This window comes from Camellia sinensis, chromosome 4 (genome assembly GCF_055761805.1).
Source record: "Camellia sinensis isolate YWXY chromosome 4, ASM5576180v1, whole genome shotgun sequence".
Taxonomy (NCBI): domain Eukaryota; kingdom Viridiplantae; phylum Streptophyta; class Magnoliopsida; order Ericales; family Theaceae; genus Camellia; species Camellia sinensis.
Window position 1 is genome coordinate 157051385 of NC_138964.1, and position 70200 is coordinate 157121584.

Here is a 70200-nt window from a genome sequence, read left to right on the forward strand (position 1 = left end):
CGTCTAACTCATTTATAATGTTCAATGCATGCCTAAGAGTACTCAGAAATGAAAGAGAACGGAAAACGATCCATAGAACACATTTCAAAATTGCTGAAACAGGGATCTCCGCTCGAGCACAACTTTGGTCACTCGAGTGGACCCCTTTGGCTTGCAAAAGTTTTGGTTTCTTGCAATTTATGCTCAAGCGAGACTATTGACACTTAAACGAGGAGTCATGCAAAGCAGGGTACACTCGAGCGCAGATTCTGCCGCTCGAGCCACCGTGCAATCTTTGCAAAACTTCTGGGAGTTAACTTTTCACGCTCGAGCGAGACTTTCCTCGCTCGAGCGGATAGGTCGAATTCTGGGTTTTCCAAAATTCTATCTAAGCTTTAAAACACATCTTCAAATGTCTAAAGCCCATGTTCTTGATACAAAATCATGGAAATCTTTATATAACATGAGGGCATAATCAAATTGAGTCTAATTTGTCCAAAATCATAATTCAAATCTCAAATTATTTCACATTTTTCTTGACAACCTCATAACAGTAGTTACCAAACTTCATATCTTCAAAGCTCATGCAAATTAATTTCCATATCATTTTGAATTTTACATGCATGTGAAATATAAGCTTCATTTTCAACTTAAATAATACATTTGATGATCATCTTCATGAAACTCAACATTATCATGTTTGCATGTGCCAAATAACCTTCAATTCATCAAAAAATACATGTTTGTACTCAATTATGTAAACTCACAACAATTCTTTACATGTATGTACATACCAACTTCAAATTCATCAAATTCAACTCAATTCATATTCTTGATTGCAATTTATCTTTGAGTTCATATAATTACAACTCAAATTCATAAATTCATGTCTAACTACTCACGTAGAGGCTCTAGTCTTCCAATTTCTAGCTAGTTCTTGGGCCTAGCCTTTCAAATCTTGAATTCTCTTGTAAAAATCTACAAGGATGGCTTCTCTCTCTCTCTCTCTAAACCGGCATTCTCTCTCTCTCTAGAATGTGATTTCAGCCAAGATGAGTTCAAAAGAAGGAATTTGAGTGTATACAAGCCTATTTATAGGCTTGGCTAACCAAATTGATTAAGGCTAAGTAATGATGCTCTAATTTAATCATTCTGAATCTAATTATTTTGGTCTAAATTAATTTCTAATTAAATTTCACCATAGGCTCTAAAAATTATGCCAATTACAATAGTACAGTCAATTTCAGTTTCTGAAACCCCTACGGTCTCCAATTTAAATTCTATAGTAAAAAAGTAAACAGATTTTCCTACGGTGAACAGATAGAAATTCAAAAACATATATGATCATATAAATAACACTCAAAATCATATTAAGCACATAATCACAATCATAATCAAGATTAATTAACATAATATGGGACATGGTTATCACACATTAGCAAAAAATAAGTGTGTGATAACAAGGCCTTGGGTCAAAGGCTTCATCCCTTTCCACCCCTTATCATTCACTTTGGTCATAATCATGTTCGAGAGTCTCTCTATACATAGAACAAAGAGATAAGGAGATGTAACAAGCCCGCGGGGGACCTCGCTACAGCTCGGACTCGACTTTGTAGTCGCGGTTCTAAATCTGAACCAAAGAGTCCAAATCCGGCAAATCGTTTTAAGAAAACAGATTTTTGAAAGAAGTGCCAAACATGGACTGCTTTGCCAGATACAGAGTCGCCACCTAAATATTTTATTTTGGGAAATTTAGGAAACCCTGACTCGGTGCCAAAAGGCCACGTGTCCGTCATCACCAAAGTTGCCTCGGCTCGGGAACTTGGGTACGATTGGGGAAGGTCACTTCGTGAGCACCCCCGCTCGCCCGGTCATAGACCGGCCTCTACTAACCATGATATCAATTTTTGAAAACATTGTGAGTTCTTATTCTGGTTTATTAGCCTAGGTTACTATGTGATGCGCACAGCATACAAGTATAGACTGGATCGTTTGAATTGGAACAAAACATTTTGTGTTTTTGAAAGAGGTTTGCTACCCGCAGGTAGGCTTAAAACATTTGATGATTCATTCCAATTCAGATAACCCAACCTTCACCCACAGGCATTCAAGCAGTTATATCATATAAGCACATAGCCTCATGGCAAGCATGCTATTCATGGCAATACTCACACGCATGCAAGGATGCTAAAGCATAAAACTCACCGGGTACTCCAAGCCAAAATAGAAACTTATTAGAAATCATGCATGAATCCTAAGTATACAGAAATGCCTAATGCAACACATGCAAAATGCAACTATAGCAGGCTCGGCTATTCTAAGATGATATATGAAATGTTACAACTACCATATATTCAACTTTGGAATTGAAAGTACGATGCAGTTAGTATGATGCGCCGAGCCCAGTGCGTGCGATACAGATGAATGATGCAAACTTGCTGTCATACTGTATGCTAATTTAAACATGCCCTAATCTAACCATCAAAAGCGGATAAATAAAAGGGAGAAAGACGTGGGGTTGGAAGACATACATCACACTCACCCACACTTATTACAGTTGTGCCCCCACTCGGAGGGTCCGAATAAATATACAGTCCAAATATTACAGTCCCCAAATAAAAGAATATTACAGTCCAAAAATATTACAAAATTCTAATTAATTAAAGAATTAACTAAGAAAACAAGTAAAACTGGCATGCAAGCCAGGGACTGCCTTGCTTCTAGTGGATGATGCATGTCCGGATTGTCTTGCGCGGAAATCCACCGGAATGCCCCAATTAGCCTCTGTTTACACCTGTTTCTTGAAATGCGTGCCAAGCCTTGAAAAGTTGCTGATTCTGCGTTTTGCTGCAACAGAGAGCAGGAAAGGGGCATAGCAATGTATTTGCACAGATATATGCATGTCTCGATCCTCGTGCCACCAATCACGCATACCGAGGCATGATGGCCAAGGAGTCGAAATGCACAACTCAATATAGGATGAATGCACATGAAACTACAGCTAAAACCTAACCCCCTCATGGATAATCCGGAGTGTCGGTGACTGGGGAATTGAGACACATTCCGTCACTTGGAGTACGAAATGTACCTCGTTTCCCGTGCCCGGGGTAACTCCTATTCCGAACACGATGCAATATGCATGATATGCATGAAATGCAACTAAGATAAAATCCTAACATGCTCAATGCTATGGAATGACATGCCTCGAAATACGTGCACGCGGGCACGCAAACCGAGAAAATGCACGAATGCAATGAAAATGATATGCCTCGAAGTGCGTGCACGCGGGCACGCAAACTGAGGCGATGATATGTGTCTCGAAATGCGTGCACGTGGGCACGTAAACCGAGGCGATGATATGTGTCTCAAAATGAGTGCACGTGGGCACGCAAACCGAGGCGGTGATATGTGTCTCGAAATGCGTGCACGCGGGCACGCAAACCGAGGCGATGATATGTGTCTCGAAATGCGTGCACACGGGCACGCAAACCGAGGCGATGATATGTGAAAATGACAAATGGACTTATACCAACATAAGTGAGCCTCAGCCGCACTCACATGAGATGCCGATGGCAGAAAATGAAGTGCCTCGAAATGCGTGCACACTGGCACGCAAACCGAGGCAATGCTAAAACGATGCAAATGACATGAAAACATGATATGGACTTATACTAACATGAGTGAGCCTCAGCCGCACTCACATAAGATGCCGATGGCAGAAAATGAGATGCCTCGAAATGCGTGCACACTGGCACGCAAACCGAGGCAATGCATACGCAATGCAAATGACATGAAAACATGATATGGACTTATACTAACATGAGTGAGCCTCAGCCGCACTCACATAAGATGCCGATGGCAGAAAATGAAGTGCCTCGAAATGCGTGCACACTGGCACACAAACCGAGGCAATGCATACGCAATGCAAATGACATGAAAACATGATATGGACTTATACTAACATGAGTAAGCCTCAGCCGCACTCACATGAGATGCCGATGGCAGAAAATGAGATGCCTCGAAATGCGTGCACACTGGCACGCAAACCGAGGCAATGCATACGCAATGCAAATGACATGAAAACATGATATGGACTTATACTAACATGAGTGAGCCTCAGCCGCACTCACATGAGATGCCGATGGCAGAAAATGAGATGCCTCGAAATGCGTACACATTGGCACGCAAACCGAGGCAATGCATACGCAATGCAAATGACATGAAAACATGATATGGCTTATACTAACATGAGTGAGCCTCAGCCGCACTCACATGAGATGCCGATGGCAGAAAATGAAGTGCCTCGAAATGCGTGCACACTGGCACGCAAACCGAGGCAATGCTAAAATGTGATGAAATATGGCAAAAATGATATGCAAGCATACTAATGGAATTTCAGCACTAAAATATGGGGGAAAACAGTCCCGAAATGAAGCGAAATGACATGAAATGCAAGGAAATGTCCCGAAATGCAACATTAGGCACCCGAAATGGCCTATAGCTATGCCAAACATGCACAATATGGACATGCAATGCAAAGACAGAAGCTAGACAGTCCCAAAAGATGCACTTTCACAGTTATAAACATGGCCAAACAGCAAGTATAGGTAGGGGAAAAATAGCATGCAAGAATAGGGGCCAAAAGAGGGGTAATGAAGCAAGTGGTATAAGCAAAACTCAAAATGAAAAATTTCCTTCTACAACACTGAATATGGACCAAAAATATGAACATTTACAGTATATGGCAGACCTCAAATCAGTATACAAACATGCTAAAAATGTGATGCAAAACAAGGCTCAAAAGGTGCTATAACATGAAGTATATAAAATAATCACCAAACAGAAAAAAAGTGTGAATGAAACATGAATTATAGGCCAAAATAAGGCCACTTTTAGTTCGGACCAAGAGCCAAAAACAGAAGCAAAAAGGGCTATCAATTTATGCAAAAATGGGGCCAAATAGGGGATATAACTACAAGTGACACATGGAAACACCAAACAATGTTAAGCCCTTCTCCAATGTTGAAGAGGGGCTCAAAATAAGCCTTATATCAGTTTATAACATGCTCAAAAACAGATTGCTCATGGGCCAAAAATAGCATGCAAAATCATGACATACAAGATGATCAATGAAGCAAGTATATTATGGAGGGCTCAAACAGGGTTGAGCCCTTAATGAGAAGTGAAGATGAGCTCCAAAGATGGCCCTTTTCAGTTAGGGCCGGAGCTTGAAACCAAAAAGAAGTGGGGTTTAGAAATAGATCAAGAAAAAGGGTCAAAAGGGTAAAAGTGTTACTTACCCTTGAAGATTCAAACTTTTGTTGCTTTTTGGATGGATTTGCAGCTTCTTTAGCCTTCAAGAATCCTTCCTTGTTGCTGGAAATGAGATGGTGGTGGTAGAGCTTGGTGGTGTAGAAGGAATGATGATTAGGGAGTTAGGGTTTTTTGAAGAGTTGAGAAGGAAGAAGATGGAGTTGGCTATGGAAGCTTGAAGAGTAAATTTTCTAACCCTTGAAAAGAAGGCCACCAGCTGGTTATATGGATCAAAAAGGGGGTGTAAAGGTGGGGGAGAAGGAGAGCAAAACTCCCCCACAAAATATCCCCCGGATACAGGAAATATCTGGGGGATATTGCCCCACAGCTGTAAAGTACACAGTGCAAGGAAGCAGGCCGGCCTCTTACTTTTGCTGGAGGTGGCCGGCCGGCCACACCCCCTAGCCGGCCGGCTAGGGGTCAAAAGGGTCAAGGTGATTTTCTGGCCGGCCAGCTATTGGAGAGGTACCCCTATATGTGTACAACACAACCATGTAGTTGAAATTCCAAGAAAGTGGGCCCAAGGGGTTCAACAATGGCTCGGAAAGAGGGGGTCAAAAGGGTCAAGTTGACTTACTGGCCGGCCATGAACGTTTAGGGGCCTCTCATGTGTGTACATCACAGATATGTGGTTCAAAGTTCAAGAAAAAGGGTCCAAGGAGTTTAACATTAGCCCGGAAGAAAGGGGTCAAAAGGGTCAGGTGACCTTAATGGCCGGCCACCAACTTTTAGGGGCCTCTTAGATGTGTAGATCACAGATATGTGGTTGAAAGTTGGCAACACTAGCTCCAAGGTATTCAACATTAGCCCGGAAGTGCGAAAAACGGGCGCCGGGAGGCTCCGGAAGAGAGATAACTGGTTGTTGCAACAATTGCTGGCCTCCCACCCTTCAGTGACCTTCCTTGTGATAAAACAGAGGTACCTGCCAAAAATGAACGAAAACCGTTGCAAAACGAATGTTCCGGGGCCAAAACACGCAGTTCGGGGTCCCGAAAATGGGCTGTTAAGCACCGAAAATGGTATTCGACCTCGAAGTGGGTTTCTTAGCCCCCAGTGTCCCTCAAAAGGGATGAAATAAGATGTATGCCAAAAGTCAGAGCAATAGGAGATGGTTAAGCGGTCCCGAACCGAGGCACACGGCCTGACGGCTCCGAAAACCGGGAACCGGGCTCCGAAATGGGCAAAATGGCCTACGGCCACCAAATGTAGCCTACGGACATTGAGAGATGGTCTACGGGACCTCTCCCTTCCCTCAGGAAAAGAAACAGAGAAAACCGAGTCTGGTTCGCAAACCGAGACAAGGCACAGAAAAGGGTTCGGAAGCCCGGAGGCAGGGCTCACGGCCGCGACTCTGGAACTTCTGAACAAGCACATTATGCAATATCACCAAGTGCTCAACTGGTGACGTCTGAGTCTTAAGGTCGGTCAAAAATGGGGTGTCTACAGGAGAGAGGGGGTCACCCTACCCCAACCTTTTCTCCATACTGAATTCTTTCAACGTCTCACAATTCCAAAGCACAGAGGCTTTCACATTAGTAACACAGTTCATGATTAATGCAATCTAGTGATCATTTAAGTTAAAATCAACAAGAGTTTGGTACAGAAATTGCCAAGACACATTGTCATAGGCTTTTTCAAGGTCTATTTTTTAAATCATGTCACCTTTTTTTAACCCTTTTTGCCTCTAAATGTATGAACAATTTCTTGTGCAATAATGATGTTATCACTAGTGGAGCGACCAGGGATGAAACTGTTTTGAAAAGGACCAATCACAGCGGACAAAATAGATCTGAGATGACTAACTAACACTTTAGTCAAAGTTTTGTACAAAACATTATATAGACTAATGAAGCAACAATGAGTCAAAGATTCAAGATTTTCAATTTTTGGAATGAGAGTAATCAAAGTATCTTTAAAATTGTTAGGGATATTTTTATTAGCAAAACAAGACTGAATAAAATTACACACAGAGGGGCCAACTATCACCCAGTGGGTATGGTAGAAAAGAGATTGAATGCCATCATTCCCAGGCACCTTAAAGGCCTTAACGCTCTTAATCGCCTCCCAAACCTCTTTATTAGAGATAGGTCTAGAAAATCTGGGTTGCGAAGTAACAGGCTTATTGGGATTAGTATGCATAACATCACATTTAAACACGTTTCTTAAAAAACACTGAACATGGTTACTAAGCTCCACAGGATCCAAGATCCAAACACCCTCACTATTTTTTAGAGTGGTAACTCTCATATTCCTTCTACGCGCAATGGTGGATATATGAAAAATCTGGTATTTCTTTCGCCCTAGGTAATCTAGTTGGCCCTCGACTTTTGAAACCAAAACGGTTCCTCTTGATAGAGGATAGTATTATAATCCTTAACAAGCTCTTTTTCAAGTAAGAATAAATTATGAGCATAAACACGAGATTAGGACTTTTGGATGCCTTCAATCCGACCCAAAAGCCACATTTTCCTCCGAAATATGTTACCAAAAGTGTTTTTATTCCAAGCAATAGCATTCTTTGTAACAAGATTGATAGTCTCAGGAACAAAATTTTGACTATTAGCCCAAGCTTTCTCAACAAGGTTTTTAAAATTAGGATCAGTGAACCATACGGCCTCCATTCCAAAAGGCCTAGCTAAGGGATTAGAAATAGACATACCTTGAGTGTACACTACCATCGAAGAGTGATTTGAGTACGTGCGAGGTAGATTTTGAACAGCTCTTTCTAAGAAAGCAACTCTCCATTTGGTGTTACAAACAGCTCGATCAAGTGTTTCTAGTGTATTTGCCATACCTTGTCTACCATTCGACCATGTCAAATTAGGCGCTGAGTAACCTCAATCCATGTGCTTGCACTTATTCATCCTAGCTGCAAATTTCTACATTCAGACTTGGCTTGCATTAGAGTTGAACCTTGTTTTCTCTCCTTGAGATGTAATATCATTGAAATCACCTGCTAATAACCAAGGATTATTCATATTATGAGCCATTTCTTCCAGATTTTCCCAAAGTGTGTCTCTAAGCCACGGATTTGGGCTAGCATAAATAGCTGACAAAATCCAATATGAGTAGTTATCATGCTTAATCTTGGCATGTATGACTTGAGCGTTAACATCAAGAGCCATTACCATTGCATGGAAGGGATCCCACAAAATCCAAATCCCACCACTTCGTCCCACCGGATCCACATGAGGAGGGGCTGTGAACCCTAGTTTATTGAAGAAGAGACCCATAGAACTAAGCTCAACTTTTGTTTCCATCAGGACAATGATAAAAGGTTTGTGAGTTTTCTTCAGTTCCTTCATAGTGCGTCTGAAGGCTTTGTTACCAGCACCTCTACAATTCCAAATAAGTAACTTCATGGAGATAGATTTGGGGAATGACGGAAGAGGAGCAAAATCAGGGGTTCCCAAAATCCTCCTTACTCTAAGCTTGTCGTTGACTGGTGAAGCTATGGGGCTTCACTCTAACCATGGTGTTCTTTTGACCATGGTTGTTTATTATTGAATGATGATATTATGGATCATTAATAATGTAATATCACTGTTGCACTCAAATTTTACTCCCTACAAAAGAACTTTATCAATAGGGGGCTTTCTTCCTTGAAGTTAGGCAAGTTCAATTGACTAGATCAAACTTGAAGAATTGATATGCAGTTATAATGGTCTTTTTTATTTCTAAGTAAAAAGAAAAAGGGTAAAGTTTTGTATTGTGTTATCTGTGTATATAATATATATATATATATATATATATATGATGTAACGATCGAAATTATTTTAATATCACATAACAGCTAATAATTTATATGTATATTTAGGCCTCATTTGGAGAGTAATTATTTTAGTCAAAAAATTAAAAAGTTATTATAAATTGTCACATCATTCTTTTACTTTTCTGCACATCTTTTCGTAAAAAATTAAAAAGTTACTAAAATAGTTTGTTTCCAAACAAGACCTTAATATTTATATATATAATTCTAGTTTTGAATTGCTCGAATTGTTTGGTGTTTCTGTCCAAACTCGACAAAAATTTAATTTAGACTTCTGAGTTTCTGTCTAAACCCTCACGAAATTAAAAAATAAGTTGCTCAAATCCTAAAAATTTTTAGGTTAGACACAAGTTGTTCGGGTCAAATCTATCCAAATTACACTTCTACTTGTTGATAAAAAAAGAAAAGAAAAGAGAAAATGCATCCCTACCTATTTCTGTCCCTATGTGGTACTATTTCAAATGCAAAAGAGAATTGGGAATGGGGTACCGCGCTGTTTGGGTTGTTAGGTTTATTACGAGTGTCATTTTAATTATTTGAGCTGTTTATTTTTTAAGTTAATTTATGTAGATTATTTATATAAAAAATTAAGTTGATCTAATATGTGTATCTATATAATTTTAACATATTTGTTTTCGAAAAAATGAATGACAAGAATAATTTAAAAAATAGACCGTACATTTTTGGAGAAAAATATAATAAAATTATATAGTTATGGATATCGGATCGACTTAATTTTTTTAAGAATAATTTACACAAAATAACTTAAAACATGAGCAACGAATGATCAAAACAAAAAACATGATAGGTCTTATGGACCCAAACAACGTTGTTCAATCCAATTAATGGACCAGAAACAACACAATCCCAAGAGAAAATATCAACTCGAGGAAGCATACGTTTGAAGAGTATTTTGAAAATGTAATATATGGTGCATATGCATATTTAATGTGGTGGGGTTAGTTTAGGAATTATCCTTTTTAGTAGTTTTTTAATTTTTTTTGGAAAAATTACTCATAAATCCCATTTTGTTAAATATTACTCTAGCTAGTCCTAAGTGTTTTTTGTTAAACCATTTAGTCCTTTTTATTTTGATATGATATATATATTTTTAATATATTGTATATGGAGTTTACATTTTTACCCATATTGATTTCATTTTGCAGGTCTCCCAATCTCTCCAACAATGGCAACTCTTTCTTCAATCGCATCACTCTTCGACATCACCTCCCTCCTTACGACCACCCTCTCTTCTGCAACTCTCTTGTTTGATTTCTCTCTCCATTCAAGAACCTCTCTCCAAATCGGTCGAGTCTCTGTTCAAGACCAACATCACCAACATTGAACATCATCGACATCAACTACAATTTCAACCTCATCAAACATCAGATCTCATACACTCCAATTCTCAAATCTCATAGTTGATGTTGCTCCATTTTTTGGGAATCATTCTGTGATTCGTTTTATGCCTCATTTCCGAACCGAGAATTGGTGACCAATGTTGTAGTTCATCATCTGAGAATTGGGATTTATTTGAGATATGGGATCTGAGAATTGGTGACCTCTTCGCCTTCATGGTTCGTTCTAACATTGAACATCATCGACATCAACTATGAGATCTGATGATGGCGATGAAGCTTGATGATGGCGATGATGTTTGATGTTGCACAATATTGATGATTAATGTTTAAGATGTTCATGGCGATGATGGTTGATGTTTAAAATACACCCCAACCCTTACTCTCACACAAGCTTGAGAGGCAAATGGCTTATCATCTCTGCTCTTCCCCATCTTCTCGGTCTCCTCACGACCACCCTCTCTTCTGCAACTCTCTTGTTTGATTTCTCTCTCCATTCAAGAACCTCTCTCCAAATCGGTCGAGCCTCTATTCAAGACCCAATTTCAGAAGATACCCAGAACTCAAATTCCTCTGAATTTTCAAATTCTTATGAAAAGATCAGTTCTTCATCCAAAATTTACATATGGGTCAATCCCAAATTCTGATGAAAAGATTAGTTCTTCGTGGCAATGATGTTTGATGTTACACAATATTGATGATTAATGTTTAAGATGTTTGACGATGTTTGATGTTCAGTGTTGATCATATAGTAAGCTTTATGATGTTTGATGATGGCGATGAAACTTGATGATGGCGATGATATTTGATGTTCACAACATTGATGATTAATGTTGAAGATGTAGCTGATGTTGATGATGTTTGATGTTCACAATGTTGTGATGTTTGATGTTGTTTTGATGATGATGATGTAGTTGATGATGTTTGATGATGTTTTTATGATGTTGCTGATTTTTGATGATGTTTTTTTAGTGATGTTGGTGATGTAATTGATGTTGTTGATGGTAATGATGTAGTTGATGTTCGGAAATGAGGGAAATCTAAAAAAGGCCTATAGTAAGCTTCTTGGGCAATTCGGTAAATTACAAATAAAAACCAACCCAAAATTACCCCTTCAATTACTGACCCAGACGCCTAAAAAAATGGGTACTAATGTCTTCACACATGAAATAGGACCTATTAGTCTAACAAAAAAACATCGAGACTAAATTGATTAACATTTTCAAATTAGAGATTTAATGGCGCTTTCCCCAATTTTTTTTTTTTTTTTTTTTTTTTGACTCTTTTTAAACAACGTTGTTCAATCTAATTAATGAATTAGAGACCACCTAATCTCGGGAGAAAATATCAACTCAAAGAAGGATATGTTTGAAAAGTATTTTGAAAATATAATATATGGTGCAGATGCATATTTAATGTGGTGGGATTAGTTTAGGAATTATCTTTTTTAATAGTTTTTTATTTTTTATTTTTTTTTTGACTCTGTTTTAAACAATCTTAAATGAATCATAAAATATTTTATATAGTGCGAGATTCACATTACATATGATCCACATGAATTCTACACCTATATAAATATTACGTAGAATATTTAATAATTCATTTGCTATCTATTTTTTAATAAGATAAAAAAAAAATTAATGTTTGAAATGCCTTTTTTGATATTTTGTTGTTGTTGTTGTTGTATAATTGATATAATATCTTGACTTTTTGCTTCTTAAATCCTGAACACTAATCGATGAGCAAGGATCACCTAGTGCTATTTGTGTTTCTGTAATTTGTAATTCTTTTACTGAGAGTGTACCACATCAAAAGCGTGATAAGTGGACGGTGGAGATAAGGCCTTGGATATATATATTCTCTTTTTTCTGTTTATACTCACATTTGTCTTTTAGGTTTGAAATTGGAGAGACAAGCGAAGAGGAGAGGTAATAACAAGGTTGAGACGAAGGGAAGAAAGACGATTTATTAGTTTAAAAACTTCACCTTGCTTGGTTATTATTTTTTAAAAATATTTTTAAAAATATTTTATTTTTTTATTTTTCTTATTTTTTATTTTTACTAAACTTTTTTAATATTTTGAACAATTTTTTTTTAATTTTTAGACATACCTAACATAAATATACTTAAAAAGTAAAAAAATTTTGAAAAAAACCTTTTAAATATTCGCTAAATGCCAAAAATACAAAAAAAAAAAAACTAAAATTCAGTACATTTTTTGTATTTTTATGTATTTATTAATTTTTAAAAATATTTTTTCACAAATTTTTTACTTTTTAGATACATTTAAGTAAGGTGCATCTAAAAAAGTTAAAAAAAATTAAAATTTTAAAAATATTCACTAAAAACAAAAAAATACGAAAATCAAAAAACTCAGTTTTTAAAAAACTTAATTCAAAAAACTCAAACCAAACACACTGTAATTTTTTTTTTTTTATAAATTTTAATAGACTAGATATATGATTAGATATTTTATTTCAACTCATATTCATTAGTTAAATGTAACTAATTTTTAAAGGTTAGGAAAAATTTATTTGACACTTATGATATATTTTTTTTATCTTTATTGTTGATGTGTCATTCCATAAAGTGAATAGTATTTAAATTAATTGTTAAAATAAAAAGCATATGGTTGGAATGAAAACATGAAAAGTGGATAGGTAAAATAAAATATATACATTATAATAACTTTTAAGGGTAAATTATACTTTGTACTTCTGTATTTTATATCAAATTTCACTTTGGCCTTTACATATGAAATTATAACAGTCAACCCCCTACACTTATTGTCAAATCCTACTTTGGTTTGTGTATATGAAATTGTGAAAGTCAACCTCTGTACTTTTGGTAAAATCTCACTTTGATCCCTACACAAGTATCAATGTCCCATTTCTGTTACTCAATTGTTTAAATTTTTAACTAAATCTAATCATATGATAAGAATGTGACTACGACATGAGGATAAGAAAGGAAAATTATTTACTTTTTCCACCAATACACACTTTATCCCAAAATTTATATTAAAATATGACTGTATTAGGCTAAAACAAAATGCAAATTGTGAATAATTAAGAAGATAAAATAGGGTTTTGCATAAATTGGAATTACGAAATTCTATTTTCACGGTAACATGGTCTTCTGTCTATTCATCTTTCTTTCTCATTGATTTCTTTGTTGCCTGTTTTATATTTCAAAAGCTCTACTTTTTTGTATTTTCGTCCCAATTTTTACCATACAAACATATATATATATTGTATTATATAACTCTCATGCGCTTATCATGTAAGACAAAGTGTATTGGTAGGAAACATTGATGATTTTTCTCTCTTACCCTCTGAGAGGGTAATTTGTAAACAAATTGGGCCGAGTTAGGAAAGTCTTCTTTGGAAGTTGGGCCGCGCAATGGGCCGAGATAAGGGCTGGTATAGCTCGGTCTTAGGCCAAAAAGACATCTCATATTTCGGATTTAGGCCGAACTATGGGCCGAGGTGTTTGGGCTTTGCAAGTTGGACCTCGTCCTTGTTAGTTCAGTCGGAGACTGCTGTAGTTACCTCAGTCTAAACAAACAAAACCGAGGTAACATCAATAGCGAGAGCCGAGCTGTGTATAGCTCGATAGGATGGCATTCGATAGATTGGCTTTCGATCACACAGTTCGAGTGGTAGGGGACCGAGATAAGGCAGTTCGGTCAGAAATGTATAACCGAGGTAAAAGGTTCAGCCATCTCACTTGGCTTGCAGTGATGAGACTCCTAGTAGGACTCTGCTAAGGAGAGTTAGAGTCCTACTGGGATTGTGCAAAACTATCTCACTTGGTTGGCAGTGAGTAGGGTGTGTGATTCCTAGGAGAACTCTCATAGGGAGAGTTGGAATCCTACTAGGAATGTGCCAAGCAAAGTCTATAAAAGCTCATGACCAGGCCTATGTACAGGTATCCCAATTCTTACTCTAGAATACACAGAGCTTATTGTCTATTGTCTAGTTGCTGACTTAGGCATCGGAGAGGTTTCCGGCACACACCCGCCGGTTAGCTCACGTTTGTGCTTTCAGGTGGCAAAGCAACGTTGTTTGGAGGAGCGCAAACTTGATCAACAGGATCATACGAGAAGAATTATTTCGTGCTCGTACAATTGGCGCCGTTTGTGGGAATCACAGAAAGAACAAAACCTCTTGATCAAGTTTTCCTTGCTAGTCAGAAGCAATGGCGCACAATGAAGATTTGCCGCAGTCTGCCATCGACGGACAAACTCTCGAGAGGGGTGAGAGGCAAGAAGATTTGCCTTCCATCCCTCCCATGCCAGATTTGGAGCCCCAGCGACAGAACCCCCGGAGGGATACCAGGGGGAGGCGGACTAACAGCCTCCGTCGATCTCGCTCTCAAAGTCCTGAAAGACAGAGGCGTAGGGTCGACCCTCAAGTTCTGGAGGACCGCGTGAAGGAGCAGGATGAACTAATAAGGAAGATGACGGCGGACATAGAGGCCATGAAGCGCCAGATCAAGAGAAAAGAGGTGGCGACAAGAGAGGGGCGCAAAGGCATCACGCCTCCTCGCCACTCAGAAGATCGTACTAGACGTACCACGCCATCGCAAGCAGAAAGTAGAAGCCTCCGGACAGGCGACACTCAATCAAGGACTTCCAGAACTCATTACTCCAGGCCTGAGAGAACAAGATCATTGAGGTCTCACACTGAGGGAAGTACCTATCGGCCCTCACATACGCACCAGACATCCTTTAGGCAATCGGAGTTGCCCAGATCGTCCGACTTACGGACAGTGCTTGAAGAAAGGGCGCAACAAAGGGAGGATGCCAAGGCACGCTACCCACACAGAGTTTCAGCCCTTCAGTGGTTGGCTTCTCGGACGCACAGAAGCGTCGAGGTTAGAATGTCAATACCGCACCTTGCCTACGAACCAACAGATAAAGCATTGGCAAGACTACATAGCTCGCCGTTTGTTCCGGCGATTGAGAACGCAACATTACCCTCAAGCTTCATCCAGCATAAATTTACCACGTACGAAGGGAAGACAGACCCTTACATGTACCTAAGCCACTTTCGCCAGGTCATGGCAGTATACCGACGAAACGAGGCCTTGATGTGCATCCTATTCCCATCCAGCCTTGGCGACCTAGGTTTAACCTGGTTCAAAAGGCTTCCAGAAGGCAGCATAGCCTCCTGGGCGCAGTTGGCAAAGGCGTTCGTGACAAGGTTCAGAACGAACACCAAAACGCCAGTGGAGATCGACCAGCTTCTCTCCATTGACATGGGCGACAAGGAGACGCTAAGATCCTACAATAGCCGCTACTGGGAGACCTTCAACCAGATTGGGGACTACCCCACAAATCTCGCCATCGCGTAGTACAAAAGAGACCTTCCAGTCGGGAACAGACTGAGGGACTCAATTACTATGGCGCCGCCTCTCACAATAGAGGCCTTAATGGAGAGAGTACACCAGCACATTCGGGTGGAAGAGGATGGCGCCCGTGTTAAAACAAAAACAGGCACAACCACAATACCAGAGAAAAAGACTTCGGCAAAAGTCAATGCGGTAGAACGTCCAAGCAGAAACGGGCGAGGCAAGCGAGACAATGGAGAGGTATCCGGCACACACTCGCCGGCTAGCTCACGTTTGTGTTTTCAGGGAGTAAAGCGACGACGTATGGAGGAGCGCAGACTTGATCAACAGGATTATACGAGAAGGTTTATTTCTTTCCCGTACACCCTCATTTCATAGTCACATTTTTGTCACATGACTGAATTTTGTGAAAGATTTAAAAATGAAATAGCAAAAGAGGGACATTGACACTTGCATAGGGACTAAAGTGAGATTTGCATAAAAGTGCAGGAGTTGACTATTACGATTTCATGTGTAGGGACTAAAGTGAGATTTGACTAAAAGTGCAGGAGATTAATTGTCATGATTTCATATATATGGATCAAAATGAGAATTGGTACAAAATATAGGGGTGCAAAATGTAATTTACCCAACGTTTAAATAAGTAAAATGCCTAATAAGATTAGAGATGATGTAATGTAAGTAAGAGATTGAAATTAAAAAAATAAAAAATTTAAAATGATATCGTTTTAAAAGCCACAACAGAACTTTTAAGGGTAAACTACCAATAGGTCCTAATAGTTGGATTTAATTCTCATCAAATCTTATTGAAAATAAGTCTTGGTAAAATTGTCGTTAAAAATAATTTTTTTGTGACAATTTTTTATATACGTTACTAAAAATTGACAATTAGTGACTTTTTTTGTCATAATTTTTATAAATTGTCGCTAAAACTTACAATTAATAAGGTTTTTATATGATAAAATTTTCTCATAAGACCTATTAGACAATAAATCCACTTTTTAGGACCTACACGTAAGTACCCCAACTTTTAAACCCACCACATCCACTAACTCTTAAACCCACCACATCCACAGGATATGGGGATATTGCTGTGAGTTTGTTGAGGGTTTTTTCAATTTTTTTTAATAATCTAAACCGTTTATGTTATAAGATTTATTGAATAGATCATTCATATAAAAAATCAAATTGATTAAAAATCTATAACTTTATAACAAAAGTTCATTTGTTTTTAAAAAAACAAACGGTTGACATTATCTTGATAATTTTTATAAAACAACTTGAATTTAATTATGGGATTACGAATTTTTGATTAACTTGGTTTTTATATGAATGTTATAGTCAACAAACTTTACAATATGAACGCTTTGAATCATCAAACAAAACTAAAAAAAAACTCCAGAGACTCGCAACAAGTCACTACCATGACATAGTCACAACAACCCCAGTTCCACATCGACGAAGGCAAAATCAACCAAACTACTCCATCCTCAAACACAAGTCAAGTCAAGCCAACCAAACAAGTCGACCTCAAAGTCATTCCTCATCAGGGCTTGCATTAGCTCTAGGCATAGGTGGAAAAGTTTAGGTGGAAAAGTTCATGGGGACCCTTCTTATATAAGACCATCCCCAACGGTTCATCAAACCTGCTATTAAATTCAAAATTTAATGAAAAAGTCACTTTTTTGAGCTCCAACGGTTTCACCAAATCGATATCAAATCGAGAATTCAGCAAATCTTTTACCAAAACGAGAACAGGCGAAGCATTTCACCAAATCACTGTTCCTGACCGTTGGGAGAGACCAACCGGTCAACCAGCCGGTTGCCCGGCCGGTTGACCAACCGATCGACCGCCTAAAGGTTCAAACGGTTCGAAGAAAAGGTTTAAACAGTAAAAAAAAAAAAAAAATTTTTTTGCCTAACCGATTGACCAGCCGGTCGACCACTAAAAGGTTCCAAAAAAAAAAAAAAAAATTCGCTTAACCGGCCGACCAACCGATTGTCCCGGCACAAATTTGATGAAAGTGCACCGTTGGAGCGAGTAGTATCAAATTTGATAAAATGGATCATTTTTAACTCAAATTTAATAAAAAATCTGATTCACCGATAGAGATGCTCTAAGATTGTGCCATAGTCCTTGTATTTACACCAAATCTCTCCCACTTTTCTACTACACAAAACCCAACTTCAACAACAATTCTCCAAAGAGTAATGCTAGAGACCCCAAATATTCTACCAAAAGTTTTACCAAATATCTCACATGGGTGTGGGACCCACACAATGTGGGTCCCATGTGGGTCCCACGTCCATGTAAAACATTTGGTAAAACTTTTAGTAGAATTTTTGAGACCTCTAACATTTTTGTTCTCGAAAATCACTGTCTGCGTTAACACAAATACCAACATCAACAACAAAGCAGAACCGATCACACACCCAGCAATCACACCCCATCCTTCAAAATTAGCCACAAGGTAAGTAAAAACTCTCTCTCTCTCTCTCTCTCTCTCTCAAAACATGACTTTTAACGATTGACTTTTAACTGATCATGGATGTCTCTCCCATGATTAGCTCTAATTATTTTAAAAATGTCACCAAAATTATAATAGTCATTTATTTTCTTACCAAAAAAAATATATATATATATATATATGATCTTATTATAGGATTATAAATATTCAATTAATTTAAATTTTTTAATAAATGATCTAATATTACATTACGAATAATTTGAATTATCAAAATAGGCTTATTATAAGGAACCCCACGAGTGTCATAAAGAAGAGTAAATTACACTGACCTTCCCTGAGGTTTCTAACAAATATAGCGACTTCTCCTGTAGTTTCAATAAATACAGTAACTTCCCTTATTTTACCTGACATTCTCTAAATTCTCACATTCTATCAAATTGGAACTAACGGGATTGTTTAGATTTTCTATAATAAATAACCTTATTGCCCTTCCTTTTAAAATATTAAAAAATATTTTTAGATTGGAGGACATGTTTGGAAGAAACAAAAAGCATTTGAAATAGTATTTTTAGATTTATTTTTTTTAAATATTAAAAAATGTTTAAGGAAATTTTATTTTTTTTATTTTAAATATATAAAGTTTATTTAAATATTTTTATTTTAAATATTTTATTTTATTTTGTAAATATTTTAATTTTTTTAATTTTAAACTCAAAACATAATTCCATACTCATATCGTAACCAAACACATAACTCAAAACTCAGTTAAAAAATTATTTTCAAACCTCATAATCAAACACATAACTCGAAACTCCACATTACTTTCAAAACTCTACACTCAAATCGTAACCAAACACATTACAAAAAAATTAAAATATTTAAAAATATATTTATAAAATAAAAGAAAATATTTTTAATAAAAATTATATATTTAAAATATATTTTTTAATTTTTTATATTTAAAAAATATATTTAAAATATTAAAAAAATACAACACATAAATTTATGAAATATAATGCACATTAAAATAAATAAATAAATATTTAACATATAAAATATTTACCCTAAAAAAATAAATTTGAAAATTTTCAAAACTTATAACTAAACACAAAACTCAAAACTTAATTCAAAACTTATAGCTAAAAAAATCTTTTTTCAGAATATGTCTTTACTCAAAACTCAATTCTTAAAGTATTTTCAAAACTCATAACCAAACACGAACTTAAAACTCAATTTAAAACTTAAAACTCTTTTTAAAACTCAAAACCAAACTTTTTCCAAAATTCTATTTAAAAGAAAAAAAAAATCTATTTTTTAAAATTATTTTAGAATCATGATTTGAATGTGCAGTCTTATTTTGAGTTATGAGTTTTAAATTGAGTTTTGAAAAGAAAAAAATTGTTTGGTTATAAGTTTTGAAATTTTTCAAATTTAGTTTTTTAGGGTAAATATTTTATATTTTAAATATTTATTTATGTATTTTAATGTGCATTATATTTCATACATTTATGTGTTGTATTTTTTTAATATTTTAAATATTAAAAAATTTATAAAAAATTATTTTTTATTTTAAATATATATTATAAATATTTTATTTTATTTTATAAATATATTTTTAAATATTTTAATTTTTTTGTTATGTGTTTGGTTACGATTTGAGTGTAGAGTTTTGAAAGTAGTGTGGAGTTTCGAGTTATGTGTTTGGTTATGAGGTTTGAAAATAATTTTTTAATTGAGTTTTGAGTTATGTGTTTGGTTATGATATGAGTGTGGGAATGTGTTTTGAGTTTAAAATATTAAAATTAAAATATTTACAAAATAAAATAAAATATTTAAAATAAAAAAATTTAAATAAAAATTATATATTTAAAATAAAAATAATAAAATTTTCTTAAACATTTTTTAATATTTTTAAAAAATAAATCTAAAAATACTGTTTCAAACGCTTTTCGTTTCTTCCAAACATGTTCTCCAATCCAAAAATATTTTTTAATATTTTAAAAGGAAGGGCAATAAGGTCATTTATTATAGAAAAAGTAACCCCGTTAGTTCCAATTTGACAGAAGGGGGGAATCTAGAAAATGCCAGATAAAGTAAGGGAAGTTACTGTAATTATTGAAACTATAAGGAAGCTCACTGCATTTATCAAAAACCTCAGGGGAGGTCAGTGTAATTTACCCCATAAAGAAACAATCCCTTCCGATTATCATAGATCAAATATTAATAGAGGGAAGAAGATTTTCTACAATCTAGTGGACCATGTTGTTTGGACTTGTGGAATCGTACCCATATTGCTTTCATTTCAATAATTCAAATTATTCAATTTTTAGACTAAAAAAATAATGTACAAGTCTATTTTTTAGACGTATTTTATAAATCTAGTGATATATAAGTAAAATAATTAGTTGATAATTAGATAACATATAAGAGAACGTGTTATCTTTAATATCTTAATTGATTGCCATATTACTAGATTTGAAAATTGAGTCTAATTTTTGGTAGATAAGTTAGGTAGATTCAACAACTGTAGCCATGTATGTTTATTGCACTTCTCGCTTAAAAAATAGATGGTATAGTTTTCAAATTATATTTGTTATTAATTTTCTTTTTTCTTTTCTTTTTTTTTGCAAATAAATGTCATACATTAACGTGATTATGGCTTTCTGATCAATTTATTTTTTTCATAAATAATTTTTTTTCTTTTTTCTTTTGTTTTGGATCGACAAAAGAAAAATTTATTGATACATCAACTAAGATACAATAATGAAAGATACATCAAGGGGCAAAGTGAGGATAGCATCATAGCTTGATAAAGAGGATCCCATCTAACAAGTACAATCATATGCTGACCCAAATGCAAAGAGGAACAAAGAGACAGAAAATAAAAGGCAAGTTGCCAAACTAGAAAAATAGAGCAGAAAAGGGGTAGAAAGGGAAAAGAAAAAATACAACACCAATAAAATTAAAGGATTGTTTGTAATGATCTAAATAAGTGTACTTTTTGACTTTTTATAAAATATGTGTTGAGTTTGAAGTTATGTGGTAGAGAAGTAATATAACTTAAATAAGATGATATGACTTAGACCTGATTTGGGATGTATCAAAAAAGCTAAAAAATCAAAAAGTTACAAAAAAAAGTAAAAAAGTTATCACTATTTATAAATTAAAAATATTAAAAAATTAAAATACATAATATTTTAATCAAACAAAATTTACACAATTTACACAGCTGAAATGACCATGTACTATCGTAGGGGAAAAAAAACAAATTACATATATAAAATCACTAAGTTTGACAGAAATATTGGGCCCGTAAGGGCCCACCATGGGTCTCGTTTTAATAATCCGAACCGTTGAATCTGTAGAAATCGTCCAAAACTATATACCTATAAAACATCACGTTGATCGGAAATCGGTAACTACATGATTAAATCAGTTTTGTATAAAAAATGGATGATGTTATAGTTAACAGTTGACCAGAAAAACTAACACGATTAGATAGCTATTGATATTCAATCAATATGATTTTTTACAAGCATATAGTAAGCATATAGTACTCGACGAGTTCTACACATTGAACGGTTCCGATTAGTAAAACGAGACCCGTGGTGGGCCTCCATAGGTCAAACAATACCATCCAATTTATGCCCGAAAAGGAGAGAATCAATCTCCTACACTATTCCCCTGTCGTGCTGTCCCTCATGCTTCTGACCGTACGGGCTATTCTATCTATAACTTTTCCTATACACTTATTTATATAATTTTTTAATATATATTTTTTCATAAAAAGTCAAAAAGTTAATCCAAACATTCATATTTTTTCCCTCAATTTTTTAGTCTAAAAAAATAAAAAGTACACTTATTTAAGATACCTCAAATAACCTCTTAAATAGAATAATGATCTTTTGACTTTTTAATTTTTTTAAAAGATGCCAAGCCTAACCTAAATTGAATCTGGAATAAAGCTTGAGGAGTGTCGTTTCTTAGACTTGATCTTTTGAATCTCATGAATATGTAGATGGAAATCTTGGACTGCAAAACCAGAAGCCAGAGTTAAATTTTACCCATAAAGCTACTTGGAAAATAATCTAGATAATTTGCACGATATGATTTAAAAAATAAATAATTTAGATTATTAGGATAGAGTCCATAATAAGCTCCACAAACTCATATGACACTGTCTAGTCCACTACAGTGATGAGAATCTGGTTCCTTAATAGAGAATCTGGTTACTTCAACCATGGGTAGGAATTTTTACATCCCAGGTCTTCTATCATAATACATGTGCTGCAGAATGCAGGCAAAATTTCTAGTTCAAGTTTTACTTTAAGGGGGTTTTGACGAAATTTTAATTATTATTTTTTAATTTTTAGATATTTTATTTTTGTTTGATAATTGAGTGTCTAAATCAACTTATGTGCATCTCGATTAACCTAGGGTATTGAAATTAACGACTATGCAAACTTTCAATGGCCACTTAAGGTTATTTTTTGTTCATGGATTTGAAAAAAAAAAAAAAAAAAATGTGAAATTGTAGGTGAAAAATAATTATGTTTCACACATATTTCACCTATACTTGCTTTTTCCTTTTACAAGTTCCTTCACAAATTCATGAACCAAACACAAAGGTGACTCGAACTCGAGATCTTGGATCTTATCCACAAGTCTTATTGCTTGGCCATCCCCATAAATCCATTTAATCTAAATACACTTAAAAAATATAAAATTTGTGAATTTTAAATAATATATATTTACTAAATACTAAAAAATACATATATTTTAGCATTTTTTATAAATATTTATTCAGCATAAGGTCGAGTCACATGTATTTCATAATTTGTTCATATAATAGAATCTTTCTCTCACATGGATGTAAGGTTGTGCCAAAGGATGTAAATTCTGTAGGAGATCAACCCAAATTGAGTTGGCAGCCATATGGAAGGGTGGCCAACCCACATGGTAAAAGGAAGGCAAAAGAGGTTGGCATGAGTTGGCAAGCCATGAGGCTTGAGTTGGCAGCCATGAGGCTTGCCATGCGCCAGCAACAAAGGAGAATATTGGGCTGGCAGCCAACACACCCATGAGGCCTCCTCCACCTTCTGTTTTGGTGTATAAAATGGAATGGTGATGGTGAGTTGAATACAGGGCATCATAGCAAATCAGAGAGTGTGAGAGAGTGTGTTATATAGAGAGACAGTGAGTTGAGAGTGTGTAATCTCCTCCATTTGTTGATATATAACAACATCGCTCCCGTGGACGTAGGCCGGTTTGCCGAACCACGTTAAAAGTCTTGTGTTTTTGCTTGTGAGTGTCCCCTGGTGTGCCCAAGATCCGCAACAATTGGTATCAAAGCCCGGGTGGAGAAAAATCGAGTTTTTTTCGAAAGTGTCCAGATTTCGAAGTGGTCGAAATCCACTTTTGAGCATACCAGGAGGAAGGTCAGGAGGAGAGGAGTCCAAAACTTCAAACCACAGGCCAATCGGAGCTTCCACGCGCCCTCACGCGCCTCTAGAAGTTTGCGCGTGACTCCCAGTCTCATCACGCGCCCACACGCGCCGTTCAGACTCCCGGCGCGTGGTCCCAGTCTCACCCACGCGCTCCACGCGCGGACGAAGGAAGAAGACGCGTGAGTTCACGCGCGACACGCGCCGCACGCGCGCACCAAGCCGCCGGAGCCGGAGCTGCGTTGACCGAGCTGGAGCCGCTGACCGAGCCGCTGACCAAGCCGCTGACTGAGCCGAGGACGTCAACCTGACGTCAGCAGAACCGGAGGAGTTATCTGGTGCTTCTTAGGCGCACCAGATTCAGCAGATCTGAACCGTTGAAAATATTTTGGCTAGATCTAGGCCATTCGGAGTCCGTTTTTGGCGATCCAATAGTGAGTTCCAACTATTTGGAGTATTCCGGACACATCCGTACGGTTAGTTTTTGAATCGGAGGCATTCAAACTCTTTTGGCTAGATCTAGGCCATTCGGAGTCCGTTTTTTGGCGATCCAATAGTGCGTTTCAACTATTTGGAATATTCCGGACCCATCCGTACGGTCAGATTCTTAAATCGGAATTTCTTTAAAAATGGAAGAAATTTACAATGGCAGGAAAAGGCGCAAGTTTCATGATTGAGCCTTTTAATGGCAGTAATGACTTTACCCTGTGGCAGCAAAGGGTGAAAAACATTTTAACACGAGAAGGTCTGGTGAAAGCTCTTCTCAAAAAGTCCAACAAACCGGAAGACATGAAGGATGACAAGTGAGAGGAGTTGAGGGAATTGGCAAACAGTACAATTCAGTTGTATCTCGGGAACAACACACTCCGGGAAGTCATCAGTGAAGAAGATCCGGCGGAGCTATGGGCAAAGTTAGAGATGAGGTACAAGTCAAAGTCTTTGACAAACCGGTTATCTCTGAAGAGGCAGCTATATACACTTAGAATGCCAGAAGGTGCGAACCTCACAGAACATCTGGACGAGTTCAATAGGATCACAATGGAATTGGACACCATTGGAGACAAGACCCAAGAGGAAGATAGGGCTATGATCTTGCTGGTCTCTCTACCTGCATCATATGAGCATCTCAGGACAACTCTATTGTACGGGAAGGATGCTCTTGGACTGGATGAGGTGATTGCTACGCTCATTTCTCATGAGTCGATGAAGAAACAGGAAGGTAGCAGTAGCAAACACCCAGAAGAAAATGCCATGGTTGCCTCAGAAAATGAGCAAGGCAGAGGTAGGTCCAATAATAGACGGGGTAGATCCAAATCAAGAGGACGTTCGCAATCAAGGTCAGGCTTCAGGAGAAAGTGTTATTACTGTGATCAGGAGGATCACCTCATAAAAGACTGTGCAAAGCACAAGGAGGACAAGGCACACAAGGAACATGCGAGCTCATCAAATGTCGCTGCTGCAATAAATGCTAAGGATGAGTATGCATTTACAGTTTCGTCGAGTATGACGAAACCTGACTGGATCTTAGATTCCGGAAGCACATATCATATATGCATGGATAAGAAACTTTTTTCTACCTACCAAGCCAAGGATGGAGGTATTGTTCGAGTGGCTAACAACACTGTGAGTAAGATTGTTGGCATGGGAATAGTACGGCTGAGAATGGAAGATGGAAAAATTTTCACGTTGGATGGAGTCCGACACGTGCCAAGACTGAAGAAGAATCTAATTTCCATAAGTATGCTAGACATGAAGGGTTATAGCTTCACATCTAGCAAATGAAATCTCAAAGTCATCTATGGAGATACGGTGATGCTACATGGACGACTGGAGGGGAATCTGTACAGGCTTGTGGAGAAGGTTGTGACAGACGGAGCTACTGTCACTTACCGGGCAAGACGTACAAGACATGCACAGAAGAGACATAGGGCCCAGCAGACATGGCAACCAAAGTGTACAAGAACGCATGGAGGCAGTTCGGAGGTGCACAAGACGGAGCCATTGCGGCCAATTTTAAAGACAGCTCAGAGCAAAGAGACCAAGACAGCAAAGCATGTCCCAGGGAAGAAAGTTTCTTTTGCTCCTGAATTAGAGACATATTAGGATCTCTCCAAGAATGGATGGAAGGGAGAGATGCCATCTCAAAGAGTTGCAAAGTAAGCTTTGCATGGCACCCCAGTGAGGGGGTACCGGGCACTCCAGGCAGGGGGTGCTATTATGGATCACCTCATATGGGTTGAGGGGGTGATTTGTAGGAGATCAACCCAAATTGAGTTGGCAGCCATATGGAAGGGTGGCCAACCCACATGGTAAAAGGAAGGCAAAAGAGGTTGCCATGAGTTGGCAAGCCATGAGGCTTGAGTTGGTAGCCATGAGGCTTGCCATGCGCCAGCAACAAAGGAGAATATTGGGCTGGCAGCCAACACACCCATGAGGCCTCCTCCACCTTCTGTTTTGGTGTATAAAATGGAATGGTGATGGTGAGTTGAATACAGGGCATCATAGCAAATCAGAGAGTGTGAGAGAGTGTGTTATATAGAGAGACAGTGAGTTGAGAGTGTGTAATCTCCTCCATTTGTTGATATATAACAACATCGCTCCCGTGGACGTAGGCCGGTTTGCCGAACCACATTAAAAGTCTTGTGTTTTTGCTTGTGAGTGTCCCCTGGTGTGCCCAAGATCCGCAACAAATTCTCTTTGTGATTGTGTTTTTCTCTTTAGTGTGTATTTCTGTCCGCGTTGGTGGGATGTGAAATAAATTTCAACACATTTATGGTACAAAACTATGTACTATTGTAGTTTTATTTATTTATCATTTGTGGATAAATTATACTTAGTACCTTTGTACTTTTATCAAAATTTTATTTTGATCCTTTCACTTTCAATTGTAATAACAAACCCCTCACACTTTAAATTAAGTTTCAATCTCACCCTCATACGGAAATTGACAGGAGAGAGACTAAAGTGAGATTTTGGTGAAAGAGTGGGGACTAAAATGTGATTTTAATAAAAATGTAAGAGTGCTGATAGAACAACAAAAATGCCACATATGTTTTAAATAATAAATTTCGCCAACTTTGTTAACGATATATAGATGGAAGGATAGATTATCATTTGATTTAAAAATATAAGAAGTTAACTCTTATAATTAAAAAGGAAGAGATTAAAATAATATTTTAGTGGAAGTACAAGTTACTAAGTGGATATTTTTAGTATTTAGTCAAAAATATATATATTATTGTTGTTGGGATTTCTTGTGGTATGTTGGTAGGTGATTTTTTTTTTTGGGGGGGGGGGGTTGTTATGTTTCTCCCTCTCCTTTGTAATGTTTGATTATTTTTAATAAAAGTGAGAATTATTAGAAAATACTCTTTTAAATATTTGTATTTTAATTAGTCCATAAGATATTTTTGTATTATAATAAGTCTTATTATTTGGACATTTGATCTACTAAATCTTAAAATTTAAGGTATTTTATGAATATTTCTACCTTTACAAATATTTTTTAAAATGTTAGCAATTTGGTAATGTGAACATTCATATTTTACGATGTGAATATTCACATTGACGTGTGAATGTTCACATTGACATATTAACATTTACATTGATGGTGTGAACATTTACATCACGGAACTTTCATAGTGTAAATTTGAATATTATTATTAAAAGTATTTTGATAATTATGTTACTTATAGAACTTATTGAAATATATAAAAAAAAATATAAATTAAATAAAACATAAATAGATAAAGAAAGATTTATGAAAAAGTGCTTACTTTCTTTTTGCCCATAAATAAACACCACCTACACTTTTGATTGAAATTATTTTTGTCGTTGCAGGAGGTTAAAACATCATCGTATTGAGTTCCATGAATCCTATTGAGTTCACCCAAACCACAAATGAGGCCATTGTTGAGGCTCATGATCTGGCTTTGTTTGCCGGACACGTACAGTTTACACCTGTTCATGTAGCAGTGGCTTTGATCTCTGATCATAATGGTATCTTTCGGCAAGCAATCCTGAATGCTAGTGGTACTGAAGAAGCCCCAAACTTAGTTAAGAGGATATTCAATCAGGCAATGGAGAAATTTCCCTCCCAAAACCCTCCCCCGGATACAATTGAAGCAAGTACACCACTAATTAATGCCATTCACTGGGCTCAGTCCTCACGGAAATCCCAAGATGACACACATTTAGCCATTGATCAATTGATCCTTGGTCTTTTGGAAGATTCCAAAATTGGAGATCTTCTTAAAGAAGCTAGGGTCAGTACCACAAGGGTGAAATCGGAGGTCGAGAAGCTTCGTGATGCAAAACCAACAAAGATAGAAAGTGATTCTCAAACTGTTGAGGTTATTGCTTCTGGAGATATTGTATTTCAAGCTCTGAAGACTTATGGTAGTGACCTCTTAGAGCAAGTTGGAAAGCTTAACCCTATGATTGGTAGAGATGAAGAGATTCAGAGGGTTATTGAGATTTTATCAAGAAGAACCAAGAACAATCCCATTTTTACTGGAGAGCCTAGTGTTGGCAAACTAGCAGTGGTTAAAGGTTTAGCTCAGAGAATTGTTAAAGGGGATGTTCCTAGTAATCTTGTTGATGTGAAGCTATTTGCATTAGATATAAGGGATTTGGTTGCCAAAGCAAACTCTACTCAAGAGTTTAAGGAAAGTTTGATATCAGTTCTCAAGGAAGTAGAAGAGGCTAAAAGAAAAATTATCATTTTCGTTGATGAAATACACATTGTTCTTGGTGCTAGTCAAATTCAAAATTACATTGTTGCTTCCAATCTCTTCAAACCAATGTTTGCTAGAGGCCAGATCAGATGTATTGGTGCAACTACTCTTGAGGAGTATAGGAAATATGTTGAGAATGATACTGCTTATGAGAGGTGGTTTCAACAAGTTAATGTGGCTGAGCCAAGTGTTGCATTTACAATTGCTACTCTTGAAGAGCTCAAAGAGACATATGAAGAACATCATGGTGTTAGAATTCAATATCAAGCTCTTGTGGTTGCTGCACAATTGTCAGCTCGATATATCACTGGTACATGGATATTACTATCTCCAGATTGTCTTTTATTATTTTGGGTTTTATGTTTGTGAATTTTGAATGATGAAATTAAATTTTTAGTCATGACTATTGTTAGAATGAGCAATACTAATTCATATACATGCTCTTTTTTTCTTCTCAGAGTGTCGTTTGCCAGACAAGGCAATTGACCTACTTGATGAAGCTTGTTCAAATGTCAAGGTCCAACTTGATAGTCAACCTGAAGAGATCTATAATATAGAAAGGAAAATAGCTCGGTTAAAAATTAAACTTGATGTTCTTGACAAGGAGAAAGACCAAGATAGTAGGGCTCAGCTTGTTGAAGTATGTTGTCATTATTTGTCATTATAGTATATTTAGGATTTGATAGCGGTTACTATATATGTTATTTTAGTGGTAAATTTGATTTATACAAGAAATTCACTGGTTATTCATTAATCTCATTAATTGTATTCAGCTATTAAGTTGTGAGTTACATTACAATCGTTGTGCATTTCATAATCTTTCTTAAAGTATAATTATATAATAATGCAATAGGGTGAATTGAAAAGGTACGAATTACATTCATTAATGGTGATAGTCATATTGCATATTGATGGACCTATTTTCCTATGACAAATTGCTGGAGTAATTGGAAGATGAGCATCGAATGTTGGAGTTAACTTAGCATATAATGGCACTGATTATATTGATTCACAATTATTTATTTATTTGGGTTATTAATATTATACCAGCACTGTGTAATAATAGTTTTTATTATTATTATTATTATTATATTTTGAACCAAAACTTCAACCACTATTTTAGGTAAGAAAAGAGTTTGATGATTTGGGGGACAAGCTTCAACCTTTGAAGATGAAGTACACAAAAGAAAAGGAAAGGATGGATGAGCTTCGCAGACTCAAACAAGAAAGAGCGGAGCTCTTGTTGGCATTAGAAAAGGTTCATAAAGGATTCAATTTACCTAGAGTTGTGGAATTGAGACGCGGTCCAATTCAAGAAGTTGAGGATGCAATAGCAAAGCTTGAAAAGATCATAGAGGAAAATGTAATGGTGACGGATATTATTGGACCAGAACAAATAGCAAAAGTAGTGAGTCGTCGAACTAGCATACCTGTGACGAAGCTTGACCAAAATGAGAAAGTGAGGTTGATGGACTTTGCTAATGGGTTGCATCAAAGAGTGGTGGGACAAGATGAAATAGTCAAGGCTGTTACCGAAACTGTGTTGAGGTCGAGGCTTGGGCTGGGAAGGCCTCAACAGCCCATTGGTTCGTTCCTTTTCTTGGGTCCAACAGGTGTTGGGAAGACTGAGCTTGCTAAGGCTCTTGCGGAACAATTGTTTGATGACATAAATCTATTGATTCGGTTTGACATGTCTGAATTTATGGAGCAACACTCAGTTTCCCGATTAATTGGTTCTCCGCCTGGGTAAGTGCACTGGTCGTGTGTATTGTTGAACCTTGTATTTTAAATTATTCTTTCTGAGATATGAGATTACTACAAGGATGATTACGTACCTAATGTATAGTATATACTACTGATGATTTCAGCTATCAAGGGTATTTGAAAGGTGGGCAACTCACAGAAGCTGTGAAGAAACAACCATATAGTGTCATATTATTTGATGAAGTAGAGAAAGCACATTCCAATGTTTTCAATACCTTGCTTCAAGTTTTTGATGATGGAAGGTTGACTGATGGCCAAGGCTGCACAGTCGACTTCACCAACACACTCATCATTATGACTTCCAATATTGGAGCTGATTATCTTTTGAAGGCATTAATGAACAAGTGTACAATGGAAAGTGCTCGGGAGTCAGTGAAGCAAGAGGTGAAACAACTAGTAGAGAAACAATGCCATGAAAATTTGAAATTCTCAATAGATATGCCTCTTTTTTCCTTACAAATATAAATAAATAAAATTTACTATTATTGATAGGTGAGGAAGCACTTCAAGCCCGAGTTGCTTAATCGGCTAGATGAGATAGTAGTATTTGATCCTCTTTCTCATGAGCAACTGGCCAAGGTTGTGAGGCTTCTATTGAAGGATGTTGCAATCCGCGTGGCTAAGAAGGGTGTTGCCTTAAGTGTGAGTGAAGCAGCATTGGATGTTATGTTAGTGGAGAGTTATGACCCCGTAAGTATTATGACTTTCTTTTATTAGTTCATTCCTTCTCAATTTATACTAAATTGTACCTTTTTGTACCTTGTTCATTCCTTTATTGTTGTGTGTATTCATGTATTGCAATACAATTTTCTTCAACAGAGTGTATTTTGCTAACCAAAAAAAAAAAAAAAAATTTAATTGCTTCCAGGCATATGGTGCCAGACCTATTAGAAGATGGTTGGACAAGTGGGTGGTAAATAAGTTAACAGATATGCTTTTAAAAAGTAAGGTTGATGAAAATTCAACTGTTTATATAGATGCTGCGTCTAACGGGAAGGAATTGACATATCAAGTTGAAAAAGATGGGGGATTAATGAATGGCGCTGGGCAAAGGTCAGACTTCTTTTTTCGAATCCATGATGGGCCGAGGAGTGATTTTGCGCAAGTGGTGAAAAAGATGAAGATGAAGATTGAAGAAATAGATGGTAATGATAATGATGTGCAAGTGGTGAAAGGAGTGAAGAAATAGATGATAATGACAATGATGCACAAGTAGTGAAAAAGAGTGAAGAAATAGATGATAATGGTAATGATGCCCAAGTGGTGAAAAAGATGAAGATGAAGAGTGAAGAAATAGATGATGATGATGATGATGATGATGAGAAGCTGATTGTTATGGAACTCAAAACATGGGGAAAGAGATGGGTTTTTCTAGTTTTTTGTCTTTTGATTGTATGTTCAACTGTGTATTTTTAGTTTGGGTTATGGCACCTCATGGAAATTCTTGATGGAGTGCGATGAGTTACCGATGATGATTACTCATGTTATTCACACATGATCCTGTTTGATTTTCAAACAAAAAAAATTGTTTTCTGAGTTTTCTTTTTCATTCTTCGTGTTTATTGATTTGTTTTTTATATTTTATTTTTTTTTATAAAAATTTTAAATGCACCTATTTTGGATGTACTTAAAAAATAAAATACTTGTGAAGAAATTTGAAAAAAAAAAAATTCACTAAAGATAAAAGAAAATAAAAATAAAAAAGTAACATAATTTTTGTATTTGTTTTTTTTGGATTTTTGTAAACTTTTTTTTTAAAATTACTTTACAAATATTTGACTTTTTAAATGTATCATGTGCATGTAGAAACTAAAAAAAAAATGATTAAAATATTTATAAAAAAAATGGAAAATAAATAATAAAAAAATTTGAAAAGAATTTTCAAAAAGCAAACTAAACAAGGTGAATTTTCACAAGGAATAACTGATAACATTGAAGGAGAATGCTATGATGTGTACATGTAAGTGCACATCATATTCACCTCATGCAACATAATAATATTATAAATTTATTTTTATCACATACAAATACATTCGAGATAAATTTGATGTAAGGTGGATTCTTAACATTTTTTATGCAAAAAGCATAATTTCTCTTATAAAATGTATAACTTTCTTCATAAAAAAAAATATAACTTTCATTTCTTCACAAAAAATATAACTTAACATATGACTTTTCTCATAAAAATATAAATTTAGTTATACATGATTTTTAAGGATATATCATAACTTTAAAATTCATAATTTTTATTACAAAAATCATAATTTTCACCTCACAAAATGTATAATTATTTTCACCTGAAGTATAACTTTTTCCCTCTCTGAACATTGAAGGCTACTCGGTACTTTCAGATCAGAAATTGAAGAGTCTAATTTCATTTACACGACCATGCTATATCGATGCGAAACAAAATAATGGTGTGCCATTGGCCAAAAAAATCTATTATTTTTAGTCTTTTTTTTTTTACTTTTTAAAAAGATTTTTAAAAAAAAAAATTATAATTTTTTAATTTGTCTTATCGAGTAAAATTTAGAAACTTAAAACTTTCTGTAAATTTTTTAAAAAAATTTATGAAAGACAAAAATAAGCTTAAAAAAATAAATAAATAAAATAAGTAAATCCCAAAGCAACTGTGATTTTAGTTTTACTATTTTTGCAATAGAGATTTAAATTTTTTTTAAATCTATTATATCATTCATTAAATATTGAATTTTTATATTCAATTTTTTTTTAGATTCAATTTTTAGGTTCTGATACCAAGATTGAGAGTCTTACAATGTCTTACAAGTAAAAGCTAAATTTTATAAAATTATACTAAACTTAAAAGCTTAATTATAAAATTATACTAAAGATTTTGGGTCACTTTCTAATTTATGAAACTTAAGATGAGTGGAAAGATGACTGAACTTATCTTTGACAAGATAGATTACGAGATGGAGTGCCACTTAATTAGGCCTATTTTTAGGGATGAGTAATTAGTACTCTGTTCTAACTTTATAATAGCTAGAATGGAAAGCATTATATTTAAAACCTGTGGTAACCAACAGCCTTAACCATGCTCGAAGCCTTTGCTCCAACCTCAGCTCTTGCACACCCAAAATGACCGATCGCTAGAAGAAAAAGATCATCTGGTGCAAAGTACCAAGAAGATCAAAAACTTACCCGAGAGCACTGCTAATCAAGTTATGAATGACTCGATCAAAGCTATAATAGAGGATCGAACAACTGTAGATCAAGGTATGAATGACTCGATTCAAAATATGTCAGAGGATCAAACAAAGAAATCTTTCAAACAGGCTCTCATCTCTTCAAAGACCAACGAGAAAGCCTTTGATATCGATCTGGAGAGGTTGTCGGATGATGACCTTCTCACTAATGAAGAAGATAACGAGGATATGGAGGAAGTTGATCCTTCTCAGACTGTTGGTCTAGGGCCTCATATCCCCAAAATTAGACTTCCCTCGTGATTTATTAAGCACATTCGTAAGCCACGGAAAGATTGCCTAATAGTCAGATTGCTTGGAAAAATGCTAGGGTATAAATTTCTAGTCTCCAAACTCAGTAAGATTTGGGGATTACAAGGGGATTTTGAAGCAACTGACCTGGGCCTGCGTTTCTTCTTAATCAAATTTGAAATGCGATCTGATTGTAGCAGAGTGCACACAGAGGGCCCTTAGATCACAATGGATCACTATTTAACTGTCAGAAGATGGGAGCCTGATTTTAAACCATATGAGGCTGGAGAAGTAGCTACAGCATTATGGGTCCGATTTCCACAACTTCCCATTGAATACTACAACGAGGAAGTACTCTTCCACATAGCTAAGGCCATTGGAAAACCTCTTAAGATCGATCTAAATATTGCCATGTCTACTCGGGGAAGATATGCACGTGTATGTGTGGAAGTGGATCTCACAAAGCCATTAATTTCGAGATTTGCTATAAGTAAATATACATATATAGTGGAATATGAGAATTTACATTATTTTTGCTTTCAGTGTGGTAAAGTTAGACACCGGAAAGAGTACTGTAGCAGCAAGCCGGTGCCGAAGCCGGTGAAAGTTAATACAGAAGCTGTAGCTAACAGTCATGATGTTGGGTCCAATCCTATTCCAATGGCTAACTCCTCAGGGAAACAACTTGCCTCGGGCACAGAACACTCTGAAGAGTTTGGGCCTTGGATGTTAGTGAACAGGAGAAACAATCGACCCAATCTCACTGGTAGGCAACCTGGGCCTAGCACTATTAATGCTAGAAGATCTGCTAATAGGTTTAGACCTCTTGCTAAGAATGGAAGCAGGAAAGGAACGACAGATCGAGCCAAGCACAAAAACCCAATGGGCCCTGGTATGAAAGGTGCAAATGGAAAAGAATCATCTAGCAAGGCAGTCCTAATGCAGCACAAAGAATCTCTTCTGATAGACAACAAGATGGAAGGCAACTCAACAAAGACAAGACCACAACTGGTGCAGCACAAGCAAGACCTGAGAATACTGCAACTAGCTCCACTCCTAGCCTGGTGCAAGCTACAAGTGATGACTTTGTTATTATGATGGCAGATGCTAATCCACCTAATCCTTCTTTATCACCATTCAATCCCACCCTAGCCCAGATTCCTAATTTCATCTCTCTCTCACCCTCTATTGAAAATCCTCAAACCTTCTCCGTTAGTTTTGAGTTAAAGCAGAAACCACCTGATAGGAACAATGAGCATCTCTAGCACCACCAAGGATCCGGAGACACCAGTAACTCAAACTACCTAGATGAGACACAGCTTGGTGGGATCATACCTCGAACCAGAGAGCGAAGCCATTTACCTAATAAACGTAGACTGGTGGATCGAAGAGATCAGGCTGATCATCGAGCCCAAGTGGGAGAGCGTGGGCGGAAGACCACTGCAGGCAACACAGATGGCAGCCCTAAGGCCATCAGAGTTATCCAAGAAGATTGTTCGTGATTATATTGGCCTGACTAGCTCAGATCTATTACCTAATTTCCCCAATCGTTCATCCATGAATGTTATGTTATGGAACTGTCGGGGAGCCGGTAATAAAATCTTCAAGCGAAATTTCAGAGAACTCGTATGACTCCATCACCCTAATGTTGTGGCTCTGTTTGAAACAAAAGTCCTTTTTAGTTCCATGGGTCTCCCTTTTCAATCATTTGGGGTATACTGCTTCTACCATTGTTGACCCTGTTGGGCGAGTTGGCGGTATATGGTTGATTTGGGATCCTACCCAAGTCTCTGTTAGTGCACATATTGCCAACCCCCAACTTATTCAAGCTATTATGAAACATGAGAATTTTGAAGAGTGGGTGCTTACAGCAGTCTATGTCAGTCCTACTCCTGGCATTCGTCAAAACTTCTGGAATGATTTGGAGGACACTTCAAGCTCAATGGTCAGGCCTTGGCTTATTACAGGAGATTTCAATGATATCATGGGACAAAATGAAAGAAACTATTCCCAAAACAACCAGAACTACCGGTGTAGAAAGTTTCTTGATAATATTAACCACTGTGGACTTATGGACATTGGCTGCTCATGACTGAAATTTACTTGGTTCAACAACGGGCAGGGAATGGCTAATACTATGGAAAGATTAGATCGAGCTCTCTGTAATGCAGAATGGAGAACCACATTCCCTAAAAGAGCAGTCTGAAATCTCCCTCGTACATATTCGGATCATTCACCTATTATGGTCCATACAGAAGGTATAACTAAACTCTTTCTTGTTAATCGTCCATTTCGTTTTGAAGCAGCTTGGCTTTCGCACCCTACTTATAAAGATATAGTTAAGTCTTCTTGGAATCATACATCTTTTATTCAAGATAACTTGTTTTTTGTTGCTACTAATTCCTTTACTTGGAACAAGGAGGTCTTTGGTAACATTTTTAAAAGGAAAATGTGGCTTTTATCTCGTATTGAGGGAATTCAAAAAACTCAAATTTCTTTTTCTTCTTTTGCTCATAACCTGTTTCGTCTTGAAAAGGACCTTATTGTTCAATATAACAAAACTCTGTTTCAAGAAGAAGTTCTTTGGTTTCAAAAATCTAGGGCTAATTGGATCACTCAAGGTGAGAAAAACACTAAGTTGTTTCATACATCTGCCATTACTAGACGTAAGAAACTAAGAATTGATTCACTGAAAGATGAGCATGGTGAGTGGATTGACATCCCCTTATTAGTTAAAAAATCATATTCAGAACTATTTCACTTCCTTATTCAACACTGAGCCTGTTAATACCTTTGTCCATTGGTGCAATATTACTACTCATAAAATTTCACATGATGAAAATAACCTTTTGTCGAGAAACATTTCTACTGATGAAATTTGGAAGGTTGTCAAGAACATTAGTTCTTTCAAAGCCCCTGGGCATGACAGATTCCAAGCTATTTTCTATCAAAAATTTTGGGATGTGATTGGGGTTAATGTCTGTGATTTCATTAAGAACTGCTTCCAATCTAAATCTATACCTCTTGCAGTGAATCAAACCCTTATTGCCCTTATTTCCAAAACTGCAATTCCTGAGAATATCAAACAGTTTCGCCCTATTAGCCTTTGTAATGTCTCATATAAAATTTTGTCAAAAATTTTAGTGAACCGTATTAGGCCTCTTCTCATGGAGCTTGTTAGCCCTAATCAAAGCAGTTTCATTCCTGGTCGATCCACCCATGACAACATTATCATTACTCAAGAACTGATCCATACTCTTAGACACAAAAAAAGGTAAGCATGGAGGTCTCATTATCAAGATTGACCTTGGAAAAGCTTATGATAGGATATCTTGGACTTTTTTGAAAGCTACTCTTGAAGAATTCAATCTTAACCAACATTGGATAGATCTCATAATGTCTTGTGTTTCTTCTGTGAACTTTTCTATCTTATGGAATGGTGAAACCATGGATAATTTCAACCCAGGAAGGGGTTTGAGACAAGGTGACCCTCTTTCACCATATTTGTTTGTGTTTTGCATGGAAAGACTGTCCAATATGATCAGAGTGCAAGTGGAAGATGGAAAATGGAAGGGGCTTAAAGCCTCAAACCATAGTCCATCTATCTCATATCTATTCTTTGCAGATGACCTCCTTCTCTTTACTAAAGCTAACCATCCTAACTATGATACAATCATGGAAACCATGAATGAATTGTGTTGCATCTCAGGGCAGAAAATCAACCAGCAAAAGTCTAAAATGTTCATTTCCTCAAACATTCACAGGAATTTAACTAAGGAGCTGAGTTTACTTTGTGGTATAAGTCTGACTCAAGATCTTGGTAGATACCTTGGTGTTCCCCTTATCCATAGCAGAATTAGTAGAAATATTTACAATGGAATCATTGAGAAAATCCAAAAGAAGCTGTCTTCTTGGAAAGCTAAAGCTTTATCCTTAGCTGGTAGGACCACTATGATCCAGTCTGTGTCATCTTCTATACCTTCCTATATCATGAAAACCTCCAAACTCCCCCAAAGCATTTATAAACAAATTGATAAGCTTAATAGAAACTTCTTATGGGGTGATCTTGAAAGAAGGAAGAAAATTCATTTGGTGAATTGGAAACAAGTCTGCAAAGCTAAACAAACAGAAGGTTTGGGTCTTAGAAGGGTTGAAAACCAAAATTTAGCCTTATTGGCAAAATTGGATTGGAAGATAAACTCTGAAAAAGATACTACTTGGACCAAGATTCTCAGAGGCAAATACTTACATAACCACTCTTTTTCAAACTGGCCTACCAATAAGAAGGCATCACAAATTTAAAGGAGCATTATGAAGACTAGAGATATCTTAGCAAAGGGTACCACATGGACTGTTGGTAATGGTAAAAACATTTCATTTTGGAAAGATTGGTGGTGTGGGAATGGGCCTATTGATTTTATTTTTCCAGGACCACATACCCGAGAAGATGTCAAAGTTGCTTATATGATCAATGAGGAAGAGGATTGGGACTTGGATAGGGTTAACAAGATTCTACCTCTTTCTATACAGCACCTTATTCACCAGATTCATCTCTTTTTTTTGTTGAATTAGGTGACAACCCCCCACTGGATTGGCTCCTCCAGTGGTGGATTCTCTGTTGGGGCTGCCTACCTGTTGATTTCTAATCAAGCATCTGCATAGGAAAATGGCTTAGTTACCTGGAACTGGATCTGGAAATTAAAGATCCCTCAAAAATTAAAGGGATTCATTTGGCTGTTGCTGCTTAGCAAGGTGCTTGCCAACCATCAAAGAAAGACTAGAGGCCTCACCAATGATGACACTTTCCCAAACTGCCAGAGCTACTGTGAGGACTTGAATCACCTACTGAGAGTGTGTAAAAAAGCTGTTGAAGTCTGGGATCTTCTCCCTAATCACAGCTGGAGAGATTCTTCTCATAACATGGCCTTAGATATATGGATCCAACATAACCTTAAAAGCAAGAACAGAGAGTGTTTCAACATTCCTTGGGGAACTGTCTTTGTGATGGCCTTATGGAGAATGTGGAAGGCTATAAATAATATGGTGTTCAACCAAGAAGAGTGTAACACTCAAGAAACAGTGAGACAGATTCAACAAGAAGCAGAAGCAATTCAGCAAGCTTTCCACGCTGACCATTACACAGGTAACTCATTACACATTAACACTGATTGGTGTCCTCCTTGTGCAAGACAACTCAAGCTTAATATGGATGGATGCTCCAAAGGAAATCCTGGTCTTGCTGGGTGTAGTGGCTTACTCAGAGATGCTAGGGGAGCTTGGATTTTTGGCTACCATGGAAAATTGGAGTCAGTAACCAACAAGGAAGCTGGGCTTTGGGGAATTTATAGAGGCCTCACCATTATCTTAGAGAAAAGCATGCATGATGTCTTGATCGAAACTGATGCAGCAACAGTGGTGCTCAACATTAACAACCCCACAACCAGCAACTACCCTTATCGAGCTCTCCTAGAGGACATCAAATTCCTCATGCACAGGTGCAACTGTGTTGTTAGTCACATACTCCGTGAAGGGAACCAATGTGCTAATGATCTTGCGAATATAGGAGTGCACCATAGAGAAAATCTGGTAGTTCTAGAAGACCCACCCAATGAAATTGCTAGTCTGCTTGTTACAGACATAGTTGGCCTCTCTTGTGAAAGGCCTTAAGCTTGTTTAGCCCTATTTTGGTCTTCTGTTTGCTGTTCCTTGTTTTCCTTCTTTTGTAATCCTTCTTTTGAATAAAAAAAAAGAAAAAGAAAAAAGAATGGAAAGCATTATAGGTGTGTCAAATTAATATTAAAAAAAACATACTATTAAAAAAGTGACAGAGTAATATATTAAAAAAAAAAAAAGGAGCAATTATAATTGTTTTGTAAGTGAAAAGTTATTTTTTAAAATATTGAAGCTAAATTAATTAAAAATAAAATTAATGATAAAGATATTTGTGTAATTTATAAATAAATATTTATTTATTTATGTAATTAAAAAAATCATACATAAAATGTAGAATAAAATAGAATATTTATTTTTACATTTAATTAATTAATTAAAAAGCAAATAAAATTAGGGTAAATTATAAATACACCCCTTGAGGTTTGCTTAAAATACGATTTGCCCCTATAATTCTGAATATTGCATCCTGCCTCTTGAAATTTATATTTTCATAATACATGACCAATTTTATTAATAAATTATAGGTCAATTACAAACACACTCCTTGAGGTTTTCTTAAAATATAAATTGCCCCATGTAGTTTTAGAAACTACATCTCGCCCCATCAAATTTCTAATCGCATAACAAATGACTACTTTTATTAATAAATCATCGAGTCAATTGATAGTTTTTATGATATCATAAATGTTTTTTAATTAAAGATTCAGATAATTTTAGTGTTATATAGTAAGGTAATTAGAAATTTCTTTGTTTTCATTCATTTTGTTAAATAAAAAATAATAAATTACAAATACACTCCTTAAGGTTTGCTTAAAATAACGCTACAAGAATTTTCACTTTTGGCGACTAAATTTTTAGTCCCCAAAAGTCAATTTTTAGTCGCCGAAGGGCTTTAGCTACTAAATTTTTTGGTCGCAGAATTAATAGCCGAAGAGTTGTCGAGAAATCTAATTGGCGACAAATTATTTTAGTCGCCAAATGTATTCATTTGCCAACTAAATTTTTTGTCGCCAAAAGGTTGAAAAAAAATTAAACAATACATTTTCGGCAACCAATTTTTTTGTTGCCAAAAGCCTCAATTATTTTTAACGACCAAAGATTTAGTCGCGGAAAAATTTTTTAGCTACTAAATATATTAGTCACCTAAAGTAAATACTAGTGTTTTGGCTACTAAAATTTTAGTTGCCTAAAGTCAAATTTTTTTGGCTACTAAAATTTTAGTCGGCAAATAGTTTTTGTTTTGGCTACTAAAAATTTAATCGCTTAAAGTCCCACATTTTTTACTACTAAAATTTTAGTCGGAAAATAGTATTTGTTTTGGCTATTAAACATTTAGTCACCTAAACTCCTACATTTTTTACTACTAAATTTTTAGTCGTCAAAAGTGTTTTTATTCTTCAGCTTTTGTTTTTAGCCACGAAATATCTGAGTCGGCAAATGTTTAATTTTCTTTTGACTACAAAACTTTTAGTCGCCAAATGTTTGATTTTCTTTCGGCTACAAAACTTTTAGTTGCCAAATGTTTGATTTTTTTTTTTTTTTTTTGGCTACAAAACTTTTAATCGCCAAAAACATTATATTATGTTTTATTGCAAATATTATAATTTCTCCATAACCTGTCTATATTCCATGCAACCTGTAATACGTATATAAATAAAATGATACATATACTATCAATCATTCCACAATCTGCATTCGTATACAAAAAATAAATAACTTTAACTGTTAAAGTACATACAAACCAACTATTGTCCAAACTAAAATAATAATTCCATACAAAATATAGAATCATACAAAAATCAAAGCCCTCCGTATACAAAAATTACATTTACTACCATATGAAATGACCATTTGGCATGGTACAAATTACCATCGTAATCTGTACCACGACAAAAGGTGATGTATGTACCAAGACAAAAGTACATCTATGTACCACGACAAAACTCATATATATGTACGGCGAAAAAAGGTAATCTATGTACCATGCCAGTAATTATCTGTTGGTTGTCAAAAGTTTTCTGTATCAATAATATTGAACTGCACAAAAGCTGGGGACGACAAAAGTATTATATTAGTTCTATAGAAAAGTGAAATTTCTTCTCCATCTACCAAAATGGATTATCCACAAGTCCACGCAACAAAGTCATCTACAAAAAACAAAACAAAAAAAACAAAAAAACATTAGAATTGGACCCAAAAATGCCCAATTTCATGAATGAATTTGGCAACAAGCGACAAATAACATATCAAAGAATCAACCTTATATGATGAATCAATTATCAGTCTTTCTAAAGTCTTTTGTCATAAGGAACATTGTTAAATGCAAAACAATCATTACTAAATCTATCATTACTAACATAAAGCTAATGTAACAATCTTTTATTTGTATGCAACATCTATCCAAATTCTATGGCTAAACCAATATCAAAGCCTAATGTGAATAGAAAATATTCGTTTTACCAACATCCTCATTAATTGTTTGCAAAAGGCACTTGAATCATTAAATTGGATATAAAACTATTCCTACTTATTAATGTTTGTCAGTACCATTTCATTCAGGATATTAGAACATGTCAGAAAAATAATAACAAAAATAAAGTTCAATCACAAAAGGAAATATGTAGAAATGTATGTTGAGACACCTATAAATGGTTCATCAAAGAAAGAATACTTGATATCTCATGAAGCACATGGCCTCAGAAACACCATTCAAAGTTTGATACTTGTATAAAAGCTTAAATATAATATAACGCACTTGTGTATATTCAAGAAATTAATATAATACAACAAGGCGTAAAATGAGTTCATATTGGTTTCTGAATATTTTTCTCTTAATTTTCTATTACTCTACATCTCCAATAAATAATTGTATTCACTATATACTTCCAACCACACAAAATCTCAGAACAGATGCTCAGAAAATCTTAACTAACAATACTTGGATATAGTGTCATTGCAGTTTGAGAAAAGACAATTAAAGTGGAAAATGATAACAATCGTTGGATGATCTATCATGGCAACAACAATAACTAACAAAATGCAGAACCAATCATGTGTTGATCTATCATGGCAATAACAAATACTAACAAAATACAGAACTGACATACCAAGCTCCTGCAAGTTCACATCCGCAGCAGGAAAAGAATTTTCTTTCATCTTATTTGTATGAATCTGAAGAATAATGTGCACTTCAACAAAACTCTTTTTCTTTTGAGGGCTGTTTTGAATTTTTGCCCCCGAAACGCCATTTTTGAGTAAGTTTAAGGCGTATTCGGCTCTAACTCCCAACTTACGGGTCCGGATTACATTCCGTTAGTTGTCACAAGTCCTATTTGTCATAAGAAAACTATCCGTGAGAGCAACACGGCCGTTCGGGGGCTGTTTTGAATTTTTACTCCCGAAATGCCCTTTTTCGACTAAGTTTTAAACGTATTTGACTCTAACTCCCAACCTACAGGTCCAAATTACATCCCGTCAGTTGTCACAAGTCATATTTGCCATGGGGAAGCTGTCTGAGAGAGCCACGGTCGTTCAGGGGCTATTTTGAATTTTCGCCCCCGAAACGCCCTTTTTTAACTAAGTTTAGGGCGTACTCGACTCTAACTCCCAACCTATGCGTCCGAATTACATTCCGTCATTTGTCACAACTCCTATTTGTCATGGGGAAACTGTCCGTGTGAGCCACATGGTGGTTCGAGGGCTGTTTTCAATTTTCGCCCCCGAAATGCCCTTTTTCGACTAAGTTTAGGGTGTATTCGGCTCTAACTCCCAACCTACGCATCCGGATTACATTCCGTCAGTTGTCACAAGTCCTATTTGTCATGGGGAAGCTGTCTGTGAGAGCGACATGGTCGTTCGAGGGTTGTTTTGAATTTTCGCCCCCAGAAAGCTCTTTTTCGAGTATGTTTAAGGCATATTCGGCTCTAACTCTCTACCTACAGGTCCGAATTACGTTCCGTCAGTTGTCTCAAGTCCTATTTATCATGAGAAAACTATCCGTGTGAGCCACATGGTGGTTTAGGGGCTTTTTTCATTTTTCGCCCCTGAAACGCCCTTTTTCGATTAAGTTTAGGGCGTATTGGGCTCTAACTTTCAACCTACGGATCCGGATTACATTTCGTCAGTTGTCACAAGTCCTATTTGCCATGGGGAAGCTGTTCGTGAGGGTCACACAGTCGCTCAGGGGCTGTTTTTGAATTTTCGCATGGAAAGCCCTTTTTCGACTAAGTTTAGGGCGTATTCGGCTCTAACTCTCTACCTACGAGTCTGAATTACATTCCGTCAGTTGTTACAAGTCCTATTTTTCATTGGGAAGTTGTCCGTGAGGGTCACACGGTCGCTCAGGGGCTGTTTTGAATTTTTGCCCCCGGAAAGCTCTTTTTAGACTAAGTTTAGGGCGTATTCGACTCTAACTCTCTACCTACGAGTTCGAATTACGTTTTGTCAGGTGTCACAAGTCCTATTTGTCATGGGAAAGCTGTCTGTAAGGGTCACATGGCTGCTCGGGGGCTGTTTTGAATTTTCACCCCCAGAAAGCTCTTTTTCGAGTAAGTTTAGGGCTTATTCAGCTTGAACTCTCTACCTATGAGTCCAAATTACGTTCCGTCAGTTGTCACAAGTTCTATTTGTCATGGGGAAGCTGTCCGTGAGGGTCACACGGTCGTTTGGGGGCTGTTTTGAATTTTTATCCCCGAAACGCTCTTTTCATTTTTTAGTTTTTGGTGATAATATATAATCATAATTATAAGCTTTGATTTAACAATCAACTTTGTACCTTTGTTGGTTGGATGGCATTACTGTCTTCCTTACACCCTGTACACCATATTTATTTTACCCATCTATTTGTAAATTTTGGAAGAAAAAATTTAGAGGGCTATTCAATTTGAATTCATTGGATAGTCAATGTCTAGTCAAATACATTTCTCTGAACTTAAGAATTACTGAAAAACAGAGTGATGCAATTTTTTATACCATTGAGTGCATTTCTATGGTAACCTAAGATCATAACTGTGTGGAGAAACAATGTGTAGCTTATGTTGCTATAATATTAATTTTAATTTTGGTTTTTGGGCCCTTGTTTTTAATTAGTTTATCGAGATTCAGTTTCCAAATGTTTTTTTGGAGAGTTTTGCAACTTTTCTAACTGTACTCCCTAAACATTGAATTGTATTAACTGTTTACAAACTTATCTAACTGTATTAACCATTGAAGAGGAATGATGAGAGTACACATTGCACAGTTGACTAGATTGTTTGCTACTTTCTGTAAGTTCATTACAATACAGATGCAATGGCGCAATGGCTCAATGCTAAAAATTACAGATGCAATGGCTCAATTGTTACTTGAGTCCAACAACATTACTCATAGTCTTCACTAAGATTTTTCATTTCTTCTTTTCTGTGTAACAAATTATAGGACTCAAAAACCAAAATTAACATCCAACAATTCCTGGACAATAAGCCTCATCTGACAGATCAAAATTTCAGCCTATTGACAAAATGAAAAAAAAAAAAAAAAAATTGCAAATAACAACTCTAATGAGATTAGTCTATCTCTAAAAGATCAATGATAGAAGCATTCAAGGTTAAAATCGCATAACGAGTAATATGATAGGCCCTCTCTACCTATACATATTTTAATTCTTTAATTGCGTGATCTTAGCTTGACCCCATGCTTAACAACAAAGAGAGAGTATTTAAATTTAGATTTTTTATTTTTTTATTTTAGATAACACCTAAGAAATTGATTGTCAAAACAATGTCAATGCCAAAAGTTAAGAAGACTTACAAGACCATTATGTTTATGGGTGCAAAGAAAATGAAGCAAAGGCTCCAAACTTTCTTTATTATGGAACATGATTGAAGACAGGTAACGATTGAGAAATTGAACCCCATTGCCAATGGAAGATGACTGAGTTGGTCTAGGAAATGTGCATTGAATGGCTCAAAATCGAGTTCTAGCACAAAATTTTCATCGTACCTAGACCAGGTTCCAAATTCCAGATTCCAATTAAACTTGTGATGAATTAAATAAATATGCAAAGGGATAGATTAATAATGATTAAACAATTTCAAGTGAGGTTCCTTACTCTCCATCCACAAGTTCTTCTTTAAAGCGAAGATATTCTGGAACACTTAATTGTTCCACACTAAGTTCATACACATTGACACGAACATATTCCCAAACACCAGGTCTTGGGCGAATTTCTATTGCCATAAATGGGGGTAGAACTATAGCTTCCTGCAATTGTGATGTATTAATCAAGTGTGCAAGCAAAAGAATCTGAACAAAATATAACAGAAAAAGAATTCATATATTGTGCCATTGTTCTAAAAGGCTTCCAAAGAATATGATTGTGAAACTAAAAGCATAATGTAGTTGGTACACAAAATCAACACCAAAAATAGAAATAAGATTACTTACTGGAAAAGTAAAATGCTGACATTTAAACAAGCATGGGCTTATTTTCTATGTGCATTAACAGACTCAGTTTATGCTACTAAACAAATCACCTTCTCATGCTAAATATTAAATAAGAGATGTTAATTTCAATGGAGATCATCTACATAACTGGACTTTTTGTGGATGATGTTTACCAATGTCAAGAGAAGACTTATCTATTACATGGAAGGGAACCATTTATTAAGAGAAACCTTCTTTCATTTATCATTTTTCAAATTGCATGGATCTTTCCCAAATAACATGGTTCCTTATCCTTGACATTCAGTTGCATGAAATAAAAATCAAAACAAATCGAAGAAACTAGAAGAGACTAAGATATAAAACAAGTCTCTAAGCTTCAGAACAATTTACTAAAACGAAAAGTGAAGTAATTTATTAATTCGTGTTTTTTTCACATTATAACTGTTGGAAAAATGGTTTTATAAGGCTTATTTTGGGCCAACTTTGAGCCCAAAATTGAGTGGGCCCCGAACGTCTTTTGGGGTGGGTCCGAAGAGGTGAAGTGTTCCTTGCCGCGTGGCAAGTCACACGGTGAAGACGGTTCGTCAAAACCATTTATGAGTAAATGGAAACATGACGTCGTTTTCGGGTTCGTGGAATGGACATTTAAAGTTTTAATGTGGGTTTCCTTGAGAGGTTTGTCCCACATTGAAACTTTATAAGAGTTTTGTTAAGTATATAAGCTCTAACCTACAACACTTGAGTTGGGCCCCAAGGGGCACCCAAGTTTGTAAAAGGAAGGAGTTATGGACAAAGTGAACCTTAGCCCAAACCACCACACACGTACGGGCGTGCCATCGTCCGTCCGGACGTGGGTATGGGTTGTGGGTCGGGTTGGGTCGGTTCTAATATTAATTTTTTGAACAAAATTCTTTTGAATTTATTTCAAAAATTAATGCAGGAATTTAATTCAAATTGTTTGTCCAAAATTTGTGCTTCCATATTCCACTACAGTTGCAAAGTTTCGGACAGGTTTTTTAACTGCCAATCTGTTATATATTTCGGACATATTCACTATCAAAACTGCCCAGGCAGTTACAGATTCAAAACAACAGTTACAGATTCAAACAAGTGTCCAAATCTCTTTGAATTTAAACCTGTATCTGTTCAATTCAGTTTTGTACCTGTTCACTTCCGAAATGCACCTGTTCGGGTCATATTTAGTTGTCTATAAATACCAACATTCCAGCAGTGTTAAAGGATCCGAAAATCAGTCTAATAAATTCCTTTTGCTGTCCAAACTTTTATTATTGATGCATTATTCTTCATTTTAGTTTTAGAATAAAATTCAGAGGATAAGAACACAAGGTTCTAGTTCGCCGTACAGATTTGTGTGGAGTGCTACTACAAGTTTGTGAAGATCATTGTATCCTGGGAGATAGACGCCACTCAACCGTAAGCACCGTAGCGGGGCGAATCTGTCTTAAGGACAGAGTGTCACACACTTGACTTGGTCTTTTGATTTTTATTTGGTTCGACAAAATAAATTTTGTAAGTTTTATTTTATTTTGTTTGAATTAAAATTTTTAGTTTATTTTATTTACACAGAAGATTGTTCGTACAATAGCTACTAGAAACAATTATTAGACTGGAATACCAAAAATAAATATCAATTTAATTTTTATTTTTATTTTAGTAATTCAATTTCCATGAGTGCTTCAAATGGTCCTGTTAGGTTGTAACCTTTACAGTTAGTGCCGCACTTACCTGTGCAAACTTCAGAATTTGGCTAAAAGGACTCTCTTTGAGCTCCTGCATGACTCCATCTTCTTCAACAACATTCTCAAACTCATCAATCAGCTGATGATGTTGCAATATCCCCTTTCCTTTAGCAAGATACCTTCCAAAATCACAACAAATTAAAACCCAATTCCCAAATTAAAAAAAAAAAAAAAAACACACACACACACACACACACACCAAAAAAAAAACCCTCATCTCAAGGCAACTGTTTTTTTTTTATATATATAAATCTATATCCGAGCCAATTAATCTAGGACCAAGATATTAGGAAATAATTATCCAAAAAGCTTAAGGTATTAGAAATAAATCCAACAATATATATATATATATATATCAAGTTAATACTTTTCCTTATGTGTAACTTTGTTGCACATGGAGAGACAAATAGACCGAAAAAACAAGATGCACAATGAGAAGTAAAATAGAGTACACAATGCATGAAGACAAATAAAATAGAGTACATAATGAGAAAGATACTAGAACGACAAGACAAGAATAGACCATAAAACTTTTCAGCTCGCACCATTTTCTCGTTCGAGTATCAACTAAACAAAAATCCATTATTCATATATTAACTACTGAATCTGAACCATGAATTTTTGTTAACAATTGACAAAATAATGTGAACTGAAAAAAAAATAATAAAAAATAAATAAATAAGACTACTGTGCAAATAGAAGCTCATAGAAGTAGAGCTCTATTTCCAAAAGTTTTAAGTTAGTAGACTCAACAACCAACAATGCATGGCAAGCAAACAGCAAACCATGCAAGAGAGAAAGAGAAAGAGAGAGAGAGATGAACCTAGAGAAGCCCATTCTAGTATGAAAGCCCATTATTCCTTCATTCTAGTGTAAATCATACGTACAAAATTTAATTGGTCAAGTTATTCGTTTCAAAGGAATTCTGAAGTAGTATGATTTGACAAATCATGAACACTTCCCTCCATATAAAGCACACTTAAAAATACCATGTTCTATCTATGAGTAAATTTTTAGTTGCCTATGTGTTTCTAGACATCCTATTCTATCCATGAGTCATACCATTTATCACTGGAACCCAACTCAAAAATGGCAAAGACTTTCCAAATTGTTGAGCCCAGCACTCAACACCTGAAAAGGAGACAAAATTAATATTATAGTGAAATACAGCTAAAAGAATAAAAACCTAATCAATGAATGAGTTTTTTTTAAACCTATTAATTGGTTAAAATATTTATGTCTATAATGAGTGCCTTAAATATGTAAAAGGGCTACTTATCAATGTATATATATACAAAAGGGTCATACAAACTATAGCTGTAAAGAAATGGACCACATATATTAGCATCAAACCCTCCATAGGCCCATTTATTGTAGGCAAAATAAAAGTATTGGTGAAATAGCTAACAACGAGAAAAATATTAATAACAATAAAATAAATGGCTTCCCATTGAAAGAAATCAATAAACTGAAAGCAAAATGCTATAATCATAAGTTGAATCAAAAGCAACAGCGTCAATGCCAGAAAGTAAATTTTCCATCATCAAATATTAGAACAATCTAAATGGGTTCCTTCAAATACTAAAACATTCTAAATGGGTTCCATTGAAGGAATTCAAATGTAGGCCTTCAAAACATAACTACTAAAACCAAATCATTTATAGCCCCCTGAAGAGGCAATGCACACAATACATTACCTTGTTCATGCTGTAAACATGTTCACCTTTTCATGTATTAAGGAATCATTTGAAAACTGATAATTAGACAAAATCCATATTCCTTTGCAATTCCTTTAGAAATAGAGGGGTAACAAAATGACTTCTATGCAAGAATGAATCATCAAAGTCTGTGATAAGCCAAAATGTAATGAAATAGTATTAGTTGGACCACTTACTACTCCCATGTTGCACAATAAAATGGAACTGCTGAAATCACCCAAACTAACAACTAATATTACTAACTGATGTCTATCTGTGTCAAATATATATATATATATATATATATCCTAGGCACGCCTTTAATAACACTGGTATACAATAAATACAATGACATAAATATCATTTTAAATTAAGGGTAAAATATTCATTACAAATTGTTGAAATTAAAAAATAGGAATTCATCTCCAAATCTTCTAATTTTCACTAGGAATTTTCATTCTTCTTCTTCTTCTTCTTCATTTTTTTTTTTTTTTTGTGGTATTGGTCAATAGCAAGATTGAACCCTTTGTTTGAGAATTTTTGCATGTACTTCATATATTGGTTGCATAGCTCCCCAACTGAATGGTTCAGTTGTAGCTTTGGAATATGCAATTCTCATATGGTGCACTTCATTGAATTTATAGTAAATACAATAAAGAAAAACATATAGAAAACATAATGTAAGCAATTGATTGTAAGCAACTCACCAAAATTAAAACCTAATGTGGTAATAAGGGCCTTATTGCAGATCACAATTGAAATTGACGAAACCACTAATAGACTCAGCGCGCCAACGGTCCCGAGCTGAAACCTCTTGCTCTCAATCATCTTCTCTCTTTCTTTTCTCAAATCACAACACCTTTATTTCAATCTAGCAACAATGCATAAAAAAATAAATAAATTAATACATAAATAAAATCTAAAAAAAAACCCCTAAATTTCACAGCAAATGAAAAAAGAAAATTACAAAAGAAAATCTGAAATAAATTACAAAAAACGTAATAACTTATTCTAGATATGCTCGAGAAGAGCACGAATTCGAAAGTGAAACAAACTCAATTTTTCAAATTAAAACTAGACAATGAAGCAAATTAAAATCAGTACATTTTAGCCATTCATTCACAGTACTAGATCTAATCTCTTAATGAATGACTATATGGAGAGATTGGAGAGACTTACAGTTTGAGTTTGATCAACAGAAGGAGGAAAAATCAGGGGGCTTGTGATTGCGTGTTTATGTATATCTTCAGAGCCAGTGTAACCACCGAACTACAGATATATATATATATATATATATATTGTATATATAGAAATAGTATGTATCTGTTGGCTACATAATTTTGTACAAGCCAATTACAATTCGACGCGTGACAGAATAAGGGTAATATAGGAAGGCTAGTCAAGTCTTCGATCCTGATCGTACACGTGGCAGTTAGTATTGGTTATTACGAGATCTGAGTAGCAGTGGATCAACAAAGATAGCCAAGGTGACGTGGCTTCAACGGTTACTCACATTTAAATTCAAATTTATGAGGGAAGTCTAACTGCAAGTGATGGCATTGTGGGCTAATTATAAGGCAACATGATCAGCGATCATGAAGGAGTAGTTTGACGGTTGGAAACGCAGTTCGATGGTCATCCTTGAGAAGTATAAATAGCAGAGAAGGCCCCAAAAAAAAGCCCAGACTCAGATCCAAAAAACTAGTCTTATTCTACGTATTTTACATTTCCAGTTCTTTACATTCATGTACTTTAAATTCCTGCACTGCACTTCGTTCATAGAAGTAGTTTCAAGTAGTAGATTGTTGTTGTAAACCTCTACGAGGCTGAGTTTGGATCATTGTAAGTTTTTTTCATTTTTAATGAAATGCTTCAATAGTTCTTCATTTAATTGTTATCTTGTTTAATTCTCCTAAATCAAGCCACCAATAAAAGTCCTCTTCATTGAGGCTGAAAGAACTAAAACACAATCGTCTGATAATTGGTTGGTAATTAATTCTCTGTAAGGACTGATTGATCCTTGCTGGCACGCTCGCAATTACAAAAACAACCTTCGAAAACCAAAAAGCCAACATATATTTTTGGCACGCCCAGTGGGACTAATTGAAATGGCTAGACATAGAAGACAAGGAGAAAATGAACGCTTGGAAGAAGGCGTGGAAGAAGAGGTAGAGATACCTAATCCGGAGGATAATGTGATAACACATCCTGTGGAAACTCCCATTTTATCAGAACCTATTGTCGAACAGACCAGCACTTCAGAACAAGTACCACATGTTCATAATATTGGACGAAACCAAGGAATTGGACCATCCACTGTTCTATCTACTCAGCCAATAAATCCATGGGGTGGCCTAGTAGATGCTATGGGACAGCAATTAATGAACACAATGGAAAGGTGGGCAACATCCTTTTTGGATCGAATGAATAACCACCAACTAACAAACGTAAGACACATGGAGGAAGTTTTGAATGTCTCTCAGTAAAGATTGGCTAGAGATAAACAGCCTATGCAAGTTAATGGACATTCTAATGGTCAAACTAGTAATCAGAACTATGAAAGACCATCACCTCAGTCTTGGTACGAATCTATTCCGAGGCCTATATCAGGTCAAAATGTCTCAGTACTTAACAGTGAAGCCATGCAATTTGGTGGATCTGGCCCAGTACAAGAAAATGGCATAAGAATGGTTCCAAATCCCATGTTCGAAGCCATACCTGGCACAAGGGGTTTCACTAATCCCTTATTCGAATTTATACCCAGGGGATTAGAAGGTTTTCCTACAAATGGAAGAGACACAACACCAGTTCCAGCACCTTTCGCAGGTCCTTTCGCAGGACAGGCTCAAAGGGGTTACCCACACCCCCAACAGCAACCTGCACCACAGGGACAACCAGTCCCAAATATACCACCTTATGGACCAAGAGGACCACAGGCACAAGTTTGTCCACCAAATCCTGTGTTTGCCCCTCCAGTAGTGGTTCAGCAGGCACAAAATATGGTCCCTAGGGACCAAATAGCTGACATTGTTAAAGAAATGTGTGGACCAATGGCTCGGGGGGTCCAAACCCCAGTGTACAGGAAACCATACCCAGAATGGGTGGACAGGGTACATGAATACCCAAGAGGTTTCAGGATGCCAGGCTTTGCCCTTTTTTATGGGAATGGAAACCAATCAACAGTGGAGCATGTTGCTAGGTTTGCTACTCAATGCAGTGAATTTACTAATAATGACTATATGAAGTTAAGGTTATTCCCAAATTCCCTAACTGGGGGAGCATTTGTATGGTATATTAACCTTACACCTGGCTCTATCCAAACTTGACAACAAATGGAAAAGGCATTTCATGCCCAATTCTTCCAATCGGAGCCAGAGGTTTCCATGGCAGACTTAGCAAGATTGAGTCAAAGGCCTGATGAGAAGGCTACTCAGTTTATTTCCAGATTTAAAAGGGCTCGAAATAAATGTAGAGTGATCCTGCCAGAGCCAGAATTCGTGAGATTGGCTCAAAATGGCTTAGAGTTTAGGCTTCGAAAGAAGTTTGACTCAACTGAGTTCAAAGACTTAGTGGAACTCACTTATAAGGTGTCTAGATACGAAGCATTACTAAAGGAGGAACAAGATCGAAATAATGCATCGTACAAGACATATTATAGAGATCCTAATTATGAGATCGATATAGCAGAGATTGTGGGGAAAGAACCTGTGATCTGTGAAGCATTAATTCATAAGGATACAACAATTGACCAGCAATTTAAAAAAAAAGACCTTCACAGGAAATACTATTTCGATTTAACTAAGGCAGATGACATTTTTTATCATTTGCTTGCGGCCAACTTTCTTAAGTTACCAAAAGGAGCTAAAATTCTATCTCTTGATGAACTTAAAGGAAAAGTATATTATAAATGGCATAATTCTTGGTCTCACTCGACTAAGAACTGTATTATTTTTCGAGACAGGATCCAAGAACAAATTCGGAAAGGAAGTTTGAAATTCCCAACCAAAGCTGAAAAGGCCATGGGGATCAACAGTAATCCATTTCCAGAAATTGGAGAAGTGGCAACCAATGTCATTATGCCGGACTTTCAGAACCTGTCTTTGAAAGAATTGGAAGAAGTCAATGTGTAGATGCATGTGGCTAACCAGACAACTATCAAGAAAGACACTGGAAATCTACCAGCTATTGGACAAGGTTTCTCACACCAGAGGGAAGACTGATGAAGAAGCACTGGATGACGATTCCTTAAAGGCAACTGTAATACAAAGGATGTGTCCTAGGTGCAGACTAAGCTATAAGTGGTTGAAAGGACTTCCAATTGATGGGAAACAATATTACAAGGATGTGCGGAGACGTCCTAAACCAACCAATGTTTACAATAAAAGGCCATATCCATCTGGTGTTAGGCAGCAGCCATTAATGGTTGAACCAACAGCCGATAAAATGCATTCAAAAGGCAAGAGGCCCTTATATGAGTCAAGGACACCTAATTATTACAGAATGGAGAGCAGTCATTCTGAAAGGAGACTAGAGAAGGGTTCAGTTTATGGGATCAAAGCCAGAGATTGGCCCCCTAGACCAGCCTCACGCCGGACAGAAAGTGGACACCTTCATCGAAGGCCTGACTTAGGCCCAAAGCATGAAGTCAGGGCCAAGCAGTGGCCTTCACAGCCAGCTTCGAAGGTGGTTTCGAAGGAAGAAAGAAGCAATTCAACAGCTGGGTCAGTAAGATCGTGGGTACCTGGAGTTCCAAATTGGTTTGTGATGCAGAACAAACCTAGGGAAGTGTTTACCCAAAGAGATATAATTGGAAACCAAGGTAGGATGGTCAAACCTCCTTTGGTGGCTCCAAATAATTGGGTATTGCTTAAACACTCAAAAACAAAGGAACCAGATATGGTCCCCGTAATTTCTAGATCACAAAGGAGGAAAATTCAGCGTAGGTACACTCAGTACCAACAAGACCTAAAAGAAAGTGGAGAGAGTTCTTCATTAGTCCAAACAAAAGGAAAGAAGAACCCAAAGTTAGACCATACTCCAAAACTAACTCTACAAGGCAAGATGGATTGCAACAGAGAACAGTTGGCCAAAGTTCACTCTGAACTAAAAGCCAGAGAGAAGTCCAGTCTAGCAGGATTGGAGAAGGCATTGATGGAGAGTGATAGCGAGGTAGAGAAAGAAGTTGGCCTAAGCCAAAAGAAAGAAATGGTTGAGGAAGAAATGTTCAAAGCCTTCATGGCTGAACAAACGTTTTTGGCTGAAAAGCCAATCGGAAAAGACTTTTCGAAAGAGTCTGTTAGTAATGCTGTACCAGAATGCAGCATGGATACTTCCGGAGTAACTGAACAAGGTAGCCAAGAGGAGAAACAGGCATAGCCAGCCATCCAATTTGGCTCGTTTCCTCCAGTATCAATAAATATGGTTCACATACTACCACATGAATTCCAAGCTGAAGATGAGAACCAAGAGGGTCAAGAAATTGACCCAATTCCAGTCTCTAGTGAAGACTCACAAGTGAGTATGGTGCAAGATGAATCCAGAATGGCTACCCCAATGGAAACTGAATACGAGAGTGAAGAAGAGGTGAGCATCAACCTCGCATATCCTTTTGAGTATCCCTCAAACTCTATGACACAGCATGTCAAGCCTTTGTATATCAAGACCTTTTTCAATGGGATACAATTGAACCTAGTCTTGGTGGATAATGGGGCAGCGGTGAACTTACTACTGAAATCTTCTTTAAAGAAACTAGGGAAAAGGAACCCCAGGTTAATCCCAACTAGCACAACCATTGCTGGTTTTGCTGGAGACAAACAGATGGCTCAGGGAATTCTGCCTATCAACCTGAGTATGGGAACCAGGGACTGCATGACAGCATTCTTCGTCATCGACAGCAATGCTAAGCACAATGCTTTACATGGTAGAGATTGGATTCACACTAACAAGTGTGTGCCTTCCTCTTTGCATCAGAAAATAATGATGGCCTTGGGCAATGGGGAGACAGAGGAAATTGATGCAGATCCTCAACCCTTCATAGCCTGTGTAGACTTTGCAGAGGCCAAATTGTATATTGAGGGAGTGACACCACTCAGTCTACTGAGGAAACCTAATGGCTCAGCCGAAGTGACAGCTGATGAGGAAGTGACACACCTGAAGCACTTAGTCCAGGAGAGTGCTGATAAAGAAGTTGTCATTAAGGATGACAATGATGCCTGGTTGTAGGCGAAGAAATGAAGTCTAGGAAGCCAAGTCTTGGGCTCTAATTAAGTTCTCAATATTAGATGTAAAATCAATAGTCCAGAGAGTATGAGAGCAAGAGAAAGAAGCCATGATAATTGGCTGCAATCAGGAACAGCAACAGGCCAAAGTTTTGGCCCTTGACAAATACTGTACATTGGATATTGAAACAAAAGTCCAAGAGATACAAGAAGAAGAAGCCTTATGGACAGACTTTGTCTATGAGAAGGAGGGTAAAGATGGTGAATTAAAGAACCTGAGAGCAGAACAAAGCAAGAAGAATCTTCAGTAAGTTCTCAGGCACAAGATCCCTTAAAATAAGTAAATTTAGGAGAGGGTTCTATACAACAGCCCACTTATATTAGTGCTTGTTTGAATGCTCTGGACAGGGACCAGTTGTTGGTTGTTCTGAGAAAATATAAAGATTGTTTTGCATGGTCTTATAATGAACTACCAGGATTGGATAGGTCATTAGTGGAACATAGGCTCCCTATGAGGCCTAATTTCAAGCCATACAAGCAAAAACCAAGAAGAATGAGTCCATAAGTGATTCAGAAAGTTAAGGAAACAATTCTTAGACTACTCAAGGCAGGCTTTATTAGGACAACCAGGTATGTTGAGTGGCTATCCAATATTGTGCCTGTAGTTAAGAAAAATGGAAAAATGAGGGTATGCATTGATTTCAGAAACTTAAATCTGGCAACTCCAAAAGATGAGTATCCTATGCCTATAGTAGATTTGTTGGTAGACAGTTCAGCAGGGCATCAAATTTTATCAATGATGGATGGACACTCTGGTTATAACCAAATCTGTATTGTAGAGGAGGATGTTCACAAGACAGCATTCAGATGTCCTGGGAATATTGGCACCTTCGAATAGGTTAAAATGCCATTTGGCTTGAAGAATGCTGGGGCTACATATCAGAGGGTTATGAACACTATCTTTCATGACCTCATTGGAGGGTATTTAGAGTGTTATATTGACGACATTGTAGTTAAATCGCAATCCATGGAGGAGCATCTGTTTCACTTAGAAACAACCTTTGAAAGAATGAGAAAGTTCAAGTTGAGACTCAATCCTCTTAAGTGTGCTTTTGGCGTATCATCTGGAAATTTCTTGGTTTATGTAGTACACAACAGAGGAATACAGATTGACCAGAATAAAGCCAAAGCCATCATTGAAGCCAGGCCTCCATCAAGTAAGAAAGAATTACAAAAGTTCCTTGAACAGGTTAATTTTCTTCGAAGATTCATTTCTAACACTACAGGGAAAACTAAAGTGTTTTCTTCCTTATTAAGGCTAAAAGATGAAGAGGAATTTGCATGGACAGCAGAGCATCAAATTGCTTTCGAATGTATCAAAGCCTACTTGGCCAACCCACCAGTACTAATGCCACCAAAAGGTGATAAGCCCTTGAAGTTGTACATAGCTGCAGCAGAAGATTCATTGGGAGCTTTCTTAGCCCAAGACAATGAAGAAGGCAAAGAGCAAGCTGTTTATTACCTTAGTAGGTTTTTAAATTCTTGTGAATGTAAATATTCAGCTGTAGAAAAGTTGTGCCTTGCATTGTATTTTGCTGCAATGAAATTAAGATGCTATCTTTTGCCTACAACTGTCTTGGTAATTGCAACCACAGATTTGGTTAAGTATATGTTATCTAGACCAATGTTGAGGGAAAGAATTGGCAAATGGGTATTAGCCTTATCAGAATTTCATTTAGAATATGTTCCCCAAAAGGCAGTGAAAGGACAAGTTTTAGCCAATTTTTTGGCAGACCATCCATCTCAAACAGAAAGCCAAGAGATAATGGAACTTGGTATGGCTAGTGTTGAGCCATGGCAAATGTGGTTCGATGGATCGAAAGCCAATGGCCTAACTGGAATTGGTATAGTGATTAAGTCACCACAAGGAATAGAAACCACACATGGTTTCAGAGTGAATGAAATTACTTGTTCTAATAATCAAGCTGAATATGAAGCCTTAATAGTGGGATTAGAAATTCTTATTGGACTACAAGTTCATGCAGTTGACATATTTGGAGATTCTCAATTGGTGGTTAACCAAGTAAAAGGGATTTTCAAATGTCAAAGTATAAGCATGTTGCCATACTATGTTGTTGCGTTACATCTGCTTTCTTAATTTCAAATAGCAAATGTAACTCATGTCCCAAGATTCTTGAATAATAGAGTTAATGATGTGGCTCAGAAAGTTTCGAATTTCAAGAGAAGGGATAATACTCAAAGGGACATAAGCCAAACAACATACCAGAAATCAATACCGCCTTTAAATAAAAGGAATGTGGTCGCAGAAGTCAATCATAATGACTTACAAGAATAAGATTGGAGGCATCCAATAATGCAGTACTTGGCTGGCCCATCCTCGAAGGCCAGCAGAAAAATTAAATTGCAATCTATGCAATACATCATATACAGTAATGCTCTCTACAAAAAGGGGGGAGATGGTTTATTGCTGGAATGTTTAGGCCCAAAAGAAGCATTAACAACTATGGCTGAGGTTCATGAAGGCATCTGTGGTGCTCATCAGCCTGGTGTGAAAATGAGATAGTTGCTTCGAAGGCATTCTTACTATTGGCCAACTATCCTTAAAGACTGCATAGAATGTGCAAAAGGTTGCCAGGCATGCCAAAAGCATGGCACAATAAGGCATGTGCCCATAACTGACTTCCATGCAGTAGTAAACCCTTGGCCATTCAGAGGATGGGCCATGATATGATGGGAAAAATACACCCACCCTCTTCGAAGCATCACTGTTTCATTTTAGTGGCTACTGATTACTTCACTAAGTGGGTCGAAGCTAAGCTATACAAGGCTGTAGACCAGACCGAGGTCATTGGATTCATCAAGGATTTAATCCATAGGTTTGGCATCCCACAAACTATAACTGTTGATAATGGGACTGTGTTCGATGGGAAAATGGTGAAGTCTTTTGTGGCAGAGTTTGGAATTAGCTTTGTTAATTCCACCCCCTATTATGCACAAGCCAATGGTCAAGCTGAATCATCCAATAAGTCCTTGAAGAAAGGAATACAAAAGGTTGTGGAAGACAATCCTAGGGATTGACATAACTTATTGTTGGATGTATTATGGGCTTATAGAACTTCCCCAAGGTCAAGCACAAGAGTTACTCCTTATGCCTTGGTGTATGGGCATGATGCAGTGTTGCCTGTGGAAATTAATGTTAAGTCTTTGAGGGTAAGATGCCAAGACCAGCTAGATCCTGAGCAATACCATCAGAGTATGTGCTTGGAATTAGAAGGCATAGATGAAGCCAGAATTCTGGCATTAAATAGCATTCTTTTTCAAAAGAAGAAAGCAGCCAAAAATTACAATAAGAAAGTCAAATACATTGGCTTCGATGAAGGTGATTTGGTATAGAAGACAATACTCCCAATAGGAATTAAAAGCCATAAGTTTGGTAAATGGTCACCTAACTGGGAAAGACCATATCAAATTCATAGAGTCCTGCCTTTTAGAGCATACCATTTGAGAAATTTGAATGGATACATATATCCCAAAAAGATTAATGGTAGATATTTGAAGCCTTATTTTCCAACTATTTAAGAAACACAAGGAATAGAATAAATGTCAAGCAAAAGAACACAAGAGTACTCAAATGATAAATCAGAATTTGTTTTTTCATAAACAGTTAAATACATTCTGCTATAAATTGGCCCAGAAATCATTACAATGCCTTAATTGTTCTTTTACAACAGACTTCCTATTCTTAAATGAAGAAAACAACTGGATGGCTATGGTTATTTCTTGCTTTCGATCGGCCAGTCCTTGGTTGGTGATCTGCAGTTTAGTGTCAGTTCGGATTAAAGCCTGGTTCACTGCAGATAGCTCCTCCTCAAGTTGAGTTTTCCACTCCAGTAGTTAAGTTCGAAAATGGGAGACAGAGGAATGTTGTTCCTTTAGCCCTGAGACTTCAACATGTACTATGGAAACAAAGCTCTGGTCTCTCACTAATTTCTCCTCTGCAGCCTTGGCAGCATGACAAATGTTGATGTAGAAGTCAATAGTAGCTGTTGCCTGAGATAGATGACTTGAGGCAGTTATACTGGATTGCTCAACAACTTTGCAGCACTGAAGGAAGCCATTTCTTATTATAGGCCTTTGTAAAGCCTCGAAAGGAATCCTTGAAAAAGATGTCAATAACTCCAGACAGCTGTCTAAGTCTATCAGAGGTGCAGAAGGCTTACTACTGGAAGAAGAGGAGCTCTCAAGAATTTCTAACAAGAAATCAGCTAGAACTAATGGCTCAGCCTCATCATTAGCTATTGGAGAGGTAGAGGGCATGTCAAAGAGACTGACTAGTCTTGCTTCGAAGATATTTACCTCATTCGTGGACATGAGGGGTGCAGAAAGAGCAGTGGTGAAAGGCGCAGAGGACTACATAGGGATAGGAGAAATGGATGGAGCATCTTCAGCAGTCTCTATAGTCCTAGCCACCAATAGGTCAAGGAAAGAAGGGCTGGAAGTAGGTAAAGGTAATAAACCATGAGTTGGAGAGCTGCCAACACCCTCTATAGGGGAACCAGCTACTATCGATGGAATTTCCGTAGGAGGAGAAGGAAGAGCAAGGCTCGAAAGAGAATTAAATCGAGATAGATCAAAGGACAAGTAAGGGAGGTATGGATTTAAGCCAAAAGAAAGAAATGCAGGGATACTTGGCCTCAAAGAAGGTACAGAGAATGCAGGCCTAGGAAGTGGGAGTATGATCTGAATAGATCTCATATTCTGCATTTGATCAACTTCAACTGAAACTGAGGGAGTCCTTATTGGAAGAATAGGCTTAGTAGTTGTTGCTACAAAAGAAGAAGTACAAAGTAATGTCAAGTCTCAATACCCAAAAATTTGACAAGAGAAAATAGTAGAGGCTTGAAAGAAATTACTTGTTTCAGAAGTGATAGCAGCAATAGGAGAGCTTCGAAAGGAATAGTGCTCAGTAATATGTTGCCTTCTTGCAGTTTCCCTTTGGATTGCATCAGCAGCAGTTGCTTTATCTCTTAAGAATTGTTGCTGCCGTCTCTTCTCAGCTCTCTCAAAGACAAATATGGCCTTAGAATGCTCTTGTTCTACTGCCTTAGCAGCTGCTTCATGAATAGGGTCTTCGACCAAATCAGAAGAAGAGACAATCATCTTCTTTCTCTTTTTTCTTTGTACTGGTATTGCCTGTTCCTTCTCAATTTCTTTTCTCCAATTTGGGATTCGAATTCTTCAGAAGTGAGTTCCTCTTCCATTACTCTAGCAGCTGTCTCATGAGTGAGATCTTCAATAGAAAGAGAGACAATCATTTGTTCCCTCTTTCTCCTCTGTAATGGCACTTCCTGTTCTTTCTCAATCTCTTATTCTTCAATCTGGGATTCAGATTCCTCATGAGTGAGTATCAGCTTCCTTTTCTTTTTTTGCTTTTGTTTGTCCTTGAGAGTAGCTAGGATTTCAGCCCTCTTAGGAGATTCTTCTTGTGGAGACCCTGCACCAAGAGGTATGAATGTAAAGGAAACAAACAAAAGAGTCTAAGAAGAAACCTGAAAATACTTACCCCTCTTTGAAGCAGCTCTGGTAACTTTAGCATGAAAGGATGAAGCTACAAGAGCAGTTTTGGAAGCTATGGACAGAGGGGGGATTTTCTCAACTGTTGTTGATTTGGCTTTCGAAGGCACTCCTAACCCTATCAGTAAGTCATGAGGGTTTACGGATAGGCGCACTTCCATATTGGCTGTCCACCAGTTTTGAAATCTTTTCAGAGCCAGGCCAGAAGGAAAGAAGGGGACAAATTTGAACTCGCTCATTTCTTTCAACAGTTTGAATGTTGCTTCTTCCAGTTTTGATTTGGGTATTCTCAGGTCTCTGGCTGTAAGATAGACATTCGAGAGATTGCAGAGTGGAATGGAAATCCCCTGAGTTAACCCAAATTGCCTGGCAAATTGAGAAGGACAGTACACCTCAGCTATACACTTATAAGCTCGAGGGTTTAAAGTGCCAATAAACAGCTCCCTCGGCAGCAAAATAGAAGCCCATATGCCTTTATGGGGTGGGGTAGAGCACTCTTTATCGGCTAAGAATGTTCGTAGCCAAGCAGGTCCTCTGTTGGCATCAAAGGGGCAGAAGAAGGTAGCAGGTGGAGAAATAGGAAGTTGGTGAAAAAAGGTGAAGTAGTAGGCAAAGGAAGCATGATAAAGAGCAACTCTGGCATATTTTTCCCCATAAGTGCTAGGGTCCTGAACAAGGAATTTTAAGCATTTGGGATGCAAATCAGTGAAGTAAGCAAAGAGCCAGAGTTGGAGCACCCAAAGGGGACCCCCTTGGTTCACATCAAGAGGTTTCTCACAAAATTGAGAACAGGCTCTATAAACATGGCCTAAAAGATAAGGAGCTAGGGCTATGCGTTTTTTCAAAACAAGTGCCTTCGCAAGTGGAGCGAACTCAGGCATAATCCTCTGAGATGATGTACAAAAGAGAAATTTGCACAACCAGTACAAAATGAAGGAAAAAAGTTCTCTATCTCTCACGGGACCTACCCTTTTATTTTCAACCTTTACAAAATCACTGTAAGAGGAGTTTAAGGGTGGAAGGGAGAATTTAACAGGAAGGTCTCGATAGTCGGGAATGAAAAGAGAATCAAGGGGTGAAAGTCCTAAAAGATGGCAAATATCAAGAACGGTGGGAGCCATCATGCCACACCGAAATTAAAAAAAATTGAAAGTCATGTTCCAAAAACAAAGAGCAGCGGGAATCAAGAAAGGGTCTTCAGGAATGATAAACTTGGAAAGACGGAGGGCATCGAGAATACAGAGCTCTTGCAGGTCGTCTTCTTGCGCAGGTACAACTCTGTCATACCATTCTTCCCATTCAGTTTTCAATGTCGGCCAACAGCGATGAGGTCGGGTCACCCTCTAATTTCCCCAGTCGAGCCCTCCTTCGTAGAGAAGAAAATGGTCCTCCAGACGAGGGTATAAAGCTGGAAGTGGAGCAGGAGCCTCTCGAAAGATGGGACCCAAGACGTATTCTTGTTTATTGCTGTGACGAGGAACAAAGAGGCGGCCGTCTATGGCACTTGACTCATCAGATGTTAACTTGGCAATCTCTTCATCAATACATCTTTTCAAAGCCATGGTTGGGTTTATACGATCACCAGCAAGCACTTTCAAAGAAGAAAAGTCCATTGGTAGCAAACAGCAAGGAAGAGGCAAGGAAGAGGGGGTTAACAGAGGAAAAGGGTTTGTGTTTTAAGCGAGCGAGTGATTTTAGAGCACGAAATAAAAAGGGTTTTTGTGTCTGGAAGATATATCGCGTAATTCGTTAAAGTACTAAAAGTACAAATACGAAGAGCTTCCTTCAATATTGATACTTTTGGAGGGAAAAACACATCTCAAATGTTGAAGCCAGCTTCGAAGTATAGTATTTGGCTTCGAAACCAGATTTTGGCGCCAAAAGTCAAATAATAAACAGCTTCGAAACTATGAAGCCAGCTTCGAAGTACATTTCATACTTATGAATGTAAGAATGCTCAGTATTCGTTTACTTCGAAGGGATTAAAGACCTGTTTTAGGTTTCTCAAAGAAAGTAATGTCCTTCGAAGCAAGACTTGAGATCTCTTAAGGATGGGAATTGCTGTTCGAAACATCAAAACCAATAATTGGTTTATATATATTTAAGAAAGATTCTCTTTCTAGACTAAAACAGTACAGCCCTAAAAAGGAGCTTTCATATTTTTGAAAGTATGGACTGTTATTCTAGGAAAAATGGTCAGTTTAAAACTGATTGATCATACTAACCATGACCATATGTTGGTTATGATTGAAATAAACTTTAAGGGGTAGGACTGTCGAATTTGAAGCACTGATTCTAAATGAAAATCAGCAAAAATTGTCAACTATTATTCCATAAATTGGAAAAGTTCATGTTAGTTTTTAGTGTTTCATTTTAAACAATTGAGTCCATATTCAAATGATAAGATTGTTCAGTTCGAAGCCCTGAATTTGCTTTTAAAGACAACTGGAGACAAGATCAAACAATGCCAAATGAAGAGAAAAGTCTTAGTTGTATTAAAGCAAAAGCAATTACATTGAATGGCCCCCTTTGGGTACAAATTCAAGTTCATAAAAGTAAGGACTAGAATAAATAATAAGATCATGAAATTTGGTCCAACTGTGATCAATGAATTTCTGCTCTTTCTTTATTCTATCCTCTATTTCTTCTAACATTGGCTGCATGAATTGATGTGCTCTCATTTCGTAAAAGAGCTCTTTAGCCTTTATTTTGAATGTTGTTTCTCTCAATCCTTGTTTCAATTCGTCTATATCCAAGTCATCCCAGTACGCAGAATCTTTATTCTTGAAATCATCGAATTCTTCAATGAAGTTCTCTGCTTCGTACTGGGCATAAACTCGAAGGGACGAGAGTTGGTCTAAAGATTGTGTAGTGGCCATAGAGGTCCGATGCCAGTGGAGAAGCAATGGAAGTTGGTCCAAAAACAGGCGAAGCTCTGCTTGGGCGAGGGGATTGAGGATATGACCTCGAGTCAGAATATCACAAGCCCATCGAAGGTTCTTGAGAGAGACTTCGTCCTCAAGAACATTGAAGGGTAAGTGGGAGAAAGCCGCGAGCAGAAGTTGAGCTTGCTTCCGCTCAGCTGGATTAGGGGAAGGTGGAGGCTTATAAGATGGAAAGACCTTATCCGCGGAGAGGGCAAGCCTCAGTCTCTCTGTCCAGCAAGGATTTAGCGGAGGAGAAGGTGTGGATGCTTCTATTTCAGGAGATGGAGCAAGGGCAGAAGGAACAAGGGCATTAATATAATCGAGCTAATCAGAAGAACAAATCTTCGCCTTCTGGGCTAAGAATGATGGATTGTACCCTTGTGCCTCTTCTAGGCGTCGGGCAGCGTGCACTATCTTTGTAGGTATGGAGGATGTATACCATGCCACAAGCAGATTCTCCTCCAAACTGCGTCGATGGTCAATGGGCACGTAGGGATAGACCACCGAGCTTCCCGCATAAGAAGAGAACTCTAAAGGGTCAGTAAACTCGACAAAGTGATGGTTGATTCGTTTCCTCAAATCACAGGCCTCGGGTTTTGACCAGGTTGTCCAGTCAGAAGCCCCACAAGAGGAAGAAGTTGCAGCCTTATCCCATTCAGAGGGTTGTGAAGAAGAACTTCCCATGTCCATATTTGCGACTTTCTGAATTAAAGGAATGAGAGCAGTTTGTTCGTAGTCCAAGGGTGAGTCAAAAGAAGAACTTCCCATGTCCATATTTGTAAGTTTCTGAATCGAAGGATTAAGGGCAATATGTTCGAAGTCCAAGGGTTGATAATTTGCAAAGGCATCCATGACCTGAATATAGAAAGGTGGGTAAAGATGGCTAATTAATGCATGGAGGTTCTTTCGAGGAAGAACAGCATCATCATATGACTCTTCGTGTGCTCGATCAATGGAGGGGAAAATTGATTCGGCCATAAAAAATGTATCAATCTATTCGAATACTAAGGTGGTGGGGGTGTTCAAAAGATTGAAGGAGAGTTTAATGCAGATGATGGATGACAGTTGCATTTCTGGGAGAATACAAAACCCATACATGTTCTAAGACGTGGAAAAAAGACCTTGATCCACTAATATCACCAAGTATTGGGTATATTAGTGCGGGGGGTAATGTTGGCTATATAATTTTGTACAAGCCAATTACAATTCGACGCGTGACAAAATAAGGGTAATATAGGAAGGCTAGTCAAGTCTTCGATCCTGATCGTACACGTGGCAGTTAGTATTGGTTATTACGAGATCTGAGTAGCAGTGGATCAACAAAGATAGGTAAGGTAATGTGGCTTCAACGGTTACTCACATTTAAATTCAAATTTATGAGGGAAGTCTAACTGCAAGTGATGGCATAGTGGGCTAATTATAAGGCAACATGATCAGCGATCATGGAGGAGCAGTTCGACATTTGGAAACACAGTTAGATGGTCATCCTTGAGAAGTATAAATAGCAAAGAAAGCCCCAGAAAAAAGCCCGGACTCAGATCCAAAAAAACCAATCTTATTCTACGTATTTTACATTTCTAGTTTTACATTTCTAGTCTTACATTTCCTATTCTTTACATTCCTGTACTTTAAATTCTTGCACTGCACTTCGTTCATAGGAGTAGTTTCAAGTAGTAGATTGTTGCTGTAAACCTCTACGAGGCTGAGTTTGGATCATTGTAAGTTTTTTTCATTTTTAATGAAATGCTTCAATAGTTCTTCATTTAATTGTTATCTTGTTTAATTCTCCTAAATCAAGCCACCAGTAAAAGTCCTCTTCATTGAGACTGAAAGAACTAAAACACAATCGTCTGATAATTGGTTGGCAATTAATTCTCTGTAAGAACTGATTGATCCTTGCTGGCACGCTCGCAATTACAAAAATAACCTTCGAAAGCCAAAAAGCCAACAGTATCAAATCATCATTCATACGCAATATTTTAAGGTAAATCGGATCTCAAAAGAGCAGAGTACAGAGAGAGAGAGAGAGAGAGAGAGAGGCGAAAAGCCTGACTGGCATTTAACAGAACTTCTAAATATATCCCATAATCAAATCAGAATCGCACTCTCCATTTTATTTATTGTATGGAACAATGGAGTATAATATAGATCATGAGTCATAATGTACACAATGATCGAATTTACCACTTGGAGCAACAAAAGTGTGGAATTAAACACAACCTGGAGCTTATATCTGCTTCAAATGTAGAAAAAAAGTAAAACCCTACAATGATTTTATCAAAATCCTACAACATCAAAAATAAAATCAACCCCTAGATCCGCGATGGTGAGGGAAGGGGAGGAGAGAAAGAAATAGAGGGATAGAGAGAGAAAAACCTGAATGTGGTTGAGAGGAGGGAGCCGCGATGGTGACCGACGGTAGTGAGAGTCGCAATAGTTAGCAGCGGTGGTTGTTAGTAAGGATGGTGAGTCTGTGAGAAGAGGGAAAGCAAGTGACTGAAGGCTTTTGTTTGGGGGTAGGTAGTGTAGACATTGATGGAGAGATAAAAGAGGGAGAAGAGAGAGAGAGAGAGAGAGAGAGAGAAGAAAAGAACCCCTGTTCGAAAATATTGAGAAGAATTGCGCGCCAACATTTAAGGTTTCCCACTAAAATTTTATATACATTTAGCGACTAAACTTTGTTTTTGTCGCCAAAGGCTAATTTACAATGACTAATTTATTTAGTAGCCAAACATTTAATTAAAGCGACAAATATTTTAGTCACCAAAAGTAACCATTTTGTCTACTAAAGGTATTTTAGTCACCAAAAAGAAATATTCAGTGACCAATTTTTTTGTCACCAAAGATAAAAGTAAAATTTATACTTTTTATTTAGTGACTAAATAATTTTAGTACGCAAAAATAACCTTACAGCGACTAAAAAATTTTTAGTCACCGAAAATAAATATTTGCCGACCAAAACTTTGGTCGTCAAAGTTTAATGGCAAACATTATGCAAACCTTTTGGCGACTAACTTTATTTTAGTAGCCAAAAACTAGTATATCACGACTAACAAAAATTTTAGTAGCCTAAAACATGATCTAATGCCGACTAAAACAATTTTTAGTCGCCTATTGTGACATATTTAGTGACTAATTTTTTTTTAGTTACCAATAATTAAGATACAGCTACTAAAAAAATTAGTAGCTAAAAACCATATTCAACGGCGACTGATATAATTTGTAGTCACCTATTCTACAACTTTTGGCAACTAAAAAAAGTTTAGTCGCCAAATTTAGTCGCTAAAAGTGTAAATTGTTGTAGTGTAAATTGCCCCATGTGGTTTGAAAAATTACAAATACCTCCTCATCATAATTTTTATTTAACAAAATTAACTGAAAAAATAAAATTCATAATTGCTCTCATATACAATGATAAAATTACTTGAATTACTAATTAAAATAAAATTTTGACATCTTTAAAAACTATTAATTGACTTAATAATTTATTAATAAAATGGGTCATTTGTTATGAATCAAGAATCATAGGGGCAAATCATATTTTAAGCAAACCTCAGAGGTATATTTATAATTTATCCAATAAATTATGACAATGGTGTATATTTGTAATTTTTAAAATCACATGTGACAATTTATATTTTAAGTAACCCTTGGGGGTGTACTTGTATTTTACCTATATATTATCAAATCAATTAATAGTTTTTAACAATCTCATAAATTTATTTTAAATAATAATTCAGGTAATTCTATCATTGTATGGGAGAGCAATTAGGAATTTTATTTTTTTTAGCTAATGTTGGCTACATATTTTGTATGAGCCAACTACAATTCAACGCGTGACAAAATAAGGCAATATGGGGAGACTATTCAAGTTTTCGATCGTGATCGTACACGTGGCAGTTAGTATTGGTTCTTACAAGATCTGCGTAGCACTGGATCAGCAAAAAGATGCAAAGTGATGTGACTTCAACGGTTGCTCACATTCAAATTCAAATCAGGAGGAAGCCTAACTGCAAGTGATGGCATAGTGGAGCTAATTATAAGGCAACATGATCAGCAATCATGGAGGAATGATTCGACGGTTAGAATTGCAGTTCGATGGTCATCCCTAAGAAATATAAATAGCAGAGAAGGCCCCAGAAAAAACCCCAGACTCAGATCAAAAAACCAGTTTTATTGTACTTTATTTCCTTTCCAGTTTTTACATTTCCAGTTTTTACATTTTCTATTCTTTACATTTCTGTACTTTAATTTCTGCACTGCACTTCGTTCATAGGAATAGTTTCAAGTAGATTGTTGCTGTAAACCTCTACGAGGCTGAATTGGATCATTGTAAGTTTCATTTTAATGAAATGCTTCAATTGCTCTTTATTTGATTGTCATTTGCTTAATTCTCCTAAATCAAGCCACCAATAAAAGTCCTCTTCATTGAGGCTGAAAAAACTAAAACACAATCGTTTGATAATTGGTTGGCAATTAATTTTCTGTAAGGACTGATTGATCCTTACTGGCACGCTCATAATTACAATAATAACCTTCGAAAGCCAAAAAGTCAACAATTCTGTTAAATAAAAAATTCGGACAAGGGATATTTGTAATTTTTCAAATCACATGGAGTAATCTATATTTCAAACAAATCTCAAGAGGTGTATTTGTAATTTATCCATAAGTATTATAACTACTTGTTTCATTACTAATTATATAAAAAATAAAAAATAAATAAAAAGTTGTCATAAATTGTAACAATATTGTTATGAGTATTGCTATTTAAGACCAAAAATTAGATTCAATTTTCAAGTCAATTAGGTTATTAAAGATAACACTTTCTCTCATATATTATATAATTATTAACCAATCATATCACTTACACATTATTAAATCTAAAAAATAAATATAAAAAATAAACTTATATCATTTTCTTATTATAAAAATGGGTTGAACAAAACTTATATATCATTTTCTTATTGTTATTTCTAAGTTTATGGTGAAAGAACTACTAGAAGATGGGTGGAGACGGTATATTTTGATATTTTAAGTATTAATATAGCTAATTGTTTTCTCTCCTTTAATGTCAAAACAAAGACCATATATTAGGGTATTCTCTAATTTTTATTTTTATACCCAATAATTTTGATGTTTTCATATTTGGCTAAATTATTAATAGGTTCTAATAATTGGACTTAATTTTCATCAAGTCCTATTGAAAATAAGTCCTAATAAAATCGTTGCTAAAAATAATTTTATATGACAACTTTTTGCATATCACTAAAAATTGATAATTAGTGAATTTTTTGTCACAATTTTTATAAATTGCCGCTAAAACTTACAATTAGTGACTTTTTCTATAATAAATTTTTTAAACTGTTGCTAAAAGTTAAGAATTAGTGACTTTTCTTATGACGATTTTTTAAATTGTCGTTAAAACTTATAATTAGTGGCTTTTTGTGACAATTTTTAATCTGTAGCAAAAAATTAACAATCATTGACTTTTTTTTAATAGTGCTTGATGAAAAATGTCATTAATTATCATAGGACCTATTGGATAATAAGTCCACCTATTATGACCTATACATAAGTCCTCTTTGATATTTTAAGTATTAAAATAAGAAACTGGCTTCTTTTCAGTCCTTCATCGAACTGGAGATGTGTTGTCTGGTCCAATGAGCTCATTTTTTGGATTCTGTTTCGATAATCCGAATAGTTCTGTCACGACTCAAGCCCATCCTTATAGGTTTAGCATCGTAACCGGCTAGTAATCACTTGGATTACTAAAGGCCTTTGAACAGATTATAACAAAATAAGGAGTTGCGAAAACAAATATATAAAATATACATAGTCCATTGAGCTGTGAAGACATATATGGGACAAGAATTTCAAAACTAATATATATACATGTGACATCATAATTAGTAAAGTCATACATCACAGTCATTACAGGTAGCCAAAAGGGGACTTAGCCCAAAATACAGATAAACAGAAAACTTGCTCATAATTTGAAAGAAAATAAGTCTTATACGTTCACAAAATATGACCACTCGACTTTTTCTGGAACCTCCTCGGGAGGCACAAAGGGTGACCGACAAAACAGAAGTCCAGGCGATCAACTCTGAGCCTAGTCACGCACTTAGTCACCTACATACATAAATAATAGAGTGAACGGGAGCCTAGTGAACAATAACAATGTAAAGGGTTTTAATTGAACGATGTCCTACATCAGATTCGAAAATCAGAGTTCATATCAAAAACAGATTCATATTCATACATAG

At 36.5% G+C, this 70200-nt stretch overlaps 3 protein-coding genes across 4 annotated transcripts; 2 read left to right on the forward strand and 1 right to left on the reverse strand.

Moving 5' to 3' along the window:
- Window positions 1-7715: 7715 nt before the first annotated feature.
- On the reverse strand, window positions 7716-8597 carry LOC145824158 (uncharacterized). The gene is made up of 2 exons (XM_082923766.1): window positions 8206-8597; window positions 7716-8091 (listed from the first exon to the last, which is right to left on the reverse strand). The coding sequence occupies exons 1-2, from the start codon at window positions 8595-8597 to the stop codon at window positions 7716-7718; spliced, it is 768 nt and encodes a 255-aa protein (XP_082779892.1).
- A 9541-nt stretch (window positions 8598-18138) lies between these two features.
- On the forward strand, window positions 18139-31735 carry LOC114297900 (chaperone protein ClpB1). The gene is made up of 7 exons (XM_028242379.2): window positions 18139-18245; window positions 27527-28732; window positions 28881-29062; window positions 29546-30168; window positions 30291-30570; window positions 30679-30876; window positions 31055-31735. Exons 2-7 carry the CDS (start codon window positions 27556-27558, stop codon window positions 31373-31375), a joined length of 2781 nt encoding a protein of 926 aa, XP_028098180.2. The 5' UTR covers window positions 18139-18245; window positions 27527-27555; the 3' UTR covers window positions 31376-31735.
- Window positions 31736-33185: 1450 nt separating this feature from the next.
- Window positions 33186-39415, forward strand: LOC114262941 (uncharacterized). 2 transcript variants are annotated; one of them, XM_082866650.1, is made up of 2 exons: window positions 33186-35899; window positions 37406-39415. In XM_082866650.1, the coding sequence occupies exon 1, from the start codon at window positions 33870-33872 to the stop codon at window positions 34737-34739; it is 870 nt and encodes a 289-aa protein (XP_082722776.1). In that variant the 5' UTR covers window positions 33186-33869; the 3' UTR covers window positions 34740-35899; window positions 37406-39415. The 2 variants fall into 2 exon arrangements, with proteins under 2 accessions (XP_082722776.1, XP_082722777.1); XM_082866651.1 differs by having other exon boundaries at window positions 38214-39415.
- The last annotated feature ends 30785 nt before the right edge of the window (window positions 39416-70200 follow it).

What these genes read in the sequence shown, in the direction of transcription:
- LOC114297900 (XM_028242379.2), top strand. Translation starts at nt 27,556, where the DNA reads ATGAATCCTATTGAGTTCACCCAAACCACAAATGAGGCCATTGTTGAG. An exon ending in GTCAGCTCGATATATCACTG is followed by an intron (nt 28,733 to 28,880) that starts GTACATGGATAT and finishes TTTTCTTCTCAG; the next exon opens with AGTGTCGTTTGCCAGACAAG. An exon ending in GTAGGGCTCAGCTTGTTGAA is followed by an intron (nt 29,063 to 29,545) that starts GTATGTTGTCAT and finishes CCACTATTTTAG; the next exon opens with GTAAGAAAAGAGTTTGATGA.
- LOC114262941 (XM_082866650.1), top strand. Translation starts at nt 33,870, where the DNA reads ATGGATCACTATTTAACTGTCAGAAGATGGGAGCCTGATTTTAAACCA.
- LOC145824158 (XM_082923766.1), bottom strand. Translation starts at nt 8,597, where the DNA reads ATGAAGGAACTGAAGAAAACTCACAAACCTTTTATCATTGTCCTGATG. An exon ending in TCTCAAGGAGAGAAAACAAG is followed by an intron (nt 8,092 to 8,205) that starts GTTCAACTCTAA and finishes GTCGAATGGTAG; the next exon opens with ACAAGGTATGGCAAATACAC.